Below are 72,089 nucleotides of genomic sequence, written 5' to 3'. Positions count from 1 at the left end.
CAGGAGTAGGAGGCATAGTAGTGATGGGAGACTTTAACTATCCCGAGATAAACTGGAAAATCAATTTATGTGATACTGCTAGGGGCAATATGTTTTTAAACACGCTAAATGATAATTACTTAGTTCAATTAATCGAGGAACCAACTAGGTACAATGCAATCTTAGACCTGGTATTAAATAACAATGGGTAATTGGTATCAAATATTGAAGTAGGAGAGGCCATAGGTAATAGCGACCACAATATGGTCACATTCAATATCAGTTTTCATAAACAGTCCTAAACTGGCTCAACTAGGACCCTAAACTTTAGCAAAACCAACTTTGACATGATGAAGGAAGCGTTAAGGGACATTGAATGGGAAATTCTGTTTCAAGTAAAAAATACTACAGAGAAATGGGATGTATTAAAATCACTGCTAATTAATATTATTCATTAATTTATTCCCACCAGCAGCAAAAAAAAAGGAATAAAAATCCCAAACCAATGTGGTTTAACAAAAATATAAAGGAATTAATGGACAAAAAAAGACCAGCATTTAAAAAATACAAATCTGAAGGGGATGCGGAATCATTTCAGCACTATAAGGACTGTAACAAAATATGCAAAAAAGGAATAATAGCGGCTAAAGTAGAAACTGAAAAACTAGTAGCAAAGGAAAACAAAGCAAATCCCAATTTGTTTTTAAGTACATAAGCAGTAAGAGACTAAAGAAGGAGAGTATAGGCCCTTTAAATGACGAGAGGGGAGTCTTAATCAAAAATGATAATGACATAGCAAACAAACTAAACAAGTTTTTATCAACGGTATTTACCAGAGAGGACCAAATGCTGGATCTAACACAAAATCTCAACAAAGATAATGTCCCACTGCTAAATGCTTATTTGTGTGAGGAGGTAGTCTGTGACCGATTAAAAAAGTTAAAGATTAATAAGTCACCTGGTCCCGATGGAATTCACCCGAGGGTTCTTATGGAGCTGCACGCTGAACTAGCAGGACCTCTATTTTTGATCTACATGGATTTGGTTAAATCGGGTATGGTTCCCAAGGACTGGCGTATAGCGGAAGTAGTGCCGAAATTTAAAAAGGGGAGCAAAGCTGAACCAGGTAATTATAGACCAGTTAGTCTTACATCTATAGTGGGGAAAGTATTGGAGGGTATTCTAAGGGACAGTATTCAAAAGTTCCTTGAAGCAAATAAGGTCATTAAAAGGAACCAACATGGATTTGTGAAGGATAGATCATGTCAGACCAACTTACTTGGCTTTTATGAAACAGGAAGTGTGAACCTGGATCAGGGTAAGGAGGTGGATATAATCTTTTTAGACTTTGTCAAAGCTTTCGACACTGTACCACACGTGTCTTATCTACAGTCTACAAGAAATAAGGCTAGGGAGCACAATATGCACTTGAGTGAATAATTGGTTAGATAATAGGGAGCAGCGCGTTGTGGTCAATAGATCATTTTCAAATTGGACTATAGTACAAAGTGGTGTGTCACAAGTGTCTTTACTTGGACCACTTTTGTTCAACATTTTCATCAACGACCTAACAGTAGTTCTTGAGAGCATGGTGTCAATTTTCGCAGACGATACCAAATTGTGTAAGGTTATAAATATGGAGGGGGATGCTGAGTCTCTTCAGAACGACTTAACTAAACTGGAAACATGGGCAGCAAAATGGAGAATGAGATTCAACACAGACAAGTGTAAGGTAATGCACTGTGGGGGCAAGACCAAAAATTACACCTACATACTAAATGGGGTAATAGGGGATTATGTACTGGAAAAAGACTTAGGGGTTCACATAGATAACAAATTAAGCAGCAGTACCCAAAGTAGGAGTGCAGCAAAGAAGGCTAATAAGATATTAGCATGCATAAAACAGGGAATTGATGCAAGGGACGAGAGTATTATACTCTCATATAAATCACTTGTGAGGCCACATCTTGAATACTGTGTGCAATTTTGGGCACCATATTACAAAAAGGATATCCTGGAGCTAGAAAAGGTTCAGAGGCGGGCGACCAAACTAATCAAGGGCATGGAGACGCTGGAATACGAGGAAAGGCTTGCAAGGCTAGGCATGTTTACATTGGAAAAGAGGAGACTAAGAGGGGACATGATCAACATCTACAAATATATAAGGGGTCAATACACAGAGATTGGGAGGGACCTGTTTTCTATAAGATCATCACAGAGAACACGTGGTCACTCACTTAGGTTAGAGGAGAGGAGTTTCCGCACATTGAGGCGAAAAGGTTTTTATCACAGTAAGGACAATACGTGTTTGGAATTTCCTGCCTGAGAGAGTAGTAACTGCGGACTCAGTCAACACCTTTAAGAATGGGTTAGATAAATTCCTATTGGATAAAGATATTCAGGGTTATGGTGCGTAGGCACGCATTATAGTTAATATAACTAGTCCTAACATAAAAATAACTAGTCCTATAATAAGACTGCATAGGAGACCACAAATAGGTTGAACTCGATGGACAATTGTCTTTTTTCAACCTTAGTTACTATGTCACTATGTTACCTCTCCCTGTCACCTCTCTCTGGCATCATGTTGCCTCTTCCTGTCACTTCTTGCTGGCATCACTCTCTCTCTCCCTGTCACCTCACCCTGGTATCATACTTCCTCTTCCTATCACCCCTCCCTGGTGTCACCCTGCCTCTCCCTGTCACCCCTCCCTGGTGTCAACCTGCCACCTCTCCATGTCACCCCCTCCCTGGTGTCACCCTGACACCTCTCCCTGGCGTCACACTGCCTCTCCCTGTCACCTCTCCCTGGCGTCATGCTGCCTCTTCCTATCACCTCTCCATGTTGGCATGCTGCTCTCCGTAACCTCCTGCTGTGTGGCATATTATGAACTAGGGGTAGGAAGGGGACGAAGGAGGGGGGCCCAAAGCATATTTTTGCACCTGGGCCCACCACTCACAAGTTCCACCACTGGTATGCAGTGCAATGCGCACGCGCAGCGTACGGGTACAAAGAGCATTGTGGTTTTGCACAGGTTCAAGCAACGCTTTCAGTCGCACAGCCGATCGCAAGGAGATTGACAGGAAGGGGGCGTTTGTGGGTGGCAACTGACGATTTTCTGGGAGTGTTTGGAAAAATGCAGGCATGGCCGGGTGTTTGCTGGGCGGGTATCTGACGTCATTACCGTGTCATTCGTCGCAGCGATCATCGCACAGAATAAGAAACTACAGGGCTGGTCTTGTTCTGCACAAAATGTGTTTGCAGCCGCTCTGCTACACAGGCGTTCGCACTCCTGCAAAGCGAAAATACACTCCCCCGTGGGCGGCGACTATGCGTTTGCACGGCTGCTAAAAGTAGCTAGTGAGTGATCAACTCGGAATGAGGGCCAAAATGCACTGCTCAACCTTACTGTTATTTACTAACATTGATGAAAACTGTATTTATGCACTAGATCCATAACCAATCTTACAGGTATGTGTCTAGTACAAATGAGAAAAGGAAAACATCTGATTGCACATTATGGTTTTAGTGCAGATGTGAACCTTTCAGTGATGTTAGTTTATTCACTACAGCTCTGTTTAGAAGGATAATATAGTCCCAAATATATTGCTAGGTTAAATACCTTCTGAAAAAGTGTACCCTAGAGTGTCTTCTGTGGTAGGGAATTTAGACTGTACGCTCCAATGCGGCAAGGATTGATGTGAATGATTCCATATACTCAGGAAAGCGTTGCATATCATGGTGCCGCTATACAAATAAACATTAAAAAATAATGACTACATTTTTTTTAGTTTTAACTGTAAAGAGATTTGATATTGAATCATTTAGCCAAATATAAGACAGAAAAAAACATATACAGGTAGAGAATCTCCCTTATCCAAAATGCTTGGGACCAGAGGTATTTTGGATATGGGATTTTTCCGTATTTTGGAATAATTGCATACCATAATGAGATATGGTGATGGGACCTAAGTCTAAGCACAGTGTGCATTTATGTTACATATACACCTTATACACACAGCCTGGAGGTCATTTTAGCCAATATTTTTTATAACTTTGTGTATTTCACAAAGTGTGTCTACATTCACACAATTCATTTATGTTTCATATACACCTTATACACACAGCCTGAAGGTCATTTAATACAATATTTTTAATAACTTTGTGTATTAAACAAAGTTTGTGTACATTGAGCCATCAAAAAACAAAGGTTTCACTCTCTCACTCTCACTCAAAAAAGTCCGTATTTCGGAATATTCCGTATTTCGGAATATTTGGATATGGGATACTCAACCTGTAGTACCAAAGTAAACTGTCATCTGCTTATATACATGCGTTGCATGCATGCATTGTATACTAAATAGCAGATATTCAAATCTGACAATTCATGAATTTAAAATGTCCCCCAATGATGCTGCGGGGAGGCATCACAGGGACAGAGCTTTCTGGCAAACTCTGTCCTTGCATGTGATAATTCATTCATCCATGCTATGTACTCAGTTATCGCAGTGCGAGTTTGGCCTATATTATCACACCACATCCGCATCATCAGATGCGTATGGTTATAAATGGGCCCCTTAGTGTTTTAAACCATGCATGTTGTGCCTAGGCGCAGAAAACTAATCAAGATAACCGTGGACCCATCTGTATATTACATAAGAGGGTGTGTGTGTGTGTGTGTGTGTGTGTGTGTGTGTGTGTGTGTGTGTGTGTGTGTGTGTGTGTGCTGGGGGGCAGGGGGTAGGCAAGGACAAGTCCATTGTGCACCACTTTTCATTATGGGCTTTGCCAAGATTGTGTGTGTTTGAGAGGCAGCATATATATTACTGTACTTAATGGGGGTTTTGGCACCGAATCAAAGTATATTGATACAAAGCAATTTTCTGACAACATAAATACAAGGCAGGTTTCAGTAGTTAGTGTAAGTGTGTGTTTGTATATATGTGTTTTATATATGTGTATGTGTTCTATGTGTGTATCTTTGTATGTGTTCTGTGTGTGTATAAGTGTTCTGTAAGTATGTGTGTGTCCTATCTATGTATGTGTCCTATGTATGTGTGTATGGGTTCTATGTGTATGTATGTTTTCTATGATTGTGTGTATATATGTTCTATGTAATGTGTGTGTGTGTGTGTATGTATGTATGTATGTATATATATATATATATATATATATATATATTAGTGATGAGCGAGGTTCGGTTTTACTCGGTTTTACTCGGTTCTCAAAACGGCATCTTATTGGCTATCCAAAACACGTGACATCCGTGAGCCAATAAGATGCCGTTTTGAGAACCGAGTAAAACCGAGTAAAACCGAGTAAAACCGAATCCGCTCATCACTAATATATATATATATATATATAGTATATGTACATGGATATATACACACATGTAGGAACCCCCTCCTTTTTTTGTGCCACTGCTCTGTCGCTTAGTTTAGCCAGCTAGCTCGCTGCAGTCTTTGGCCAATATTGGCTAAAACAATATTGTTATCTATGAGGTAGTCAAAATTTCCTGGAAATTAAAGTTATTGATGTTAATAGTACTACAGGAACAAAAACAGGTTAAAATTATATGATTTTAGCTGTTATTTTTTTTTTATCAATTTCTAAAGAATGCCAAAAGCAAAACATTTGAGGTTGGATTTGCCAAAACAAAAACATGGGGGGAAATGCATACCCCCCAACTGTCCCGATTTTCGCGGGACAGTCCCATTTTTTTTGGGACTGTCCTGCAGGCCCACCTGCGGTCCGCAGTGTCCTGTGGTGGTGGTGGTGGTGGTGGTGGGGGGGGGAGGCAGTTGGGAGGCTCTGTCACTTGCTGCGCTGCTTAGCAGGGCAGCGGTGAATAGATGCTTAGTGCATGTGCACAGTATCTATTCACTAGAGATGGAGGGAGAGGGGGCATGCCAGCAGCTCACAGAGCGCTGGGCATGCCCTCTCAGTGACAAAAAAATGGGGGCGTGGCTCATTATCGTGGCACTCCCGCAAAGCCATGCCCCCTTCCCCAAGGACACACCCATTGGCGCTACACCGCGCCACAGTCCCTCTTTCAATGGCCAAGAAGTTGAGAGGTATGGAAATGTAATAGGGTGTGAGAATCAGAAAGTGAGAGATTTTGATACAATTCTCCTGTTATTTTTAAAGTGACAGGCATTTACATGGCAAAATCAACCTGGTTTTGCCATGTAAATGCTTGCCACTGTAAAAAAAAACAGGAGAATATTACCAAAATCTCTTACTTTCTAATTTTCACACATAGGCGTGTGCACGGGGGGTGCCTGGTGCGCGCATGCACCCCCTAATGTCCGGCACCCCCCGCACGCAGGCCCGACCGTCGAACCTTTCTCCTGGGCCATGACAGACAAAGTTGGCCTAGGTGGCAGTGGAGTACATGTGAGCCAGCGGACAGGAGCCACGCTGTGGCAGTCAGTAATCAAACAGGGCAGGGACTCAGAGCGCTGCACAGTAGTGAGTGACAGACTCAATGGTGCCATTTAAAATGCAGCGCCGGTCTCCAGCCAATCGGAGCTCTCGTAGCAGCAGTGGCTCCTGATTGGCTGCCGGACCGCGGCTTCTGATTGGCCGGCGGCCGGCACCGCATTTGAGTTGCCACCAGCGAGCCTGTCACTCTCACTACTCTGCAGCGCTCCGAGTCCCTGCCCTGTCTGGTTACTGACTGCCGCAGCACTGCTCCTGGCCTCACATGCAAGTGAGAGGCTACCCGTGAACGGAGGGGGGAGAGGGGAGGATTCTGAGACACACAGATCGAGGTGCAGGCTGAAAGGGTGAATGGGGGCAGGTTGAGAGACAGAGTAAAAGAGGAGTGGACAGGCTGAGAGGCACAGAGGGATGGGGTAGTCAGCTGAGAGGCACAGCATGAAGGAGGGGGGCAGGCTGAGTGGCACAGGTTGAAGGAGGGACAGGCTGAGAGGCACAGAGGGAAGGGGTAGCCTGCTGTGAGGCACAGAGTGAAAGGGAGGGGCAGGCTGAGAGGCACAGAGGGAAGTGGTAGCCGGCTGAGAGGCAGAGAGTGAAGGGGGGCAGGTTGAGAGGCAGAGAGTGAAGGGGGGGCAGGCTGAGAGGCATTCTTTGCATTCTTATGCTCTCCCACTTACACTAATTGTAAAATGGTGCTAGCCACACCCAATAGGTGGTGCTAGCCATGCCCAGTAGGCAGTGCTAGACTTGCCCCTCCGTCGGTGCACACCGTAAAATGTGCTGTGCACGCCTATGAAAAAACCCTATTACATTTCCCCCATGATGTCTATTTAGAACCTAAACCAAAGCACTGTGATTGCTTTTTTACATTTTCGCCTCAATCCTGCCAGGAAGTGGCAGTTTACAAAAGCCTCAGCTTCATAAATAAAGCCCAGTATGTCAATAGGGTGTAGTATGGTGTGCCGGCGGTCGGGCTCCCGGCGACCAGCATACCGGCGCACGGAGCCCGACCGCCGGCTTACCGACAGTGTGGCGAGCGCAAATGAGCCCCTTGCGGGCTCGCTGCGCTCGCCACGCTGCAGGCACGGTGGCGCGCTACGCGCGCCACGCTATTTTATTCTCCCTCCAGGGGGGTCGTGGACCCCCACGAGGGAGAATAAGTGTCGGTATGCCGACTGTCGGGATTCCGGCGCCGGTATACTGTGCGCCGGGATCCCGACAGCCGGCATACTGAAGACCACCCTGTCAATATGCATGGGCTTTTCTGTCTCCAACAAATCTAACTGAAACTACTGTACTACACCATGGGGGAAATGTAAATTAGAGTCCGATTTTTATTGCGAGTTTTATTACACGTGGCATGTTGGTTTTCTTAGTACTCTCTACTTTTTTCTTACTTTATACAGATTATTCCATATATATCATTTTACCACATTGATTTATCTGTTACTATGTTTCATCTTTTAAAAATATTAATCTCTTAATATGTTTCAGTTCACTTTATGTTTTCCATTCTTGTTTTACAGCTATTGTATTCCTCAGGGCTGGTGCAAGGTTTCCCGACACCCTTGGCAAAACTTCAGCCTACTGGATGGCGCGTGTTGCTGCTGTGAGAATGCTTTTTGTTAGTTTGATGCAAGTTTGCATGTTGTTGAAGTTTATTACATATGGCAATTGCAAACTTGCATTTTTTTTGAATAAAACTCGCAAATTTGAATTACTTTTCTTCTCTCCCATATTTATCCATAGGAGGGAAGAACATTTTGGATCATCAAAGTGATTTGAAACAGCAGAATGGATAACAGATTTTTTAAGACAAAAATTGTGTTTTATGATTTATGTATGTATTTATTTATTTATCTAACTATTTTGTCAACAAGACTAATTACCCATTTTTTTTTATCTGTGGATATTTAGATTGAGGTGACACTTCTTGTGCAGACTAATTGAGGCAGCATTGGGTGCACGACACGTTTAAGAATGCCAGATTTATATATATATATATATATATAAATGTATTTTTTTGCATAGTGTTGAAATGTACTGAGTTGTTGGTTTACAAAATCTGCAAATTTCAAAAACAAGCTTTTAAAAAAAAAAAAAAAAGCAATATTATAAACAGTGTGTTTTGTATTTCATAACATGTTAAAATGATCAGCAAAATTGCCAACGACAGCAGATTGTGGAAGCCCGCAGTTCAGCACATTTACCCATATAGGTAATTTTACTCACATATGTATATGCAGATCCAGTCTTTAGTGAACATTCCCAGTTTTTTAAAGTGAGGGATAATAGGGAAAGTCCATCCATGAAGTTATAAGCTTTTAGCAAAGTAAACTAAGCTGATTTGCTAGTTTTATTAAATATAAACAGTCCATATATTATTTAGCTCTGCAATAATAATGCTGATAAATTTTAATGTCCAGCAGCATATTGACTTGCTCTTAAGGTAAATGTAAAACCTAAGGCAGTTAACCACTTAGGCGACAATTTATTTTCCCAAAAAACAGTCAGAAATATTTTTTTTCTTTTGATAAAGTTTTTAATGTATTTTCAAAAATCTATTTAAATATTGAATAAAAAAAATATACCTAGGGGATGTTTTGCACCCCCACTTGCCCATTGGCCCCATTGTGAAATCACTTTGCACCATCTAGTGAAAATAACATCCACCACACCCTTGGCAAAACGCCCCCTATGATGGTAATAGATCCCATTAGCAGAACAATGATCCCCACCCCCACTGTCATTAGGTACCCATGTATTGGTACCCCTCCAGGGCCAAACGCAGGATTTATTGGCAGGGGTTTCCATATATATATATATATATATATATATATATATATATAGCATGCAGTATCTGGCACTCCAATCAAACAACGAAGCACAATGCCCGGTGCCCTCCTCTTGTTAATGAAAAATATAGCAAAGTTACAGGCAGCACTCACGGACTCAATCAGAAACGACCGGGAACCCCAAGTCTGCTTGGGGTTCCCGGTCGTTCCTGAGTGAGTCCGTGAGTGCCGCCTGTAACTTTGCTATATATATATATATATATATATATATATAGAACAAGCAGTTACCGGCACTCCACCTATTCAAATGATGCCTCCGGTGCCATCCAGCTGATATAGCATATGTAGATTATCGAAAAACGGCGGCACTCGGTAAGGACTTTCACAACCAAATAACGAGACAGACACTCCGTCTAAGCTGTTAACGTTTCAGTAATTCAACTTTCGTCAGAACAACAGGTGTATTACACAAAACATACCTTTATAGCCTCACCGCATTACCCTCTGTTCCTCTGGCGCGGCTGCCCGGCGGGTCCGGATGACGTCACCACCCACACGTGCGGCGCGCTCCTTTCCTCGTCAGGGCGCCGGTTACATAGGCAACGTGTACACAAATAATACATTCTATTAAAATACAGAAAAACAGTGCAAAAAACAACATCTAATAGACCCCTGCTGCCCAGACCTATACTCTAACCGGTAATATGTATATAACCATTCATATAACATGATTCTAGTTCTATAAAAAACAATGCAATCCCAATTGCTCATTTAAACCTGCTGGTACTAAAGTATTAAGGCGATGTATCCACCTCGCCTCCCTACGGAGGAGCGCTCGGTTTCGATCACCACCCCTGTTGCTTGCTGGTTGCTGGTCTATAATTTTGTATTTTAAGGATGCTAGATTATGCTTGTATTTCTTAAAGTGCCTAGCCACCGGTTGTGCTTGATGGTCCCCCTCCAAGACAGCCCTGATGGCCGACCTATGCATTGCCATCCTTTCACGGAACTGCCTGGAGGTCTTGCCAATGTAATACAGCCCACATGGGCATCGTATAAAGTAAATAACATGGGTGCTGGTACAGGTAAGAGCTTTATCGATTTTAATAAATTTGCCAGTATGGGGATGGGAAAATCCTGGGCCAATCTCCATATAGCTGCAGGTTGTGCAGCCCACACACTTGTAGCACCCTGGTTTTCTTGTTAGAAATGTTACCACTGGTGCCGGTTTATATCCAGAGATGTCATTATGGACCAATAGGTCTTTTAAATTCTTGTTGCGGGTATATGAGGATAATAAAGAACTGCTTTTAAACATCGGTAGGTCCTTATCAGAGGTAATGATAGACCAACTCTGGCGGGTGACCTTATTGATGTCCTTACTCAGATGGCCATACTTTTGCACAAAAGGAATCCTATTCTTAAGGGAATCTGTTTTAGACTGAGAACATTGAAGGGCATCATCCCTCTTCATGTTCAAACCTTATCCTTAGTTTCCATCAACTTTGACCAATCATAGCCCCTCGATTTAAAATCCAGGGCCATTTTGGTAATTTCCCTCTTCGTTTGTACGAGGTCATCAGAAATACGATGTATTCTCAGAAATTGAGAATACGGCAAACTATATTTAGTATTGGGCGGATGGAAACTTGAGGCATGTAACACAGTATTCTTATTGGTAGGTTTTTTATACAAGTTGGTATGTATCCTACCCTCAACAACTGTGATCTGTACATCTAAATAATTTACACTAATGTCACTAACCGTAGCCGTAAATTTTATATTGGCATCAACAGTGTTAATGTGCGTCAAAAACAGATCAAATGACTCCTCTGTACCCGCCAAACTAAAAATAAATCATCTATGTATCTGACAAAAAATAATAATATTATCTGCCATCCTACTGTCAGAAAAAAACATATATTTTTCAACCTATATATATATATGTATAATATTTACATACAGTATATATATTTTAGACAGCATGAGGTGTGGCAACCAATCAAGACACTGTTAACACACACACACACACACACACAAACACACACACACACACACACACACACACACACTGTATATTTCATTGATGTGTGTGCATAAAAAAAGATACATATATGTATGTCCCTTAAACTACATAACACACACATTGCACACACACATACATAACACACTACTACTGTACATACATACATACATACATACATACATACATACATACAAACAATACATACATACATGCATACCACATCACACACATATGCTATGGTACATACTAACATACTGTGTACAAACATACCAGGGTCCCAGAAGAGGAGACTGATAGCGGCCACAGCACTGCAATATATACTGATTGTGAGGGATGGAGCCGTTTTGGCTGAGACAGATCATGAATTGCAACTGCATGCTGCAAAGACTGAGCCCTGCTATCAGAGCTCCCAGCAGCTGCGGTCATGATCACGATGGTGATGGCGGTTAGTGTTCAGACGGAGACACTGCTGTCTCCGTCTCAGAAACAGGAATTTGAATCATCAGGAGGGGTTTCCAGGTGCCCAGAAACCCCCTCCTGCATGCGCCAATGCCCTCCTAACCCATATGCCACTTTATGTTAGAGATGTGAGGTTCAGTTCTCCAGAAATTTTGTGGATTCCAACCGTACCAAAACATGTCCCAGATCTACGGAGAAGATCCTAACCAAACAGAGTCTTGGTTTGACTATTCCTGCAGTTCGGAATTCATATATTAAGTCTGAATTGGGGGTTTTGGATTCGGTTTGGATTGCAAAAATAATATAATTTTAGCTGTTTTATCAAATAAAAAAAATAAAAAAAATCTGGATCCAAATCAAAAACCAGTGAAGCGGTTTATGCAAAACCATCCAACAAATTAGAACCAAAACTGGCAAAAATGGGCCAACGCACATCTCTACTTTACATACCTGTGTATATTTTTAATATATTCCCCCAAGCCAAAAATCCTTTTCATGGGTCATAACTAGAGATGAGCGGGTCCGATTGAACCGGACCCACCCGAACTTCCCAATCCGAGTCAAGATCCGAGTCCGGCTCTAGGTATACCGCCAGACTAGGATCCCAAAACGAAGCAAAACATCATTATCCCACTGTTAGATTCTTGCAGGGTTTTGGATTCTAGAAAGGTCCAGGTGATCAGCGCCATATTCACTCTGGCTGTGGAGAGTGCACTGAACGGATATGTCCATCTAAGTGCTGCCTTGTGTTGAAATGGGCATGTTGTGGGGCTTGTGGCTGGTGTATCAGTTCAGTGGGGCTCTGTATGTCATCTGGTGTATCTGACAAGGGGTGCTTTGTCCACCTAGGGGTAATCTGTCTATACATCCAGGGGCTCTGCCCCAGTATTAATTAAAAACCTATTTTACTGTGTACATCCAGTTGCTGATGTTTCCTATCAGTGTCAGTCCAGGGGAGCTCTGTCTGTCATCTGCTGTATCTGAAAAGGGGTGCTCTGTCTACCTACAGTAGGAGTGATCTGTTCGTACATCCAGTGGGTCTTCACCAGTATTAATTAAAAACCCAGTATACTGTGTACATTCAGGGACTGGTGTGTGCAATCAGTATCAGTCCAGGAGGGCTCTGTCTGTTGTCTGCTGTATCTGACAAGGGGAGATCTGTCCATCCATACAGGGGCTCCAACCCAGTGTAAAATGAAAATAATAAAAGCTAAAAAGTCTAAAATATAATTATAAAAATAATATTGTCACAACTGAGGGCCTGAGCTGACGGGAGGCAGCCTCAGTTGTAGGGGCTGAGATGTACCGGAACCTGGGAGGTTGTATCAGACCCCTGGACATGTAAGTAACATGAATAATAACTGCCCGAAGGCGTGACCACGACAACTTAGATAAAAGTCAATGATGTTTATTATGACAACTATGCTACACAGCAGCAGTAAAAGAAAACGTAAAAGTCAGCAAATAATAAATACAGTTCCTGGGTACTACAGGATGGCAGGAGCCACAGGGCACTGGTAGTGTGAGATAGTTCTTATGATCTTCTAGATGGAAAGTCCTTACCAGGCCCGACTGTAGCAATGGAGATAACCCAGGATTGTGCCAGCTGGTGTTCCAGGAAAAGCTGGGTTGCTGAAGGTAAAACAGCTGCTGTGGATACTGGCTGGAACCAGACTGTTGTTAGCACGGAGTGGATACTGGCTGGAACCAGTTAAATAATAAATGAACTTGGGAGCGATGAAATATGAACTGAAATGTAGAACTTGAGAGCGGAGAAATAATAATACCGGTGGAGAGTGGTAAAGTGTAGAAAGGACACCGGCCCTTTAAGGGAAGCTGTACTCTGCTGGAAGCTGAGCTGGAAGCAGGTAATGTTGTAGCTGGAAACAGATGAATCCACAATGGATTGGAGAGTCAGGCTACACCGCAGGTGGAATGCTGGTGCGGGTCTCTATGGTGGAAGTCTTGAGACAGGAGCTGGAACCTGGAAGACAATCACAGGAGAGAGACAAACAGGAACTAGGTTTGACAACCAAAGCACTGACGCCTTCCTTGCTCAGGCACAGTGTATTTATACCTGCAGCAAGGAAGGGATTGGCTAGGCAATTATGCAGATTAACAATACTGACAACAGATTGGAGGAAATGATCAGCTGACAGAATCCAAGATGGCTGCGCCCATGCAGACACTTGGAGGGAAGTTTGGTTTGTAATCCATGTGGTAATGAAAACAGTAATGGCGGCGCCGGCCACTGGAGACAGGAGACGCCAGGCTGACAAGTGCACATCCAACCACGCGGACACAGCGGAGGCCGCGGCTGACGTAATCGCCACTCTGACACTCTGCATGCAGAAGCTCAGGGACGGCGGCGGAGGCCGCGGGAGACGCCATGCCAGATGTAATAAGGCGTTACTGTGACAGCGTCTCAGAGAGACAGGAGAGGATGCAGGAATGTGAACATTAGAATAACAGATGGGATCCGGTCCTGGAGCGCTGAGCCAGCCTTAGGAGGCATCTGATGGGTAAGAAATGGCGTCCAGATACCCGGATCGTGACAAATATATTTTTTTGTTTTTGCTGTACCCCAGTGTATTATACAATTTTTAGTTTATTTTCATAAGTATTGAGACACTGCCAGTCCGACCACAGTGTATTATTATTTTGTACCCATACACGTAATGTGCGATACTGTGGGTGAAGGTGGCACCACAGTAATATATGTTTTCATACTCATATACATATTGTGTGACTTTGTGGGCGAAGATGGTACCACAGTAATATATTTTCATACTTATACATGTATTGTGTTAACACTGTGGGTGAAGGTGGAACCAAATGCATATTTTATTTCATACCCATACACGTTGTCGAAGTCAAAAATATTACATAGAAAGAACATACAGACTCTACACATATAAGTCGCTATACTTGCAAATACGCACAGCGAGCACAGCAATATATGGTAACACACGCATTTACACGGACATGCCACAGAGATGGATTCGACACTTATTTCATACAGTACATAATTATAATAATATCAAGCGCCAGACATCATAATGATTTAAAATTATATCATGGAGTAATGTCATGTATATGTATTATTTGAACGAAGCAAGATACACCTGTCATATTTGGTATTAAAGCAAGCAGATTAATGTGTAGATTCATTTGATACTTGTTATTAAGTTGTAGGACATTGCAACAAATAGTTATGATTAAATGTATGAAAGCTAAAATCATTCTTATTAGGACAATAGACATTTACAGAAACAGGTAGTGGACAGGAAGCTCAGGCCAGCCCCTTTTGATGTCTACAAGGCTGAACCTGTTTAACATACGAACAGACTAGTGACTCATCATTAATGAGAAAGTTCCCTCCCCCAAAACTAGATAACACATTACAGAGACACACAGTTGCCAGTTGCTGTTTTGTCCCAGATGATGAAGGAGGTGCTTCTATTCCGGTTCCTGTATTTATTTGCTGAGAGAGAGAGAGAGATATATTAAGAGGAAGATGCATTGAGGGAATGGTATGGTATGCTGGCCTGTAACTTTATGTATTAACTGCTTACTGTATAAACTGTAATCATGTAACTATGTGTATACTGTACATTGTGATATATTGAATACATATCTTTTTAATAACAAATATATACATCAATGAGCTTTGGAACTCAGATAATGTGTGGGTGTATTGTTTTCTCTTATGGTATGCAGTGTTTTGCTCTGTATAGCGCACATTCATGGCACATGGTAATAAGAGGTGCAGGCATTTGCAATATATATTAGAGCGGGCATTTTAAATATTTGTTAGAAAGCAATTTTGTATTTACAGATGGGGACTCGTCCTCGATATCATGGTCTTAATGATGCACTGTACATTACAAATGCGGCTGTGATCGACCGGCTCCGATGGACGCATCGCGATGCTGGTGAATAACATCCACGTGTATTGTTGTGTTATCAGTAAGCCAATGATATGAAAATTCAAGGGACAATGTGTTTCTCATAATATTTAAGATGCTAAAATGTATTTTTATTGTTGCAAAACAAACTTCAAAAAAGTCATATTGTGTTTGATTCAGATTGGATTGTTTATCTTTTAAGTAAATTTAAAAGTACATTTAAAAGTTGCTGCATAGCCTTGATATAGTTTTTTTTTTTTAACTCAGGCCTAAAATAACTTCTGGTGCTTGTATAATGTGTGATTTCTTTGTGAAAAAGGAAGCCACATGGTCTGTCCTCCATTTTGGACTAACCACATGGCCTGTCCACCATCTTGTGTAAACCTCATGGATGTGGAAGGGGGAGGAGCAGTGGCCATTTTAGGAAGGTCATTTTCTAAACAGCTGATTTTCAGTCTGCTCTGAACAATCAGTTTTCTTTGTCACATCAAGCACCATTTATGAGTTACCAATGCATTTATTTAACCCATGCCATAGTCAATTACAAATAGTTTTAATTGGGCCTAGTGAGAGAGAAATGGTGAGATAAATGCTTGGCTTGATGTAAGAAATTGCACACAGGAAAAAAAAAGAGAAAATACTTTTTTTTTTCTCTTTCCCAGGATTTATTTAACTCTCTGTTTGCTATAAGATAGGCATTGAAATGCTAATTAACTGATTCAACCACTAGTACAGGCAGGCAAAACATCTTTGATATGCAAATTAGAAGCACTGAATGGGTGAATGAGTATCATAGGAGGCCAGTAAATTATATATATATATATATATATATATATATATATAATATTATTATGATTATGTGTATATTTATATCAGTGTATGTTCTGCAAGATAGCTATCCAATCTGAATCATATTATTTAAATTATAGATTATTGCAGTCATTATAGATCTGTGTGAAATAGGATACATTTGTTGCTATATAGGTAAATTTGAAATAACAGTATTTAAGGGAGTAATTATAGACATGAAACGAAGTTCTGGCCTAGTTGTTAAGAAAAAAACTGGGTGCTGTGTTAAGTGAGTGACTATAGTTATTATTGCTCACATTTATAGAGACTGTGTGGTTTGTTGAATTGCGTACGCACATTGGTACACGTGGTACGGAACGTGAGGACAGCGTACAAAAATGTGCACGTGGCGCAAGGCCGCACACGTGGCATAGGGGTACGCATGTTTGCGTAATTACGCAAGCTTGCGTAGGGTTGTGTGCACATAATAAAACCACACGATAGTTCATTTAGTTAAAAGGTGGGACAGTATCCATGCTACAATAGCACATAACTACCCGGTTTCTAAAGCAGATTAGTATAAATTTAGTTTAAAAACTGTAAGCACCTCTGGGGATAAAGCTGCCAAACAGAACAATTGAAAATTTTCTGTACAGAAAAACAAAGTATATTTGAATGAGTGAAAGCAGGAGTGAGTGGAGCTGAACCCAGGAACTAAGTGGTCTAAGTGGCTGGAGTGGTAACACTGGGTTAGTTGAGGCCCGGTGGCGTAGGGTTCGCTACCTTGCGTGATTAGAACTAAGTGGTCTAAGTGATCTGAAGTGGTCTAAGTGGTCCCATACAACTAAAGTGATCTGGAGTGGTTTAGGTCAGGTGGTCTACAGAAATCGTAGGGCATATAGATAACTAGTATCTATAGGCTGTGCTATTGCATCACATGTCCGTGTGTTCTGCACAGCACAACATGATACCATTGTGTCATATGTGCTGTGGAAGAGCATACGCAGACATGATTGTATAGACAAAGGGGTTTTTCTTTGATAACGTCGGGAAATCTCCCTGGTGGGCTTTCACTGGAAAGAGTGAAGGATAGTTATCTAATTTCTCTGTTTTTCACCCTACAAACAATTCCAGTTGAAAGATACCAAAAAGGAATTTTTCGCTGCCTCTCTCAGGAAAATATTCCAACAGAACCGCCACCGAGAGAAATCATGGTGCTGTAAGGTCTGATAGGAGCCCTAAGTTGGGTACATCGCCTTCGCTATCGACAGTGTATGGTAGTACCGACCAATGTGGGCGAGAGTGGGTGGAAGCGCTCGGAGAACTTTCACCGTCGCCTTATATTGAGTATTTTGGTATTTGTGGGAATAGCCGAGAAGGCAAGACCCACAAATTATGGGAGCCAGTTGCTCAACTAAGGGACGTATGGTAGCCAGGGTTCAGGCAGAAGAAGTGGGATCGAGAAGGTCAGACTATTGTGTTGAAAATATGGTCCACACGCTGAAGTTTACTGTGATGAATGGGCATATATGACTGACAACGATAGGGTATCATTCCCTAGGGTGGGCAGCTTTGAACCAGAGGTACTGCAGAATGTAGGTATTAAAATATGTCTGATAAAATCCAGAAAACAAAGGGTCAGACATACAAATTGTTTAAACCTGTGGCAGCAAGAGGGGTCGTGAATTTGATCCTAAGGTATTGCAGGTGGTATGTCTAACCAAAGTCATATGAGAGAAGATTGGAAATATAAGAACTGTTTGAACTTGTAGCAACAATAAACAAGTAGGAAGAAAAAAGAGAATGCAAGTACACTGCCATATGTAGATGTGGAAGCAGTTACGGCCAGCATACAAACTATAGAAAATAATAAAAATATGAAAAATATGACTGTAACCTATATATGTACTAATGAATGTTGAAGTTTTATTTAGGAGGAGAAGGTGACCTGATTGTTTTCAGCCATTTCTCATGCACCCAGAGGAGTATCCAACTGGTAAAAGAAGAGCAGTAGCCTGTGGGGTAAGTGGCTGAGACCAGTGGAACAGGTAAGTATGGTATCATTCGTGTACATATATAGTAAAAACAAAAAAAAATAAAACAAAAATCAAGAAAGTAAAGTCAGAAATGGAGAAAAACCTGTCCGCACATTAGTATTTGCCAGTAGGAAAGCGGACAGAGACAAGGTAACCCCCGGGTATTTCTTTTAGTTACCATATAAGAAGTATTCATTCCTAGTAATGCCCCTAGTCAAGATGAGCTCGGAAATGTTTGTTGGACCATGTACAGACCCTTAATACGGGATGAGAAGGATTGAATGAATACTTTGCATGACCTAGAAGCTTGTTAAACTTTTTTTTTTTGTCTTTTGCAGTAATAGAAAACTCCATCTGGATAAGCTCACTGGTAAACACTAATTCGGCAAATGGGAAGTGGCTGTCTCTGTGCTAATGGACGGGCTCAATAAGGCATTGAGGGCAGGGTGCAGACTTCTTTGCAAAATTGGAAAGGGGTCACAGTAGCTAATCTTAGAGAGTGTGCTATTGAACATCACAAGAATAGTGCTAGGTGCAGAGAACAACAGGTGGAGAGGTTGAGGACGGTAAGTATACTGACACATACCGGAAAGACCCATCAGTCCAAACCCCAGATCCCTATTGGTCAATAATATGTTACACTTGCAGGTAGGAAGGGCATTTTGCCAGAGATTGTAGGAGTAGTAGAACACATAGTCAATATAGACCCCCTAGACAGAAAACACAAGCCACATTATGAAACACATAGACGGGACCAAGGGACATATAGTAAGGAATCATAAGACATATAGAAAACACAGATTCGGCTAATGGGAAGAACAAAATACATGCAACATTACCCTTTGACAAAACTTGCTGGGGTTAAGATGGGGCCACTAAACTTTTGCTTCTTTTTCCTAGCAGAAATGGCCCATGATTAACTTAATTTTGTTAGATATGATATACATATACTGTGCTCCCGCTCAGGAAGTACAAAGTATGTTAGACACCCACGAAGACTAATGTTACATTTCACTGTTCTAGATGCATGTCCATCAGGTAGAGGAAATTATCTCACAGATACCGGGTTCCCTATGAACTTAGGAAGGACAGGACTCTGGATTGATGGCTGGGATAGTCCCAATAGCGATACGATAAACACATAATTTTTTTTAAGGGGAGTAGATCAAGTAGAGAATCACTTCCCCATAGTGCCCAATCCAGTTGTCAAATTTTTATAAAATCTTCTCCACCTCTACAAACTCATCTGTCACCAACCTCTATTCTGTTTCTCTACAGTTTCCTCTTAATCTTTTGCGTTCACACAGGGTGGTACAATACATGGACCCAATTACAGTTCAAACTCCACATGCCTAGGTCCTTCAGAGTTCTGCCCGAACCCAACCAACCCAACCAACAGGATAACACTAGTATTACTGCAGTGTGCCTTGTCATGCACAAAGGGTGGAGGAAGGATGAGAATACTGGTGAAGGGAAATTTTGTATAGACACTGATATGCCTGTTGGTGAATGGCAAACCTGACATTTTCTTTTTCATTTTCTTCTTTCTCTCCTCTAGAGACGTTTCTTTTATTCTTTTTTTTTTAGTTATGCTCATGGTACTCTACATTGCAAACACACAATGACTTCGTACAGTTAACACCCTTTAGGAATTATTGTTATGTATTGGTGGGCACTGATATTTTCTCAGACTGGGTAGAGGCATTTCCTGCCGCCACGGATGCTGCTGTGTTTACCGCAAAGAAAAATTGCACAGAAATTTGTGTGTAGATAATGGTACCCCTAGAAGTAGGAGCAAAGCTTGAAATTGTACTATTGTGATCATAGATACTGCCACTAGTATTATGTAGCATCGGAACCACTCCCAGATCTTCACTTAACGAATCACCCTCTTCGAAATTTGTTTTTGTTTTTGTTTTGGTATTTGTGTTTTTTGTTGTTTTTGGAAGACAACCTCATGTCATGATTGATCCGCACAATGATCAGAAATACACCAATGAGGTAACAGTACAGTATGTTATCGAGATGAGCCAGCATTTGAGAACTTGACAAAAGAACTTGAAACTGTTGATTGCTGGTATGCCAAATACTAACTTTCTTGATTGCGAAGCAAGAGACTGTGTGATTGTTCTTACACTCAGATTGACCCTACCAAGTTTTGTTGACAGCACTATCCCAGTGAAAGTTGCCGAGAGAGAGACTTGGGTCCACGATTCCCATTGCAGGAAAGTCGGTAGTCTGGAAGGAAATCGTAAATGGAGTGAGATTGCAAAAGTATCACCAGAGACTCTGTTCCATGAAGACTGAGAGGCGGCACTGTTGAACACTACCTGAGCGTACTAAAGGATTACAGAAAGACCAGTCATTGTAATTGATTTGTTATGAACAAGAGTTATTTTGTTCTATTTCTCTTTTCCCTCTTCCCTGCTAACAAACATTTTTTTTTTCAGCACATCCTATTTTTGCGAGGTTTTTTATGAGGAGTCGAGTGTGGGACTGGAACTGGTTCTGGAGGAAGGTTTGATTAACTTATAGGATCCCAGGATTAGCCGATCAGTTTGTTAAAGCCAGAGAAAAATCAAAGGTCTAGTAGTTATGGAGTTTGGAGGTAATTAGGAACAATCAGACAATGGCTATTCACACATTGCAGATAAAGAGCTCATTAATATATGTGGAAGAAAGGTTTATGAGTGGCTCTCCCCGAACTCCGAAGGTTTATGTTATTTAGGAAGGACACTACTTATAACCCTTGTTCAATTATTAAACAGACCTAGCATACGTTCCAGAAATGGAAACAATGTTCAGAAAATGATAGGAATATGTAGATCATGAAAATTTTATATGTCACTTTCACGATTTGTTTGTGTCTTCTTCATCTACCCAGCAGAACCTCAATCGAATCCAAACATCAGTGTACAAAGACGTAGGTACATGTATGTGTGAAATGTTTGTGCAAATAAGACATTATAGGCCAAAGCCCTGTCCCAGCATACTCTATAGGTTGAATGTTGTCCCACACCCAACCAGTGGTCCCATGACTGCCGAGTGCATATAGAGGATGTCTCGTCTTCCTCCCTGTCTTCCCCAAATATAGTCAAGTGTCTGATTTGCGAAATGAATACATACTTGTGTCTAGGTCACCGATTATTGCATGAAATATTTTTTTCTTATGTTAATAATTGATGGCAGTTATTGTTTACTGCAAAAGGGTGGACTGTCGAAGTCAAAAATATTACAAAGAAAGAATATACAGACTCTACACATATAAGTCGCTATACTTGCAAATATGCGCAGCGAGCACAGCAATATATGGTAACACACGCATTTACACGGACATGCCACAGAGATGGATTTGACACTTATTTCATACTGTACATAATTATAATAATATCAAGCGCCAGACATCATAATGATTTAAAATTATATAATGGAGTAATGTCATGTATGTGTATTATTTGAACGAAGCAAGATACACCTGTCATATTTGGTATTAAAGCAAGTATATTAATGTGTAGATTCATTTGATACTTGTTATTAAGTTGTAGGACATTGCAACAAATAGTTATGATTAAATGTATGAAAGCTAAAATCACTCTTATTAGGACAATAGACATTTACAGAAACAAGAAGTGAACAGGAAGCTCAGGCCAGCCCCTTTTGATGTCTTCAAGGCTGAACCTGTTTAGCATACGCACAGACTAGTGACTCATCATTAATGAGAAAGTTCCCTCCCCCAAAACTAGATAACACATTACAGAGACACACAGTTGCCAGTTGCTGTTTTGTCCCAGACGATGATGGAGGTGCTTCTAGTCCGGTTCCTGTATTTATTTGCTGAGAGAGAGAGATATTAAGAGGAAGATGCATTGAGGGAATGGTATGGTATGCTGTCCTGTAACTGTATGTATTAACTGCTTACTGTATAAATTGTAATCATGTAACTATGTGTATACTGTACATTGTGATATATTGAATACATATCTTTTTAATAACAAATATATACATAAATGAACTTTGGTACTCAGATAATGTGTGCTTGTATTCAGTGGTGGGATTCAACTAAATTAGCAACAGGTTCTATGTCCTAATGACCATTAAGTATACCAAAAACTATACCGAAAGGTAGTTTAATAATTCATGGCAGAAAAGTGGGACTAGCAGAGGGGGAAAAAGTGGGACTAGCAGAGGGGAAAAAGAGGGACTACATACATACCCCCAGCCAGTTACCATAAATGGTTAAATTCACGTTTAATAAAATTCATCTGCTGAAATATGTAGTCAGGGTAAAAATACACATGCTATTATGTATCCAATAAAAAAATGTATCAAATCTTTATACAAAGAAAAACAATCTTGTGCATTGTTTCCTAATTTAAACCTGGGTTAGGAATAAACCAAATCAAAGTAAAAAAAAAAAAAAATATATAGCCTGTGGATAAAATCATATGGTACACAAAAAAATTCCAACAATAGCCTAAACGGCTCAAACAATGTCCAGGGAACTGTATATCCTGCCAAATAGACTATCCTTATGGTGTTGATGGTCAAAAGGAAGCCTCTAATGTGTAGGCTGATCAGTCAAATAATACATTCAAATAACTATGCTACAATGGTTGTGCTAACAATCACAATGTACCTGTTGTAATGGTAGTTCATGTCCTACCTCTGGGTAATGCAGGGATGGTGCTGCGTTAGCCTTGGTGGTAAAGTTTAAGACCTGCTAATAGGTGTACATTACTAGCACTCCATTCCTATGTCCACTTACTTCAGATGTGGCCGAGTGGGACAGGAGGTGTTCATATCTCTGTTTTTCCATCTGCTTATCCCTTACTGGGATCGAGTGCCACACTCCTGCTGCAGGCTGATTGAACGCCGGGATCCCCGGAGCCGCTGGGTGACGGGCGTAGCGTCTCTGATTCAGGCTAGCCAGGTCTTCATGTACCGCCGCTTGCTCCCCTTCCCCTCCGGGATACTGTGTGCAGCGTTGCCGGGTGACTTCCGGTTCTCGCGGCTACTGGAACTGGCGGCGCTCATTAGCAAATGGTTCGCAGAACTTTACCTAACATTAGGTATCGGTTCTGTGGAACCGGTGAGAACGGCTGAATCCCATCACTGGTTGTATTGTTTTCTCTTATGGGATGCAGTGTTTTGCTATGTATAGGGCACAATCATGGCACATGGTAATAAGAGGTGCAGGCGTTTACAATATATATTAGAGCGGACATTTAAATATTTGTTAGAAAGAAATTTAGTATTTACAACGTATTGTGCGACACTGTTGGTGAAGGTGGTACCACAGTAATATATTTTATTTTGTACTCCTACATGTATTGTGCGACACTGTAGGGGAAAGTAAGCCGTAATGTTAGATTATCTCTGACTCATACACGTATTGTGACACTGTAGGTGGTAAATGTTTTGTACAAATTGTGGTGTTTGCTGTACCCCACTTGGTTCATATTTGTTGATAGATATGGGGGACAAATAATTGAGAGGAGAGCATGAATCACATACTAATGCTGCAGGTGCACCACCAGTCATGATGATACAAGTCTGTCAACATCATGTACTAAGGCTGATGCCCAAGGGCATAGATGGCTTAAGTCAGGACATGAAAATTGTTGTCCATGCAATAAAGACTGTCACCAATGTACCCATTGATTAATTTACTTTTTAAATTAGTATAAAACTAATTAAATTAAATTACTAATCAATCCTTCTTTCCATTACATACATACTTTACCTCCCTTGGGCCCCTGATCTAGTTAATTAATAAATACAAAAATTAGTTGTTTAAATTGGTCAAAAACATACATATTTACAACAACATGGTACATACTGTGTGTAAAGCTGGCTGAGGCTGCCTGAGGCACTCCACCCGTTGTTGATAAACAACTTCCAGCAGGCCCAAAACCAGCATGGATCCTGGGAGTTATAGTTCAGCTGGAGAGCCACAGGCTGCTTTTCTCTGATGTAGAACAGCAAATCTTGGTTCCATTATCCCCAACAACCATCCTGAGCACAAAATAAACAACTTTTTACAGTGTGTACTAGTAGCACCTCCACAAACAACGCCACCACCTTTCTAATAGAGGTACAAATAATATAACAGAGCTGTCACTCATTCACACTGGGAGCAGCCATTTATGGTCTGCTCCCTATGGTTATCAATATTCATGTGGGTGTGGCACAAAATGGCTGCACACACTGTATTTTAGTGACTGGTGCTCTGTCACTCAGGTGATCATGTTTTAGATAGTTAGTTGAACTTGGTTCACTTACGTTTGGACACAAATTTGCTTCAGTGAGTTTCCTCTGATATACACCCAAAACATCTCTGTACAATGGTACAAACAAGTCAAACACTGCATGATAACTTCTAAACTCTCCACAATCGAATAGCGAACCTTCTCCAGGTCAAAAATGTCTTTAAGGAAATGAAGAGCTTAATCCTACATTGAGGTTGAAACTAATTTTAATGGATGATTAGCGAACCTTTTCCAGGTCAAAGATGTCTTTCAGAAACAGAGGAACTTAATCTTACTGTACATTGAGGTTGAAAATAATTTTAACGGATGATTAGCGAACATTTTCCAGGCCAAAGATATCTTTTAGAAACAGAAGAACTTGATCCTACATTAATGTTGAAAATAGTCTTAACAGATGTTTACAGCACTTAAAAATATATTGTTAACTGCCATATGTTTGCTGCCCACTGCTGTTGCTTATCTCAGTTCGCCAGCTCGCTTGATGCTACCTTTTGGCTTAAACTCGATGAAATGAATATTGTGAGCTGTGAACTGGTCAGAATAGAGAGGAACTGGCTGGAAATAAATGTTATTGGGGTTAATAATACTGTAGGAACAAAAACAGGCCCAAATTCTGTGATTTTAGCTGTATTTATGATTTTTGTAAAGAAAATAAAGATCCAAAGCCAATATCCACAAGTGTGGTTTTGGCACAATCCATACAGATCCAAAACATGAAGGCGATACAGATCCAAAACCCAAGATTTGGGCCAGCGCACATCCCTTGTCATAACCAGTGGCAAATTTTATGTAGATCCTGTGGGACTGCAGGTCCCCCTAGTAAAAATCTGTCAATGCACCCAAGTGAGCTCCAGTCCCTGACCTCGCTCCAGTCCTGTACCCTTCTCTACTCATGAGAAAGTAGAATGATCTCTGAGTCAGATGAGTCCTCTCCTTGGTGCATGGCAGGCGCAGGAGGGTGCAGGAAACAGTCTCGCTGTGTAGGTCAACCCTGCAAGGATGACTCAGGATGAGAAAACTCCTTTCCCTTGTGAGACTGTCAGTCTAGTGTGTGAAAAGCACAGTAAAAGTTTTTTCCAGCAGGATGCCCACACTGTGCTGATCAAGACCATGCCCAGTGAGCCAGCCAGGGGAGAGACACAGCTCTTCAGCCTGAAGCTGGTGTGCTTTGGTAGGGGGAGGGGGGCTGGATGCTGTAGTGTGTGTGTATGTATATATATATATATATATATATATATATATATTACAGCATCTCTTGGTCATTGATATTATCGTATCACTATATCAAGTCTGTACCTCTTTGTATTAAGTCATAATAGTAAACCTAACTTTAATATTCTGTATAGTGTTCTACCAAGTGTGTGTGACAATAGCCTATTTATTTTAAAAGCACATGTTTTGTTAGTTGTACATTTATTCCACGTGCCTAATTGTGATGAAAAGTTTATTAATATTTAGTGCTGTACTTTAATGAGTAGGGTAAATAATATGTTCCACCTTACCATCCTCTAGTACTATAAACATTATGTGACCACGTATATTAATCTTGAAATAATGTATGTCCAGTAGAAAGTGCAAATGATAGAGGTGTATGAAAATACCTGTTAGTATTGTATTTCTAGCATTAATATGACAGTCTTCGCTTTTTTGAAAAATAATTAATTTAATACCTATTGATTAACTGAACTTTTAATGAGGCCAGAAATAGAAAATCTTAAGACTTTTTATGTCATGATGAGAAATATAAGAATGCATGGAATATTGGAATACTAATTTAACATCAATAGTCTGTCTTACATTTTAAGGCTTGTCAGACAAATGTACAGTCCGTGAGTAAATAATATGCATCCTGCTTGCCTAATTCATACAAATAAGTTAATACTATAGATACAGATCAATTTATTGTTAAAGAAATACTCACTTGCAAAGTCTATCCTACTAATCTTTGGTTAGCTGAGCGCAGCAAAGGAGACATTAGCCACATGTCTAGGTGGGTCAGACCCGGCTGCTATAGCGGGCCGCAGCTCAGTTTGGCATGGCGGCAAACTGCGCATGTGCAGCGACCGTACAGCAGCTGCTCAGCCACACACATTGCAGTCGCATCCCCGATGGATGCGACCGCAAAGTGATAGATAGGTGATGGTGCTGCAGGGGCAGGGTTATGGCTATGCAGGGGTGGCTTTGGAATAAGGGGGGTGGGCCAGGACAGTTTTTGAGGTGACTACGTGACATCACATGCAGCTTCTCCGGAAAAATATGACCACTGACCGCCTGACGCCAGGAGTCAACCTTAGTTCTGATGCATCTGCAATTAAATTGCGGACGCATTGGGAGACGGCCTTACGCGTGTTTGGCTGCCTTGATCTGCGTTCATCTCTGCATAACCCCCAATATACAGTGTAAGGATAGTCGCAAGTTCCCAAGTGATGTCTACTGTATGTTTCTCGTGACTTATTACACGTCGCTTACTCCCACACAATTATCTACAGTTGTCTACAGTCTTTCTGAATTAAGTCACCTGGTGGCTACTCAATATGTAACTGAGGGCATGATTCTGATGTGTACACAGCTGCGATGCTAATATATACTAATGTAAATAGATGCCTTCTGCATGCATGTGTGATCCGCTGCTGTGTCCTAGGACTCATAACTGATAATTAAATTCACAAATGTCTGGTCTTATATAAAGCATTTTCTAGGTTACAATTAGTGGGGTTTGTGACTGGCCTGGCACATTGATTATTCTTCACTGTTCTTTACAACTCTCTGGGAGCTGTATCAAATCAGAAAGAGAGATAAAGTGGAGAAGTTACCCAAAGCAACCAATTAGCACGTACTGTAACTGTCATTTATCTAGCACAGTCTTTAAAATGACAGTTACAAGACATTTGGTTGTTTTTGGCAACTACTCTACTTTAGGGGCTAACCAGCTACAAAAGAAAAAACATTGGGACATTTTTTGCGATTTTTCCAGATTCACCTGTATTTTTTTTTTACAGGCGATCCAATTTGGTCGCTGCAAGGGGGGGGGGGGGGGCTGGTTAGGTTTAAGGTGTGGGTATGTGGGGTTAGGTTTAGGTGCCACCCGGGGAGGATAGGTTTAGGTTGCGGGGCGGCAGGAGGGTGTTAGGGTTAGGCATCTAAAAGGAAGGGTTAGGGTAGGATAAGGGGAGGGTTAGACTACTTACCGCCCCTTGTGGGCATTTCAACTGTTGGGATGGAGCCTGCCGGCATCCTGAAAGTTGGCATTTCATACCCAACCCGTACCAAGTACACCCCTTCATGGCAATGGAATTTTTTTGACGGCAGTGGCCTTTTTTTTTTTTTTTAAAGTTAGAATTTTTATTGAGGTTGATCAGTAATCAAAACATTAACAAGAACAAACTTGTGCAGGTTAAAAATATTGAACATGTAGGCAAACATTTTACATACCAAATCAGAACAATAGAGACAGTTCCATGAAATTATAGGCCAACAGGTATTAGTATTATGCGCCTTGCACAACTATAAGCGCATACCTGACCTTTCTCATTTTATTTTACAGATATAGTATAAAATTTATACCAAAACAGAGTGTAATTTTGTGAAGAGTAAAAGTAAGAAAGAAAAAGAAAAGGAAGGGAGAGAAGAAGCTAGAGAATATATCTTAAGAAAGGGGAAACATTGGGAAAATTACATATAGGGAGGCAAGAGGATGGGAACAGTCCACTGTATTGATAACAGAGGGGGAGTCAACAGAGGTGATAGAGGTATTAGCAAAGTTAGCAGTATTAGCAGTATCAACAGTATCAACATAGTCCGGGCATCAATAAAGACCGAGCGAGGTACCAAGGAGACCAGATGTTGTGGAACTGGGCCACAGTGTTATTCCTTAGGCTTGTAATATATTCCATACTGGCTATATAATTAATCTTGGACATCAGTAATGCCTTGGAGGGAGGTTTATGGTCTTTCCAGCATTTAGCGATCAGAGATTTAGCCGCCATGCAAAGTAGCATGGTAAGCTTGTCTTGGGTTTTGGGTAGCAATGGTATGGGAGCATGTAGTAGAGCAGTTTCAGGGGAGAGGTCTAGATTATGTCCGCATGTTTGAGCAATAAGTGCTCCTATCATTTTCCAAAAGGGGCGAATAGAGGGACATGTCCACCATATGTGGAAAAAAGTACCCTCATCTCCACAGAGTCTCCAACACAGATTTGATGTCGTGGGGTAAATGGAATGAAGTCTGGAGGGAACTAAGTACCACCTGGTGTAGACCTTATAACATGTTTCCCTGAGTGCCACACTAATGGAAGCTTTAGCGATGCGCATTCTGATTTCTTTCCATTGATCATCTTCCAGCGGATGGGAGAAATCTATCTCCTAAGCTAGTTCATGGGGTTCACGGGCAGGGGGGTCTGGGGTCAGAATAGAGTTGTATATTGTTGAGATATTCCCCTTTTTGCCAATTGAAAGTAAACACATATGTTCAAAGGAGGTGGGTGGTTTCAAAGGTGTAGTTTTAAGCTGAGATTTGAGAAAGCTAAGAATTTGGATGTAATGGTAATGACACGAGGATGGCAAACCAAGGCGCTCCTGAAAATCTCCAAAAGAGGTCGGTGCTGAGTGGCCTTTAACATGGATAAACCTCGTGATACCCTGAGATTGCCATGGGGCCGCTATTTTTAGCTCGCAGCCTGGGGGAAAGGCAGGGTGTCCCCAGATAGGTGTTAAAGGTGAGGGGTGTGAGGATAGATTGTAGGTGCTGCGGAGTTTGTCCCATAATCCGAGGGTGAATTTAATCGTGGGGATTGAATAGGCCGAGGCTGGTCTGCAGGACCTGGGGAGCCATAGAAGAGAGTCGAGGGGGACGCCCTGATATATTGAGTTCTCAATATCGACCCATTTTCTGTTCCCTTGGGGGGAATGCCAGGACACCATATGATTAAGGTGACAGGCATTAAAATAAGCTTGAAGGTTAGGATATCCCAATCCGCCTGAGGTAGCACTCTTAGTCAACAGTGTTCGTCTTAATCGAGATTTACGGTGAGCCCAGATAAATTTGTTGCACAGTGATTGCAATGAGGTCAGAGTCACTCGGGGCACCATTATCGGAATGGTCTGAAATAGGTAAAGAATACGGGGAAGGAGATTCATTTTCAGGGCGTTAATCCGTCCAATCCATGAAATGAATAGTCTGTTTCATTTATCTAGGTCTTGGGTGAGAGTCTTAATCATAGGAACATAATTAGTCTGGTAGAGGCTGGTGTAGGATTTAGTAATGAATATGCCGAGGTATTTGATAGCCGAGGGTCTCCAAAGAAAAGGGAAAGAGGAGGTTAGAATCAAATGGGTCTGGGGTGGGATATTAAATGCAAGGGCCTCCGATTTGGTGTGGTTTATTTTCTAACCAGAGAGGGAACCGTATAATAGTAATTCTTTTTGTAGATTAGGAAGAGAAATCAAAGGGTTAGATAAAGTCAAGAGCACGTCATCCGCAAATTAGAGATGAGCGGGTTCGGTTTCTCTGAATCCGAACCCGCCAGAACTTCATGTTTTTTTTCACGGGTCCGAGCGACTCGGATCTTCCCGCCTTGCTCGGTTAACCCGAGCGCGCCCGAACGTCATCATGACGCTGTCGGATTCTCGCGAGGCTCGGATTCTATCGCGAGACTCGGATTCTATATAAGGAGCCGCGCGTCGCCGCCATTTTCACACGTGCATTGAGATTGATAGGGAGAGGACGTGGCTGGCGTCCTCTCCGTTTAGACACTTGATTTACTAATTTTGGGGAGCATTAGGAGTACTCAGTAGTGTACAGTGCAGAGTTTTGCTGATAGTGACCAGTGACCACCACTTTTATTTATAATCCGTTCTCTGCCTGAAAAAAGCGATACACAGCACACAGTGACTCAGTCACATACATACCATATCTGTGTGCACTGCTCAGGCTCAGGCCAGTGTGCTGCATCATCTATATATATTCTATATCTGTCTGACTGCTCAGCTCACACAGCTTATAATTGTGGGGGAGACTGGGGAGCACTACTGCAGTGCCAGTTATAGGTTATAGCAGGAGCCAGGAGTACATAATATTATATTAAAATTAAACAGTGCACACTTTTGCTGCAGGAGTGCCACTGCCAGTGTGACTAGTGACCAGTGACCTGACCACCAGTATATAATATTAGTAGTATACTATCTCTTTATCAACCAGTCTATATTAGCAGCAGACACAGTACAGTGCGGTAGTTCACGGCTGTGGCTACCTCTGTGTCGGCACTCGGCAGCCCGTCCATAATTGTATATACCAGTGACCTAACCGTGGTTTTTTTTTCTTTCTTTATACATACATACTAGTTACGAGTATACTATCTCTTTATCAACCAGTCTATATATTAGCAGCAGACACAGTACAGTGCGGTAGTTCACGGCTGTGGCTACCTCTGTGTCGGCACTCGGCAGCCCGTCCATAATTGTATATACCACCTAACCGTGGTTTTTTTTTCTTTCTTTATACATACATACTAGTTACGAGTATACTATCTCTTTATCAACCAGTCTATATATTAGCAGCAGACACAGTACAGTGCGGTAGTTCACGGCTGTGGCTACCTCTGTGTCGGCACTCGGCAGCCCGTCCATAATTGTATACTAGTATCCAATCCATCCATCTCCATTGTTTACCTGAGGTGCCTTTTAGTTGTGCCTATTAAAATATGGAGAACAAAAATGTTGAGGTTCCAAAATTAGGGAAAGATCAAGATCCACTTCCACCTCGTGCTGAAGCTGCTGCCACTAGTCATGGCCGAGACGATGAAATGCCAGCAACGTCGTCTGCCAAGGCCGATGCCCAATGTCATAGTACAGAGCATGTCAAATCCAAAACACCAAATATCAGTAAAAAGCCTCTTTTTTTTCTTTGCGTCATGTGCTGTTTGGGGAGGGTTTTTTGGAAGGGACATCCTGCGTGACACTGCAGTGCCACTCCTAGATGGGCCCGGTGTTTGTGTCGGCCACTAGGGTCGCTAATCTTACTCACACAGCTACCTCATTGCGCCTCTTTTTTTCTTTGCGTCATGTGCTGTTTGGGGAGGGTTTTTTGGAAGGGACATCCTGCGTGACACTGCAGTGCCACTCCTAGATGGGCCCGGTGTTTGTGTCGGCCACTAGGGTCGCTTATCTTACTCACACAGCGACCTCGGTGCAAATTTTAGGACTAAAAATAATATTGTGAGGTGTGAGGTATTCAGAATAGACTGAAAATGAGTGTAAATTATGGTTTTTGAGGTTAATAATACTTTGGGATCAAAATGACCCCCAAATTCTATGATTTAAGCTGTTTTTTAGTGTTTTTGGAAAAAAACACCCGAATCCAAAACACACCCGAATCCGACAAAAATAATTCGGTGAGGTTTTGCCAAAACGCGTTCGAACCCAAAACACGGCCGCGGAACCGAACCCAAAACCAAAACACAAAACCCGAAAAATTTCAGGCGCTCATCTCTACCGCAAATAAAGATATTTTGTATGAGCTCTGCCCCACTGTGATCCCCCCAATGTCCGTATTAAGTCTAATACGGGCCGCAAGAGGTTCGATACATAGAGCAAAAAGTAGGGGCGAAAGAGGGCAGCCCTGGCGAGTACCATTCTTCAAACTAAATTGAGGTGAGCTCAATCCATTGGTCAGGACCATAGATGAGGGGTTGGAATAGAGGGCCGCTATTGCAGTGATGAAATGACCATGGAGGCCAAACGTAGATAAAGTAGAAAACAAAAAGGGCCTGGAAATGCGATCAAATGCCTTCTCGGCATCTAGCGCCAAGGCAATCGCTGGTGTTTTCGTCGAGTTTATTTGGTGAATCAATTTAATAGTGCATCTGGTGTCGTCCGAGGCCTGACGGCCAGGGATAAATCCCACTTGGTCAGGATCTATTAATGATGGCAACACAGCGTTCAGGCGAGTTGCTAGTATTTTGGCAAACAGTTTGAGATCGGTGTTTATCAGAGATATGGGTCTGTAATTTGAGCAATGCGAGGGATCTTTTCCGGGCTTCGGGATTACAATAATGCGGGACGTCGTGGAGTCAGTATGGAAGGGCGTACCCCGTAATATTTTATTAAACAGGGAGATCATGTGAGGGATGAGTTGAGGGGCGAAGGTTTTGTAATACACCATCGGATAGCCATCCGGACCAGGTGCTTTAGAAGGTTTCTGGGTTTTCAGAGCTGCTTCAATTTCCTCAGCAGAAATATCAGCATTGAGAGTAGAGTTAGTTTCCTCGTCAATACGAGGAAGAGCGCAGGAATCTAGATATTGTTGTGTCTGGTCGGCTTGTGCTAAGGGGTCGGACGAGGGATCAAGGTTATAGAGTGTCCTATAATAGTAAAAAAAGATACTATTCATTTTTTTGGGGTCGTAGGTAATGTTACCTGAAGGTTGTCTAATAGTATGGATGCATTGGTTAGCTTTTTGGCACGTAATTGGTTAGCTAATAAAGTATGTGCCTTGTTACTTTTATCGTAAAATGATTGATTAGCCCATCGAAGCGAGCGTTCAATATTCTCTGCCAAGAGAGATTGTAGGTCATCACGTGCTTTAGAAAGTTCGGCTAGAGTTTTTTTAGAGCGTGTGCGTTTATGTTCCTGATCCAATGTTGCAATATTATCCGTTAACAGGGCAATTTGGTTTTCCCTGTCTCTCTTACGGCGGGATGCAAATTGGATAATGGATCCCCTGATAACCGCCTTGTGGGCTTCCCATATAGTGGCTATATTGCAATCACCTTCTACGTTAACCGCAAAATAATCCCGAAGCTCTGTCTTAATTAAGTCCTGAAACTTAGGGATCTTCAATAGTGTCTCGTTTAGTCTCCATGTCGGTCTACCGTCAGGGATATCAAAAATGTCAAATGTCGCAATTAAAGCTGCGTGGTCAGTCCAGGTAAGTGGGACTATCGAGGAAAAGCGAGCGGTGCGGGAGAGAGGTGCACAACTCAAGAACATATCAATACGAGAGTACACATCGTGCGGATTAGAGTAGAAAGTATAGTCCCTGGTGGTCGGGTTAAGGAATCGCCAGACATCGAACAAACCAGCCTCGGCCATGCACCTGTGTAATACGGAGGAATTCGGGGTTTGACTACTACGCAAGGGGCCGGACCTGTCCATGCCCGTGAGAGCCATATTGAAATCGCCACCAACAAGTATTTTACCTCGTCTATATGAGTAAAGGTCGTGGAAAAACTTACGAAAGAATTTGGATTGGGCAGTGTTTGGAGAGTACAGGTTAGCCAAGGTAACCTCCTCGTGTCCTATTTTTCCTCTCACCATTACATAACGGCCTTCATTGTCGTGCTTACAGTCTAGGAATTGGAAAGGGACGGACCCCCTTATTAAGATAGCCACCCCATGTTTTTTTGCTGTATGATTGGAGTACCAGGCCATAGGAAATTGTTTAGATGTCAGGGAGGGATGGGAATCTGATTTCAAGTGTGTCTCCTGTAAGAAAATCACGTCACCTTTTAATGTTTTGAGAGATCTGTGGAGATGAGAGCGTTTCTGGGGAGTTTTCAGCCCTTTGACATTAATGGACAGGCACTTTAGCAGCATGATTGAAGCTGAAGAGGGAGTAATTCGCTGGAGATCCTTAGGGTCCCGGACTCTGCTAATATGGACGAGAGAGACAGAAAAAAAAAAAAGAAAAAAAAATAAAGAATAAAAAGAGCAAAATAGGAGTGTATGATTCCGTATACGAACAATATTAGTTAAATGAATCAAACTTTCTGTGATTACAGGGGTGTTAATATACAGATGTACTGTAACCGGGGTCTAAGAGAGGAGGGGAGCAGAAGAAAGAGGAACAAAAAAAGAATAAAGCAGACGTAGTATCCAGTAGGCAGGATACTCGGCTGCCAAGGTTGAGCTCTCAAAGAAAAGAAAAATGAGAGAGCTCACTGGCGGGACACAAATGCAATATAACAGACGAGGGTATTACCCCTCTATGCTTGATAATAACTTTAATCCCTAAGGTTCGGGGGAGGAGGTATCAAGATAGGGCACTGACGCCCCCCACCCGAAACCACTAATAAACAGAACGGGCGGACCGTTATGTAGCAAACTAAGATCTACTTCAGGGGCGAGATATTCCTAAATATAGAACACTATAATATGAGTGATCATATAACAAATAGTAACAATTTAGTGATAACATTAGAACCAATGGTAAGATCGCAGGACAGGTCGGCGGCTAGAGACAGCCCTCACGGCTTCGGAAAATAATTCAATCCATTAATCTATCTATACGGCAATGGCTCCAAGCCGCCGACCAACCCAGCGAGACAACAACATGGTACCACGTGAGGCATAAAGGTCCGCCAACAAAAACCCTTCTAAGAAGAAAATTAATAAGCATTTGTGTATGGAATGGTACCTAAAACAGGGCTTACATAACAGTTGAGCAAGATTGAGAACAAAATCGGATAGATTAAATTTATAAAAACATTGAACTTAAACGAAAGGAGCTTCACGTCTATGAGGTAGCAGCCGGAGTCAGCTGCAACTTTCGAAGCAATTTGTCTCCAGCATCAGGAAAGCGAATGGTGTGAATTTTGCCATCAATTTCCACAATGAGGCGAAAAGGGAATCCCCAGCGATATTTATAACCATTGTCGCGCAATGTGGAGGAAACAGAGCGTAGATCGCGTCGTTTAGCAATGGTCACCGGTGACAGATCTTGATAGATCTGAAGCCGGGAGTCTTCAAATAAAATTGAGGTTGAATTTCTGCACGCCAGAGTAATGCTATTTTTAATCTTGATGGACAAAAATCGGAGGATAACATCGCGGGGAGGTTCCGAGTCCTTTGGCTTAGGTCTCAGGGCGCGGTGGGCTCTCTCTATCGAGATGGCAGATTTTGAAAGCGACGGGACCAGGTGTAGAAACAAGCGTTGGAGGTATGGTTCCAATTCAGAGGCTGTGATAGATTCAGGGACATTGCGAACGCGTAGATTGTTCCACCTTTCGCGATTTTCGCTGTCCTCAACTTTATCCTTAAGGAGTTCCAGTTCACTGGATAGGTAGCTCATGTCCTCCCCCACTTGTTTGTGGAAATTTTGTTGGTGGTACACCCGTGATTCTAGCGCGGTTGTGCGGGAGTCCAGTGCCGCCATGTCAGATTTTAATTCCCTGATCGCTGTCTGGAGAGCTGTCGTAAATGAACTCTTAAGGTCTAGTATCATGTTCTGGAGGGACTGGATGTCCGCCTTGGTTGAGGGTGCATCCGTCTGATCCATGATGGGGGTGGGCATCGGTGAGGATGGAGACGAAGCTTCTGACGTTTTTTCCCGGCGTGAGAAGTGTTGTGAGATATTTTGTGAAGCTCCTGATTTTTTTGCTCTGGTGTTCGCTCTGCTCATAATATCTGGTGAAAGTAGAACGTCCGTTTAAGGAGTGGTAACAAGAATGGTCCACCTGGATGTTACGTATTCAACAGTTGGTCCGGGTGAGGGGGAAGTCAGGCATCCGTGAAATTACATCATTTATAGGACTTGGGTCCTATTAATCTATGAAGACAGTGAGAGGGGTCCACGGGAGAGCGTCCTGATTTACAACACACTTTTCCGTGGTTGTATGAGATGTACTGTAAGAGATAAAACATAGTAGCTGCGGGGTTGAGATGTTGAATTGATTCCTTGTGAAAATAGGGAGATCGTGTTTTCACAGCTCCAGTAGGGGCAGCAGAGTGCAGATAAGATAAGATGGGCCTGATCTGCCACCTCCAAGATGGCCGCCGTCAATAATATGTGGTGTGTCTTCTTATGGGCATTCACAGCGTTGTCCCCAGGGGTTTATTTTACTTTTAGGTGCCCCCAGGCCCCTCAACGATCTCCGCCCGTCCCCCCCGCTAGTTACCGCGGCCAGCAGGCTTCTCGCAGTGGTGTAGCGCCTGCGTTCCGTCAGACGCCACACCCAATATGGCCGCCGCCACTGGGACTCCGCAATTCTTTTCGGCTCCGGCTCTGCACCTTCAGGAGCACTTGTACTCTCCTCGGCCGTCCTGTCAAGCCTCCCCAGGCAAGGGGAACGGGATGTGGTGGCGGGGTAAGTCGGATGGCAGCATTTTAGCGGCCGGGCAGCGGACGATCCCGGGCGGGGGTAATGATAAATTTAGGCCCCAGCTTCACCACACAGGGAAAGCCGCAACCCGCAAGCCCGTGCTCCGGCTCCGCAGCTCACTCCCTGAGTGCCCTTAGTAACAGGGGCAACTGTGGGGTGGTATAGGGGAGAGACAGGTGGGGTAAAAGCTGATTTGAGGGGTTTTAGGGGTTTGATTCGGCAGGAGCTCTCTAGGGACACTTCCTCTCAGTTAGGCCTCAAGCCACGCCACCGGCAGTGGCCTTTTTCAACAGGGTAATGCACCTTGTCACACTGCAAAATTGCTCAGGAATGGTTTTAGGAACAAGACAAAGAGTTCAGGTTGTTGACTTGGCTCCAAGTTCCCCAAATCTCAATCTGTTCGAGCATCTGTGAGATGTGCAAGAAATATGGAGGCTCCATTTCACAATTTACAGGAATAAAAGGATCCGCTGTTAACTTCTTGGTGCCAGATATCCCATGATACCTCCAGAGGTCTTGTGGAGTCCATGCTTCAATGGGCCAGAGCTGTTTTAGTGGCATGATGGGACCTACACAATACTAGGCAGTTGGTTATGTTATGGCTGATGGGTGTATGTTTTCTTTTCCTTGGACATATGAGGAAATGAGTCAATACACACTGTACTGACTTCATCTGCTCAGTGTGTGTGACAGTGACAGCCTTAATTAACCCCTTCACCACAATCCATCTGTATTTCTTTGTATTTTTAAAATGCTCTTTGCAAAATCCATATTTATAATGTAGACAGAATTGGAATTGGATTGCAAATTAGATGTAACATACACAACAGGAGCTGATATATTGTGAGTTTGTTTAAACATTAAGAATAAATACAGATGTTAAGATTTATTTCCAGCATCCTGAAGAAGTGAAGGACTAAGCATTTACCTTTGCAGAGCAACACTAGAAACCGTTTATTGCATTTAAAAAAATGTATAAATAATACTGTACCTTTGGGTTATATTATAAAGTGGGATATTTCTGGATACAGATTTTTAGAAACAAAGATTATTCAAGGGAGTAATGCTTTTAAATTTCTTCTTGTTGAACTAAAGAGTAACTAGGCAGGAATGAGTTACAAGTGCGTCCTCCTGTGTTTCAGTGCATCACATTCAGCATCCATTATTACTCACTCACCACCCGTCACTGCCTCCAGTCCACTGTACTGATAACAAGTATCAGCAGACGTAATGAAATGAGCAATCTCTTCACAAACACCCATGCCTGAGATTTTGTTGTGAAAGATATATTTATATTGCCCTTATTGCAAGCAAATTCTTGTTTGTTGTGTAATGAAATGCGTAATCTCTTCCATAATGCATAAATAAGTTGTTTTAATAAGTCAGAGAACTAGAAAAAGACAAATTTAAATAGATAAAAATAGCTAGTGAACATCTGTATAGTATAAAAAAAAAACAGGGGTTGATGCGGAGCTGAAGGTACTGTATGACTTCTGGTGAAAGTGGATATTCCTGGAGATTAAGCAAATACTGTATGGAGCAAATAAAGTGATATTGAACATATTTGAAGCACAGCTATCTAACAACTGCAGCAATATATTTGGGTTGTGCTGGGCATTCTCAGGTAGTAAAAGTTGAATGGGGAAGAGGGGGCAGTGTAGAAACAAGTGCGGGCAATGCAAAGTTATATATACTGTAAGCAGGGGCGGATTTGGTTCGAACACCAGACCGGGAAATTTATGGAAGCAGCCCTAATGGTGATGTAGTCTGTTGAGGGGGAGGGGCCTGTCAAGAGGGTGGGGTCACTCCTCAGAGGTCCTGATTCTGAGAGAGACACAGTTGGGGCCTCCTTTGCATTACGTTATGCTAATGTTTACCTGCGACTTTATGCATATGCTGCTACAATGCCCTTTCCTGATGTACATCTGAATATACAAGGACTGATATCCTACTTTCGGTGTCTACTGACACTGCAGTCATGCTTTTAATCTACTACTGATTTTATTGATCTTTCATTCTATTACCCTTTTTTTAACCTTATATGTTTCAAAGTACAGGGAGGGGGAGCAAACACATAACTCCCAACATGACCCTCTCCAGGAGGGAGAGAATACTCTGCTCCTGGACTTCCCTCTTAATTTATGATTGCTCTCACCTGTGTTGAAACACCTTTCTTATCCATTAACCTCGTCAAAACAAGTGCCTGCAATCATGAATTAAGAGAAAAGTCCAGAGGCATTCTGTCCCTCCTAGATGGGGTCATGTTGGGAGGTTTGCAAACACTACATACAGCACAGTACAGGGAGGGGGTGCAAACACTACATACAGCACAGTACAGGGAGGGAGCACACACTACATACAGCACAGTACAGGGAGGGAGCACACACTACATACAGCACAGTACAGGGAGGGAGCACACACTACATACAGCACAGTACAGGGAGGGAGCACACACTACATACAGCACAGTACAGGGAGGGGGCGCAAACACTACATACAGCACAGTACAGGGAGGGAGCACACACTACATACAGCACAGTACAGGGAGGGAGCACACACTACATACAGTACAGGGAGGGAGCACACACTACATACAGCACAGTACAGGGAGAGAGCACACACTACATACAGTACAGGGAGGGAGCACACACTACATACAGTACAGGGAGGGAGCACACACACTACATACAGCACAGTACAGGGAGTGAGCACACACTACATACAGCACAGTACATGGAGGGGGAGCAAACACTACATACAGCACAGTACAGGGAGGGAGCACACACTACATACAGCACAGTACAGGGAGGGGGAGCACACACTACATACAGCACAGTACAGGGAAGGAGCACACACTACATACAGCAAAGTACAGGGAGGGAGCACATACTACATAGTACATACAGCACAGTACAGGGAGGAAGCACACACTACATACAGTACAGTACAGGGAGGGAGTACACACTACATACAGCACAGTACAGGGAGGGGGAGCACACACTACATACAGCACAGTACAGGGAGGGAGCACACACTACATACAGCACAGTACAGGGAGGGAGCACACACTGCAAACAGCACAGTACAGGGAGGGAGCACACACTACATAGAGCACAGTACAGGGAGGGGGAGCATACACTACATACAGCACAGCACAGGGAGGGAGCACACACTACATACAGCACAGTACAGGGAGGGAGCACACAACATACAGTACAGGGAGGGAGCACACGCTACATACAGCACAGTACAGGGAGGGAGCACACACTACATACAGTACAGTACAGGGAGAGAGCACACACTACATACAGCACAGTACAGGAAGGGAGCACACACTACATACAGCACAGTACAGGGAGGAGGAGCACACACTACATACAGCACAGTACAGGGAGGGAGCACACACTACATACAGCACAGTACAGGGAGGGAGCACACACTACATACAGCACAGTACAGGGAGGGGGAGCATACACTACATACAGCACAGTACAGGGAGGGAGCACACACTACATACAGCACAGTACAGGGAGTGAGCACACACTACATACAGCACAGTACAGGGAGGGAGCACACACTACGTACAGTACAGTACAGGGAGAGAGCACACACTACGTACAGCACAGTACAGGGAGGGAGCACACACTACATACAGCACAGTACATGGAGGGGGAGCAAACACTACATACAGCACAGTACAGGGAGGGAGCACACACTACATACAGTACAGTACAGGGAGGGAGCACACACTACATACAGCACAGTACAGGGAGGGGGAGCACACACTACATACAGCACAGTACAGTGAGGGGGAGCACACACTACATACAGCACAGTACAGGGAGGGAGCACACACTACATACAGCACAATACAGGGGAGGGAGCACACACTACATACAGCACAGTACAGGGAGTGAGCACACACTACATACAGCACAGTACAGGGAGGGAGCACACACTACATACAGTACAGTACAGGGAGTGAGCACACACTACATACAGCACAGTACAGGGAGGGAGCACACACTACATACAGCACAGTACAGGGAGGGAGCACACAATACATACAGCACAGCAGTGGCGTAACAAGAAGTTTTTCTCCCCCAAGCCAAAAAATTCTTCGGCGCCCCCCCATCCCCCATAATTGGCACTATTAAAGGGACAAAGATGCGCGCGCGTCGCCAAAAAGGGTGTGTGGCTTCATTGGAATGGGCGTGGCTTCGCATAAAGGGGCGTGGCATTGCAGTATAAAGACTTCCTTATACCCCAGTTTTGCAACCTGCACGCCCAGACGTTAGCCACCACAGGAAAGAAAAATAATCCTGATTCATGCCGCTTACATTATTTGTCATTTTTCCTCCTTATAGTAATGCCCAGTATACATTATGCCACATACTGCAATGGCCCTTAGACATTATTCCACACACAATAATGCACATGACACAATATGCACACACCATAATGCCCCCGACACATTATGCCACACACTGTAATGCCTGTGACACATTATGCCACACACCGTAATGCCTGTGACACATGACGACAGAAATCGCAATGCCCGTTATACATTATGCTATACACTGCAATGCCCCTGATACATTATAGCACATACAATGCCTGTGACAAATTATGACACACACCGTAATGCCTGTGACACATGACGACAGTAATAACAATGCCCGTTATACATTATGCTACACACTGCAATGCCCCTGATAGATTATAGCACATACAATGCCTGTGACACATTATGACACACACTGCAATGACCCTGAGACATTATACCACATACCACAATGCCCGTGATATAGTATACAACACACAGTAATGCCTGACATATACCGCAATGCCCGTTATACATTATGCCACACTGCAATGACCCTGAGACATTATACCACATACTACAATGCCCGTGATATAGTATACAACACACCGTAATGCCTGTGACACATTATGACACACACCGCAATGTCCATGATACATTATGCCACACACTGCAATGACTCTGAGACATTATACCACATATCACAATGCCCGTGATATAGTATACCATACACCGTAATGCCTGTGACACATACCGCAATGCCCGTTATACCCTATGCCACACTGCAATGCCCCTGAGACATTATACCACATATCACAATGCCCGTGATATAGTATGCCACACACCGTAATGCCTGTGACACATTATGACACACACCGCAATGTCCGTGATACATTATGCCACACACCGTAATGCCCATTACACATTAAGTCCTACAGTAAGGCTTCTAACTACTTTTAAATTACCTGCTCGTTGCCAGGGGTTTCATGCTCTTGGTTCCATGCACGGTGCCAGGGGTTTTCATGCTCAGGGTGTCATGCTCGTTGCCAGGTGTTTCATGCACTGGGTGTCATGCTCGTTGCCAGGGGTTTCATGCACTGGGTGTCATGCTCGTTGCTAGGGGTAGTGCTTGTTGACAGGGCTGTGCTCCCAGTGCCACATATGTCCCCAGTGCCAGATATTCCCCCACGGTGCCACTTACTCACGTGCCCCCAGTGCCAAATATAGCCCCCCCCAGTGCCACATATGCCCCCAGTGCCAGATATTCCCCCACAGTGCCAGGTGCTCATGTGCCACCAGTGCCAAATATAGCCCCCCCCCATGTGCCAGGTACACATACAGTGCCATATATGCCCCCTCAGTGCCATATATGCTCCCTCAGTGCCATATATGCCCCCTTAGTGCCCCCCCCAGTGCCACATATGCCCCCAGTGCCAGATATTCCCCCACAGTGCCAGGTGACAACATGCCCCCAGTGCCAAATATAGCCCCCCCCATGTGCCAGGTACACATACAGTGCCATATATGTCCCCTCAGTGCCCCCCCAGTGCCATATATGTCCCCTCAGTGCCCCCCCCCCGCGCTCCCCCGCTGCTGTGTTGGAGGGACAAGGAGGGCACAGTGCGCGCCTCTCCCGTGTCCCTCCTGCATCTCCGTATTGTCTAATAAAGGAAGTGCCGGTTCGTGAGCCAATCAGAGCTCACGAACGGCACTTCCTTTATTAGACCCGACGGAGATACAGGAGGGACACGGGAGAGGCGTGCGCTGTGCCCTCCGTGTCCCTCCTTACAGCAGGGAGGGTTAGTGACAACAGATTGACATGCGGACGCTCGTCCGCATGTCAATCTGCTCTAAATCAGTGGCGCCCCCGCAGCCCCTCGCCCCCAAGCCATCGCGAGGGCTGCTGGGGCAGTAGTTACGCCACTGCAGCACAGTACATGGAGGGGGAGCAAACACTACATAGAACACAGTACAGGGAGGGAGCACACACTACATACAGCACAGTACAGGGAGGGAGCACACACGACATACAGCACAGTACAGGGAGGGAGCACACACTACATACAGCACAGTACACGGAGGGAGCACACACTACATACAGCACAGTACATGGAGGGAGGGGGTGCACACACTACATACAGCACAGTACATGGAGGGAGGGGGTGCACACACTACATACAGTACAGGGAGGGGGTGCACACACTACATACAGCACAGTACAGGGAGGGAGCACACACTACATACAGTACAGGGAGGGAACACATACTACATACAGTACATGGAGGGAGGGGGTGCACACACTACATACAGCACAGTACATGGAGGGAGGGGGTGCACACACTACATACAGTACAGGGAGGGGGTGCACACACTACATACAGCACAGGGAGGGAGCACACACTGCATACAGTACAGGGAGGGAACACATACTACATACAGCACAGTACAGGGAGGGGGAGCACACACTACATACAGTACAGGGAGGGGGAGAGCACACACTACATACAGTACAGGGAGGGGGAGCACACACACTACATACAGCACAGTACAGGGAGGGGGAGCACACACTACATACAGCACAGTACAGGGAGGGAGCACACACTACATGTACTACCTGGGAAGGTATTTGGGTGAACAGTATAAGCCGGTCTAGGGATAAAGATTTACAAAGTTGCCTTGACTATATTCAGGTCTTTATGGACCTTCTAATCCTTCCAATTGGGCGAGAAGGATGAATTTCACGCAATAGTCACATTTAGTTGCGATAAAACCTGGTAATGCGTTTATTCAGTAGAAAATGCCATGCTAGCCTCAGCTGTGAAACATTCTAGATACAGTTACAATCACTTATTATTAGGTCTAAGTGAAACACCTGAAGGTAGTTAAATATTTATTATACTGCTCCGGAAGGGATTGTCACTTGTTCCAGGAAACGGACACCTAAAACTCAGTTAGGAGAACATACCAGTTCTATATAGCACATTAATCACATAGAAATAGTACTTAGTGAATCTTCCTATATAGACGTCTATATATATATATATATATATATATATTCGCAGAGATCTCTATAAAACTTAACATCTAATTAAACAATTTAACAAACCATTGATATTCAAAGAGTCTGTTAGGTGCCGCGGTCCGCGGCGCCGCTTGGTCTGCTTCCGAGCGACGCTCACGGCTGCCGCACCTCTCTCCCTGCCCGCCCGGCGCCTAGCAACGCCAGGATGCCGTGCGTACTGTAGCCGCCGGGTCCCTGGCAACGCTAGGATGCCGGGCGTCAACAGCCGCTGGGTCCATAGCAACGGGGACGCCATTGGCGGACCGCGTTCCTTGTTGCCAGATAAAGATTGACTAGTTGCTCGTGCAGTAGGGCAGCTGCACGGCAACTAGTAATTAGGGTCTGGGGGCTGGTCTTGCTGGCCCTCCTTTCATTGGCCAGCAGGGCCTTTTTATGGGAGCCAGCACACTACAGCCTCGCCGGTGATAGCTTCCTGTATGCTGTTCCTGCCTTGCAACGTCTGTTCCTGGTCAGCTGTATCTGGTCGATCCTGCTCCCTGCGCTCCTGAGTCCTGGAGTTCTGAAGCCGGTCCTGGGAATCCTTCCTGTCCAAGTGAACCTGTTGCAGTCATCTGGGGGTTCTCGCTTGTTGGGGTTCTCTCCCGGTTTCATGAGTAGCGGCTTCTGCCGCAGGTTGCGGCCTAGGCCGTTAAGTCCTTGTGTTAATTTTGTATTGGTGGTTTTTGCGGAGGTTTCCGCTTTTCACTGTCCTCCCCGGTACACGGCGGTGCCGTGTGGGGGTGTGGACAGTGGTGTCTTTTGTTGTTCTTTTCCTTTGGCGGCGTGCCGCACATATACTTAGTTTTAGGGCAGTTAGTAGCCCCTAGCTTTCTGTTTGCTTTAGTTAGAGGTCCCCTTGTTATTATCCTGTCTCGGCTCACGCCTTGTCTCACTCTAAGACCTGGGGGCATCGGAGTTGGGCAGACCTATTCCCCCCTCAAACGCGGCTGCCGTGGGCCCAAGAAACCATAGTCACTGAGGCGTGAACTGACCACACGGGTAAAACAATGGAGGTAGGGTGCTAGGGGCTATTCCCGTACCATCCCTTATTTCAGCGTCACGTCCTGGTGCTCTGGACTTACTACGCAACATCTCTCTAGTTCTGAGCATCAGGAACGTAACAGAGTCTACTTCGGAGGTAGACAGAGATGGTAGTTTAGTTCGGCTATGGTGTAGCCCCTAGAAGCTAAGTAAGCATCTCTTTCCTCAATGGTGAAAACTGAAGCTGTAGTTTTTATGCTGGGTTCCTGTCCCTACGTGGTACCTTAATGATAAAAGATAGCGCTACTTCTGTAAATACTTGAATGGTGCAATCCCAGGTTTGTTAGAGCAATTTTTGGTGCTTTCTTGTCCTGAGTTCTGAACTCCCTGGATTAAGCTGGCACAGCCGTGCACTACTTTAACTTGGTACGCGCAGATCTGTATCTTTCTCTAGAGGCCCAACTAATCTTGACCCTGACGAAGTCTCGCAGTGTCTTGTTATATGGTGCAGGCAAGCTCCTCCAATTTCTGACAGCTACCTGTGAGCCTAAATTATGACTCAACTACTCTGCGCTGGGTAGTTTCCTTTGGTTTTGCTGTAACTTGATTTAGTCTAATTGACAGCTCCTGACGACCCTCGGCCAATCTCAAATATTCTCTGCAGCAGAGGTGAAGGGGAATTAATTGTGCTCCGATATCATGGAAGCATTGACCGAGAGATGTCATTAACTGAATTGATGTGCTTAGATATATTTTCTTCACTCGCTAACATCTAAGGACAGTCACAGTCTATTCAGGAAGATGCAGACAGTCCTTAATAAACTACATTGGCTGCTGGGACTTAATGTAATTGCCCTTTGTCTGCAAACACAACAGCTGTCCCTCTTTTGAGCTGCTGTTATTTCACACCTCCCTGTCTACAGACCATGTATGGCTCTCAGGATTCCTGACTGTGTGGCATTAAGAGAAGCCATAATCCTACCTCATATGATGCTGTAACCGAGTCTCAGGCTGACCTGGTTATGACTATACAGGTGTCAGTCTGTTCCCTGCAGCCGAGGTACCTCAGCGGTAGCCAATTTCTCCCCTTGCTTTATTTGGTAACCAGGGCAGTCCTTCCAGACGAAGTCACCTCCTGGGGGCGGTTCAGTTTCGGCACCAGCCAATGTATGCCAGCACTCTTCAAGACCTTGCGTGGCTTCCCCGTCCATTTTCACAGCACAGTCACTAGGAGCCGGAGATCCACCGCCGCCACTCCTCTTTTCACCGCTGCGTCCTCTCCTCACCACGGGCTCCCGGCATGTCACCCGCTTACTACGCAGTGCCTCTCCTCCCTTTAGTTGTCCACGCGGGGCTCCAACCGCCTGGCCGCGTGTGGTCCAACTCCTCAGCTCATGCTGTGGTGTGTATAGACCTCCTCGAGGGCGACTAGTCACCACTGTTGTTGCCTCAATGTATAGCCCACTCATGGGCTTGTCATGGGCTAGGGTACGGGCTGTGGGCGATGTGCCATACTCCAACTCCCCTCCATGAGGGGGATTGTTTTATTAATTAATTTCTTCCGTGGAAGTCACTCTTATTTTCCCTCTGTGAGGGAACCACAGTAATTTCTTTCTCTGTCAGCCAACTATCTATTTAATAAATCTATATGAACTGTAAATATCAATATTTTAGGGTGTCACATACATACAGCACAGTACAGCAGGGACGTGCAGTCGGGAGGCAGTGCCTCCCCTGTCATAAGGATTAAAATAATACAAAGAAGATATTTGTAACACATATTCTATGTCATAAATATATTCTTTATAGTACTGTATTTTAATCATTTATGCTTTGAAACTGCATCCAAATATGAATGGGAGGCAGCGAGAATGGGTGCCTCCCGCTGACTATAGTAAACTGGCTGAAGAGGGAGGCAGGGCCAATCCACGGGCCTGAAAGCCCATTGAAAAATATGTGGAGAAGAGGCACCTGTACATCTGCCTTATTGACAGAGCCGTGCCTGCAGCCAACAACAAATCACGCCCCCTGTCAATGAGGCAGATGTGATTGGCCAGCTGGATCACACTGCCACCAGTTAGGAGGAGCTTAGGCTGCTGTGCTGTGTCAGAGGTGAGCTTTTCCGGTTCCCAGCACACAGGCAGCAGCTGAGCGCAGAACTACAGCAGAGCACATACAGCAGAGCTGCAGTGTCTGGGAAGGTGTGAGAGACCTTCTATAGCAGCTCCTTGTGACAAACAGTGGTAAGTGACTGTTTCCTCGAGCTAGCCCTAACAGGCTCCCTTCCCCTCTCCCTCAGGTTCTCTCTCCTGCTCTGTCACCTCACACTTCCTAACTCCTCCCCCCATTTGCGGCTCCCCTGACCCCCCCCTCTCACAGCTTCCCTCTCTTGCTCTGTCACCTCACACTTCCTAACTCCTACCCTCATTCGCGGCATCCCGATCCCCCCCGTACACACACACAGGTTCCCTCTCCTGCTCTGTGACCTCACACTTCCTAACTCCCACCCCCATTCGCGGCACCCCCAACCCCCCTCTCCCCCACACAGGTTCCCTCTCCTGCTCTGTCACCTCACACTTCCCAACTCCACCCCTCATTCGCGGCACCGCCGAACACCCTACTCCCCCACACAGGTTCCCTCTCCTGCTCTGTCACCTCACACTTCCTAACTCCTACCACCATTCACGGCACCCCTGACCCCCCCTTCTTCCCCACACAGGTTCCCTCTCCTGCTCTGTCAACTCACACTTCCTAACTCCTTTCCCGATTCGCAGCACCCCCGACTTCCCCCCCTTCCCTGCACAGGTAGGTTCCCTCTCCTGCTCTGTCACCACACATCTCCTAACACACACCCTCCCCCACACAGCTACTGATCTCCTGCTTTATCTTCCCTCACAGCTCCAACCTCACCATCCGTGGCACTCCCCACAGGTTACTTCACCTGCTCTCTCACTTATTAAGTCCCTCCCATCTATTGCACCCCATCCCCCACACAGGTACAGCTCTCCTGCTTTCTCTCCCCTGACAGCTCCAAACCTCCCTCTCCCATACTTAGAACCACCCAACACAATACTTGCCTAACGGAGCCTCCAGCTGCCCTGCAAATTGTCCGAGTCCTCCTGGTTTTTCACCTGTACTTTGTGTAAATGCAGACTGCGCATGCATTTTATATGATGTGCCTCATTATTACCCCTCAGATCAGTGCTCGAAGTGGGCCGGTATCGAGCACTGTAGAGTCGACAAAGGTCCGCCCTCCCTGCACCGCTTCACTGGAAGCCCTGGTCCCAGACTCCCAGCTGCTGTGGACCTGGGACCAGGCCAGCTTTATCCCTGCTGCCGCATCGAGCTCCTGTGAAAGCAGCGCTACTTTTTCAAATCTGCCGTGGACTGGCAGCCAATCAGGAGCTGCCATGGCGTGGCCACTGCTGATTGGCTGCAGGTCCGCAGCAGTTTTTAAATATTAGCTCCATGGTCACAGGAGCTCAATACGGCGGCAGGGATAATAAAGCCAGCATGATCCCAGATCAGATTATTCACTGAGGAAGCCGCCGAAGCTGGAGGGTAGGCGGAGAAACGCGTTTGTGGACTCATTGTGCTAGCACCACATCATCATTTTGCTGCTGCTGCCGTGACTGAGTGCTCGTACCGGCGCTGGCTGTGCTGAGGAGAGCCGGGATTCATTGCAGCTTTCATCACGCTGTGTTGCCGCGGCCGCGGCTGTTTGAAGTAGCCACCAGGCATCCAAAGCATTAAGGAGAAAAGCCCTTACACCGGAGAGTGAGATAAGGATCATGGTATCATTGCCACTGGCTGGAAGGCTGATATGCCTACAAGCATTGTGAGGAGAGGTATCCATTAGAGTACAGAGTGTACCACACTCGTGGTGTATTGTGGATTCTCAGATATCCAGACGGAGTTGTATACATACTGCCTATTTGTATACACAGTTAATGATTATACAATAATAGCGATAAATGCTTAATATAACAACATCAAGTCTGCTGTAAGGTATGGACGGTATTGATTATAACACAGGCTCAATAACTATCTGATTAAAACGCTAACAGCTGATCTCAAATTAACAGCTGCACCACCAATTACATCTATAGTGCACTAACAAACAACCTGCTTGAACTGTTGGATAAATTCCTCTACTTTAAATTCTTTCTTGCCTAAATTAACAGATGCATGTGGATTTCTCTGCTTACTAACAAGGCTTATTGTGCTATATAGAAAATTTAAGGAATTTACATCTTAATAGCCCTATTAGGAGAATTATAGAGATACAGGGCAATTGTTACTCTAGTTGGATATTTTGAATGAATTGTTTTTGTTGCAGAGATAATTTTAATATATATATTTTTTAGATTAAAATTGGTACTGGCCGGTATCTTAGTGTGATATCTATATATATGTATAGGTGAAAATCCTTTTATATCTGTATTCTATATATGAAATATAAAGTAAAGGCTATTTTTTCATACAACGTGAAAAGCGCTGTCTTATTGTTTGTTTTGGTCCCAGATCCGCTGCAGCCACCCTCAGCCTCCTCTGCCTCCCCTGCCACCCTCTCTGCACTCCCACAGCCTCCTCCTCCACACTATCTCTGAGGCCTACAGCCTCCTCCACCCAGCGCCTACCACAGACTCCTCATCCACCGCACCGCAGACCACCGCCGCTGCTAAACAGGTAATCTTACCCTGCTGCCATTCTCTCTCCCTAGTCCCTACTGTATGCCCTTGCTGTCCCTCTCTCTGTCACTCTCTCTGTCCCTATGTCCCTGCTGTCACTCTCCCTGTTCCTGCTGTCACTTTCCCTGTCTCTGTGTTACTCTCCCTATCCCTGCTTTCACTCTCCCTGAATTTTGTCTCATTCTGTGTGCTATAATGTGAATTTCTGCTCATGCCGTGTGCTATAATGTGAATTTTGGCTCATGCTGTGTGCTATAATGTGAATTTTGGCTCATACCATGTGCTATAATGTGAATTTCGGCTCATGCCATGTGCTATAATGCGAATTTCGGCTCATTCTGGGGGTAATTCTGAGTAAATCGTAGCAGGGATTTTGTTAGCAGTTGGGCAAAACCATGTGCACTGCAGGGGAGGAAGATATAACATGTGCAGAGAGAGTTAGATTTGGGTGTGGTGTGTTCAATCTGCAATCTAAATTGCAGTGTAGAAATAAAGCAGCCAGTATTTACCCTGCACAGAAACAAAATAACCCACCCAAATCTAACTCTCTCTGCACATGTTATATCTGCCTCCCCTGCAGTGTACATGGTTTTGCCCAACTGCTAACAAAATTCCTGCTGCGATCAACTCAGAATTACCCCCCCCCCCCCCCTGTGTGGTATAATGTGAATTTTGGCTCATATTGTGTGGTATAATGTGTATTTTGGCTCATACTATGTGGTATAATGTGAAAGGGGCACCAGTCAGGGGTCCTACTATTGTTGTGCATAATGTATATAAGGGGTATATGGTGTGGTAAACTACACTGGAGGCCACGCCCCCTTTTCCGGAGCATAATTACAGCCTTCACTTTTCTATACTCCCACTTCAAAATTTCCACTTCGACCACTGCCTCAGACCCATCCCATGTGTGCCTTCCCAGCCACTGACGTCACTGCATGTCACTGCAGTACAGGGAGGGGGAGCACACACTACATACAGCAGAGTACAGGGAGGGGGGAGCACACATTACATACAGAACAGTACAGAGAGAGGGAGCACACACTACATACAGCACAGTACAGGGAGGGGGAGCACACACTACATACAGCACCGTTCAGGGAGGGGGAGCACATACTACATACAGCACAGTACAGGGAGGGGGAGCACACACTACATACAGCACAGTACAGGGAGGGAGCACACGCTACATACAGCACAGTACAGAGAGGTGGAGCACACACTACATACAGCACAGTACAGGGAGGGAGCACACACTACATACAGCACAGTACAGGGAGGGAGCACACGCTACATACAGCACAGTACAGAGAGGTGGAGCACACACTACATACATCACAGTACAGGGAGGGAGCACACACTACATACAGTACAGGGAGGGAGCACACACTATATACAGCACAGTACAGGGAGGGGGAGCACACACTACATATAGCACAGTACAGGGAGGGGGGTAGCACACACTACATACAGAATAGTACAGAGAGAGGGAGCACACACTACATACAGCACAGTACAGGGAGGGAGAGCACACACTACATAAATCACGGTACAAGGAGGGAGCACACACTACATACAGCACAGTACAGGGAGGGAGCACACACTACATAAATCACAGTACAAGGAGGGAGCACACACTACATACAGCACAGTACAGGGAGGGAGCACACACTACATACAGCACAGTACAGGGAGGGAGCACACACTACATACAGCACAGTACAGGGAGGGAGCACACACTACATACATCACAGTACAGGGAGGGAGCACACACTACATACAGTACAGGGAGGGAGCACACACTACATACAGCACAGTACAGGGAGGGAGCACACACTACATACAGCACAGTACAGGGAGGGGGAGCACACACTACATACAGCACAGTACAGGGAGTGGGGGGGGGACACACTACATACAGAACAGTACAGAGAGAGGGAGCACAAACTACATATAGAACAGTACAGGGAGGGGGAGCACACACTACATACAGCACCGTACAGGGAGGGGGAGCACACACTACATACAGCACAGTACAGGGAGGGGGAGCACACACTACATACAGCACCGTACAGGGAGGGGGAGCACACACTACATACAGCACAGTACAGGGAGGGGGAGCTCACACTACATACAGCACAGTAGAGTGAGGGGGAGCACACACTACATACAGCACAGTGCAGGGAGGGAGAGCACACACTACATACATCACAGTACAAGGAGTGAGCACACACTACATACAGCACAGACCAAGGAGGGAGCACACACTACATACAGCACAGCACAGGGAGGGTGAGCACACACTACATACAGCACAGTACAGGGAGGGAGGGGGAGTTGTGTCTATGTTGCCTTCGTGCAAAGGACCTGGACATGACAAAATGAGTGGGCAGGAGAGAACTTCCGCCCTTACAGCTCCTAAATGTTTTCTTCGTTCTCCGTTTGTTTTGGGGGAATTTTTTTTCCTATTCAACATTGGACCCTCGCTGGCTCGCTTCGCTCGCCACGCTTCGAACTCGGTGTCTCGCTTCGCTCGCCACACTTTTCTATTCCAAATAGATTGTGACATGGACCCAGGGGGTTATGGGAAAGGTCCTCTGCACGAAGAGAAACTAGACGCTACCGTACAGGGAGTGAGCACACACTACATTCAGCACAATACAGGAAGGGGGAGCACACACTACATACAGCACAGTACAGGAAGGGGGAGCACATACTACATACAGCACAGTACAGAGAGGGGCAGCACACACACTACATACAGCATAGTACAGGGAGGCAGCACACACTGCATACAGCACAGTACAGGGAGGGAGCACACACTACTTACAGCACAGTACAGGGAGTGAGCACACACTACATACAGCGTACAGGGAGGGAGCACACACTACATACAGTACAGTACAGGGAGGGAGCACACACTACATACAGCACAGTACAGGGAGGGAGCACACACAAGTAATGAAAAAAAAAACACAGGGGACCAGTGCAGCGGAATCTGTCCTAGTGGCTAATCCACCCCTGATTACATACATAGCCACCACATTATTACATGAATAGCACCACATTATATGAATAGCACCACATTACACATACAGTATAGCACCGCATTACATGTATAGCACTGCACTACATGTGTAACACTGCATTAAACAAACAGAACCACATAACCCGAATAGCACCACATTACAGGTATAGCACCGCACTACACGTATAGCACCACATTATACGACTAGCACCACAATACACGTATAGCACCTCATTACACAAATAGCACCACATTACATATGTAGCCACCGCATTACATACGTAGCCACCGCATTACATAATAGGCCTATCATCATGGACAGAAATTGGGCAGTTATAGGGCTGAAGAACTTTGCATAACAGATTGTCCCAGGGCTGGCTGTGAGCGCTGCCTGATCAGCTGGAATCCTAAGAACAAGGTACATCCCGCTCCTGTCCAGTCCCCAAAGCATACACTGTGACCGGGGACGCCCTAACCCTTATACCATCATGATAATGCAAATAATGTAATTAAAAATAACCTCTCTGCTGGGTCCCCTTCAGTGCTCCGTTGCCGCTCTGGCCAGTTTAGTGAGAGTGCGGGAGCTAGGCTGATGGCGATTGTAGTGAACCCGGCTCCGACCATCGCTATGCTGCTGGGCCGGTTCATTGAGGAGACCTTTGGCCGGGGCCAGAGAGAGGATGCTGCTAGGCTGGTTAACTTTCTCAAGGTCCCCCATTGGTAAAACAGCTTCACCACTTTTCATGGCTAGCGGTACCTGAAGTGCCCGCTATCTTATCTTCCGGATTGCATTCCAATGAACCACAAGTACTGGAAGCAGTGTGAGCCAGCCCAGCCTGAGTGTGAATCGGCCTGGCTGAGGTGGATATGGGACCAGCCCATCGGAAACTGTCATGGTGTCCTGGTAGGCCAATCCACCCCTTACTGTAAGCCTAGAAATGCCTGTTTCCAGGCTTATCTTTTATGATAGGTTTGTGTACTAATAAAATTATGACGCGTACTAGCAAACCAAGCACACACATAGGGGATTCGCAAGATACACATACATCTGCACACATGCAAATATACACATTTTTTTGTGTGCATGAATATCGCCAAGTTTTAGAGTATTATGCAATTGCAGACAGTGTCTAAACTCAGGGCTGGATTATAGGGGATGACCATGGGGCCCTCACACATAGGGGGCCTCCACACTCAACATGTAGCACAGCACTATGGGTTAACTATATATATTCATAGGGGCCCCTACAAGTTTGTTTCCCAGGGGCCCCCATAAACCCTAATCCGATACTATCTAAATTTCATAGGAAGGTTATGCTTGGGTACATACTAACTGTGAGGTAGATTTGCCTGATTAGGCCAAGCGATTTCAGGGACCTATACTGTACCTTGTCAGGACAGAGAGAGAGAAAAAGTTTGCGAGAGAGAGATATATATCAAACTAGAGATGAGCAGGTCCGGTTCTCTGGGAACCTGACCCACACAGACTTTGCAATCCAAGCTGGGATCCGAGTCCTGCTCAGGTTTACCTGCCTGACTCAGATTCCAAAATAAGGCAGAACATCATCCTTCCACTGTAGTAATCTTGTGGTTTTTGGATTCTATAAAGGTCCCCGGTGATCACGCCATCTTCAATCCGGTTGTGGAGCTTGTATTGAACGGACGTGTCCATGTGGTGTCTGTCCAGGGGTGCTGTGTTGTCCATCCAGGGGTGCTACTGGTACTCTCTCTGCTCATGAAAAGGTGCTGTGTCCTCCAGTTGTACTCTCTCCATCCAGAAAGGGGTGCTGTGTCCACTAAGGTTGCTCTGTCAATCTAAGAGTGCACCAGTTTAAACAAAATAAAATCTAAAAATAGTTTTTAAAAATATATATATTTTTGGGTGATATACCCCAATGTACTATACTATATTTTTTCTGTGACACTGCCAGCCAGACTGCAGTGTATAATCATACACGTATTGCAACACTGTAGGTGGTGTGTACTTTGTTGTCCATAAAGGGGTGCTGTGTCCTACAAGGGTGCTCTGTCAATCTAGGGATGCTCTGCCCCAGTTTAAACAAAATAAAAGCTAAATATCTTTATTTAAAAAACAATATATTTTTTTGTAATATACCTTAGTGTACTATACTATTATTTTTCTGTGACACTGCCAGTCAGACCGCAGTGTATCAGACACATATTGTGTGACACTGTAGGTGGAAGTGAACTGCAGTGTAATATGCATTCTGACTCAAACACATATTGTGTGACACTGTAGGTGAAAGTATACTGCAGTGTTAGATTATTTCTGACTCATACACATATTGGGCAGTATCCAATTAGCCGCAGTAAATTATTGTGGCTAAAGGTCTCGCACAGGGCTATCCTATTAGCAGGCAAAACCAAATCCCCAGAAACAGACCTATTTTCAAGCAAAAATTGGGCTTTTTCACACAAAAACACACAAGTTTTAATGAACCCCAGTGTTTGCGGAGAAAGGGCATTTTTTTTTTACAGGCAATCTAATAGGATAGCCTGTAAAAAAAATGGTGAAATATTGGGAAATATCAAGAAAAATGACCTTTTTGCGCTCAATATTTTATTGTGGCTAGTAGGATACCGCCCATTGTGTGACACTGTAGGTGAAAGTAAATGACAGTGTTAGATTATTATTTCTGACTCAAACATGTATTGTGACACTGCAGATTGTACATTTTTGTTCAAATTGTGGTGTGTGCTGTACCCACTTCTCATTTATGTTTGTTGATAGATATGGAGTACGAACAATTTAGAGGAGAGCAGGAAGCACATACTAGTGCTGCAGGTGCTGCCACCAATCATGATGATACAAGTCCGTCAACATAATCTACTAAAGCCGATGCCAAGGGCATAAAGGGCTTAAGTCAGGGCATGTAAAATAAAAGAAGCAATTTAATTTTACGGTGGTAAAGAAAAAACATCAAAAGGAAAGTTAGCTGCAGAAAAACATAAAACATAAAATTGACAACATGCCTTTCACTACATGATTTGGCATGGAAAGACTTGGCCTTTATTTATAAGTGGTGGTTCTGCAACTGTCAGTGAGACATCTTCTGCATCTCAAGCAATGCAAGAACTTTTCACCCAAAGTCTAGAAGAGGTGCCAAAAAATAAAAACCACTAAGGCAGTGGAATAATCTTTGCATAAAGAACCATCACACAATCCTGAGGAAGGTTTAGGGGTGTCCACATTAGCTACAGTATGTGTAAGTCTGACATTTCTCACACTGTCCTCATAGAGAAGCCTCTTTTACCGCCTTCCAACATTTCTGAACGTGTGGGGAGCAGTACAAGTAACGATGAGGACATAATATAAATTGAGGATGCCTGTGTGGAAGTGGAACAGGATGAGGGGGTATGTGTGTACTACTACGATTTGACACTGAAGATGAGGATGTTGATGATGTTATTTGTGTAAATCAGCCACCAGTTGCTGCAGTTCTTGCTTATTTGGGCATAAGACCAAAAAACACACCTCATGGTTGTGGTATTATTTTTACCCAAACCCTGACAATGTTTGTGAAGGCATCTGCTCCATTTGTGAAGCTAGAGTTAGTAGAGGTAGGGATGTTACTTTGCATGTTTTTTTTAAAATCCATCATTCCCAAGGACAATTCCATCTTGCACCACTTTCCATTTCTGCCACTGCTGTGGGCAATGTTTGATAGATGTGCTCTATCCAAAACCAAAACGCACAAGGTCGGTTTTTGAAAAACCAAATACAGATCCAAAACTTGAAGGAGATATAGATCCAATACTAAAACCAAAACATGAGTATTGGCGCATATTTCTAATCAGAACAGGTATTTGGCATGATCGGATTTAGGGGTGAGGGCTTCCATAGGCATCCATTTCCTTGATAAAAACACCCTGTGTGGTGTTGACATTTTGGAATCTATGATATTTATTATTCATGCCTGAGTCGCAGTGAGAATTTGGACATATTGATTAACAGGGAGTGTTTATGGGAGGTAACTGTGGGGGGTGGCTAGTGTTGTGAGCTTCTCATGGGCATGTCAGCACTGCATCTGTGTACACAGTTGCAATGACTCCGACAGCTTGCTTCCAAAGGGCATTTTGAGCAGCCATGGGGTAACTCAGTTGTTTGATGGTGCGTCTTTGTATAAAAGAAGATGATCAGAGACGCCGCCAGTGGACATATCTGTACAAATCCAAGCTGCTGCTGCTGCATTAGAATTAGGGGTGTGCATCGGGCCATTTTTCAAGTTTTGGGTTTTGGCTTTGGGTAGCTGGGTACTATCTAAACTATACTCATCTGCATCCATTTGGAGACAAGCCTAGAAGTCCAAGTAAGGAATGTATTTTTACAAAGTGGACATTTGCGGTTTGACCGTAGCTTTAACTAGGACTGTTTTGAGTCCAAAATCAAGCTGCAAGAGGTCTCTCATCTCCCAATAACAGTTGGTAATACTACAGTACCTTCGCAAAATGTGCATTTCCTAGGACTGTGGCTATACTCATGAGATGAACTACAAGTCCCAGCACTCATGTTTTTCTAAAGTATTTAGTCAATTATTTGCAGTGCTCTGATATGCCCATATTTATTTATTATTATTTATTACCAGCTATTTATATAGCGCACACATATTCCGCAGCGCTTTACAGAGATTAATTGCCCATTCACATCAGTCCCTGCTCCAGTGGAGCTTACAATTTATGATCCCTACCACATGTACACGCACACACATTCACGCTAGGGTTAATTTTTTGTTGGGTGCCAATTAACCTTCCAGTATATTTTTGGTTAGTGGTAGGAAACCGAAGTACCTGGAGGAAACCCACGCAAGTACGGGGAGAATATACAAACTCCACACAGTTAGGGCCATGGTAGGAATTGAACCCATGACCTCAGTGCTGTGAGGTAGTAATGCTAACAATTACACCATCCGTACTTAATGTATGTTTTTAATTATGTTGCAACAATTAATCATGTGGATTATGTATTAATAAACCTAAAACTATTTTAAACATATCCATTTCTTTAGCGCTAACTGTATCTGTTTCTATATTGTTTGGTGTGGGACTAACTATCCCATTTTTAATTAGCTGCTCAAAGCAAGGCAAGCCCATAATCAGCACCGGACCAATTACTTGTTAATTTATTCTTCTGTTTTGGCTTTGGATCTGGATCTCCCTTGTGTTTTGGATCTAGATTGGTTTTGCCAAAACCACCCTTGCGGGTATTGGTTTTGGATCTGTATTTTTTTTAAAAAATCAACAAAACAGCTAAAATAACAGAATTTTGGGGTGTTTTTGTTCCTACAGTATTATTATCCTCACTAACGTTCATTCCTACTCATTTCCAGACTATTTTGAACACCTCACAACCTCACAATATTGTTTTTATCCAGTTTAGGCCAAAAGATTGCCCCGAGATAGCTGGACGGAGCAGCAGTAGCCCTTGGATGTATATACTGGGAGGACAGAATATAAAAAAAAAACAATGTATTTAAAAAAAGACGCATTAGGCAAGGCTCAAGATTTCAGTTCACAAAAAAGATGATTAAGGCAAAGAAGAATAAAAAAATGCTATATTTTAGATTTAATTTATTTAATGTATTTAGAATCAAATTCTTAATTTCCTTCAAGATATATTCGATATGCAGAATGTTCACTATATGAGTGTGGAGAGGTTATTTATATTCATTTAATTTAAATTTATCTAATTTATAATTATTATTAATAATATTAATTTTAATTAATTACAATGTGGTGATAAGAAGAGTTATGTAAAATAGGACAATAAGTTATAATAAGAATATATGAGCTACAGACACCACCCCCTGAAATGGACGGAGCATGCCTGGATGTATTCTGGGAGGATACAGCACAAAAAATAATATCTTCTATTTTGGGTGGACTGACAGAACACCCCTAGATGGATGGAGCAGCTGCAGTCCCTGGATGTATACTGAGATGACACAGCACAAAATATTAATTTATATATATATATATATATATACTGTATATATATTAGTGATGTGCACCGGAAATTTTTCGGGTTTTGTGTTTTGGTTTAGGATCCGTTTCCGCGGCTGTGTTTTGGATTCGGACGCGTTTTGGCAAAACCTTCCTGAAATTTTTTGTCGGATTCGGGTGTGTTTTGGATTTGGGTGTTTTTTTTCAAAACCCCCTCAAAAACAGCTTAAATCATAGAATTTGGGGGTCATTTTTATCCCATAGTATTAGTAACCTCAATAACCACAATTTCCACTCATTTCCACTCTATTCTGAACACCTCTCACCTCACAATATTATTTTTAGTCCTAAAATTTGCACCAAGGTCGCTGGATGACTAAGCTAAGCGACCCAAGTGGCCGACACAAACACCTGGCCCATCTAGGAGTGGCACTGCAGTGTCAGACAGGATGGCAGATTTAAAAAATAGTCCCCAAACAGCACATGATGCAAAGAAAAAAAAGAGGTGCAATGAGGTAGCTGTGTGACTAAGCTAAGCGACCCAAGTGGCCGACACAAACACCTGGCCCATCTAGGAGTGGCACTGCAGTGTCAGACAGGATGGCAGATTTAAAAAATAGTCCCAAACAGCATATGATGCAAAGAAAAAAAGAGGTGCACCAAGGTCGCTGGATGGCTAAGCTAAGTGACCCAAGTGGCCGACACAAACACCTGGCCCATCTAGGAGTGTCACTGCAGTTTTCTAGCGAGAGGATGAGTGCTTCCATCCTCATGTGAATCTGAACCACTAGCCATGAACATAGGCCAGGGCCTCAGCCGTTCCTTGCCACTCCGTGTCGTAAATGGCATATTGGCAAGTTTACGCTTCTCATCAGACGCATTTTAATTTTGATTTTTGGGTCATTTTACTGAACTTTTGTAGTATACTTGACGACACAGAGGTAGAGCAGTGGACTACTGTACCGTAATGCTATATATATACTGGTGGTCAGCAAAATTCTGCACTGTCCTCCTACTATATACTGCGCACAACTAAAATGCAGCACAGATATGGATGCATAGTATACTTGATGACACAGAGGTAGAGCAGTGGACTACTGTAACGAACTGCTATATATATACTGGTGGTCAGCAAAATTCTGCACTGTCCTCCTACTATATACTGCGCACAACTAAAATGCAGCACAGGTATGGATGCATAGTATACTTGACGACATAGAGGTAGAGCAGTGGACTACTGTACCGTACTGCTATATATATATATATATATATACTGGTGGTCTTAGCAAAATTCTGCACTGTTCTCCTACTATATACTACAATGCAGCACAGATATGGAGCGTTTTTCAGGCAGAGAACGTAGATATTTTCAGGACACTGAGCACAGCTATTTGCAAGCACACTAAGCACAGATATTTGCAGCACACTGAGCACAGATATTTGCAGCACACTGAACACAGAAACTGAGAGAATGAAGCCACGTCCTCTCTCTATCATCTCCAAAGCATGAGTGAAAATGGCGGCAACGCGCGGCTCCTTATATAGAATATGAATCTCGCGAGAATACGACAGCGGGATGATGACGTTCGGGCGCGCTCGGGTTAACCAAGCAAGGCGGGAAGATCCGAGGCTACCTCGGAACCGTGTAAAATGGGTGAAGTTCGGGGGGGTTCGGATCCCGAGGAACCGAACCCGCTCATCACTACTCAGAACCGTGTAAAATGGGTGAAGTTCGGGGGGGTTCGGATCTCAATGAACCGAACCCGCTCATCTCTAATATATATACACATACACACATATATATATATATATATATATACACATACATCTATATATATATATATATATATATTATTTTTTATATCACACACTGTGGTTACAGTGTCACACAAATGGGTCAAAAATATGTAGAAGTAATTTTTATATCACACACTGGCAGTTACAGTGTCGCACAAATGAATCAGAAATGTATGTAATAATTACACACTGCAGTTGTCTACACCGACAGCATCGCACAATACGTTTATGTGTAGTAAATAATATACTGCGGTCTGACTGGTAGTGTCACAGTACTTAGGAAAATAACATTTTAATAGTATAGTACACTGGAGCACAGCACAAACCAAAACATAGATATATTATTTTATAATTATAATTTTAGGCTTTTTGTTTTTAGCTTTTATTATTATAATTTTAAACCTGGGCAGAGCCCCTGGATGGACGGACAGATCACCCATTTCAGATACAGCAGACAGAGCACCATTTTCAAATACATAACAGAAATATAGTTTTGGTTTTGGATCACAAACAGATATATAGCAGTAGTGTACGGCTGCCACAGTACTAGTAGTCACAGAGTGACGTACCAATAGAGATATAGTTTTTGCTTTGGATCACATACAGAGTATATATAGCAGTAGTGTACATCAGTAATGGTAGTCGCCATTGAGTGAAGCACCAATAGAAATATATTTTTAGCTTTGGATCCCACACAGAGGATATATAGCAGTAGTGTACGGAAGTACTGGTAGTCGTCACTAAGTGACACACTAATAGAAATATATATTTTGCTCTGGCTCACACACAGAGGACACATAGCATTAGTGTACGGCAGCCTCTGTAGTAGTAGTCAGAGTGACGCACAAATAGAAATATTTTTTTGCTTTGGGTCACATACAGAGAAGATATAGCAGTTGTGTACAGCAGTACACAGCCCCTTATAGACAGAGAACAACACCTAGTCTTATAAACAGCCACAGTATGCTATATGCAGTACTATGCAGAGCCATAACACAGTGACACTCACGGCACACCTACACAAGCAGAACCCCAGGTTAACTCAACCCTCCTGCCTTCCTTCCATACCCTGCCTATCTGATTACCGCACAGAATACAATACAGAAGGAATATGTCCTTACTGCACACTCTCCAAGTCCGGAGTGAGGATGGCGAGCCTGACTCTGATCCGGGCTAAGATCTCAAAGTTCGGGGGGGGGGGGGGGGATATGGTTCTCAGAGAACCGAACCCACGCATCCCTAATTAGAATATTTTCACAGTATGAAGACACAGTTGCGATGAGCTTTAAGTGCACCTCTGAATCAGGCCTAGAATCTTTTATATCTTTTAAACATATTTCAATTAAATGGCACAGTTGTGACCAGGTATTGGGGATATTTACACAGGGAAGTACCTGGCTCCTTTCACTGAGGAGTCGGCATTTTGGTTTCATCACAACCAAGATTTCTTATCATCTGGCATAGAAAGGGACATCAGCTACCGATTTTATTTTGTTTGTGATGACGTTTCTTCATAACCCAGGAAGGTCACTGCACCTTTCCAGTGGTAGCTGCACGTGGAGGTTAGTACACTTTGGGACTCTCTGCTATCTACATTTCCTTTGTTGCTTTATCAAATATGGCAATCTTAAGAACAATGGACAAGAGAAGGTTGAACACATTAAACGCCAGAAAACAGTCCATCATAAACAGGAGTTTCCACATTTCATGTGAAACATATGTTCCCAGCTAGTGACTCTGAAAAGGAAACATTTTATTCCTGGTTATCTGCACTTCTTGTCCATCCACTTAGGGTCAAGTAATTCAGAACATATCCTCAGTCATAGAAGCTCTATGGTGCGGCACAGAAATACCTACAAAAATCCATCTACATATTTGCTGTACATATGTTGCGATAAAGCCCACCATTCTCTGGGAAAATAGTTAATGGTAATCCTAAATGTAAATTTACCCTTTTACTTCTGTAAAACTTCTCACTCAATAAATAAATAATTGCTGTCTTCCTTTTCCTCTTCACAGCGCCAAACACATATATTAATGTGCCCTTTGTTCTCTTTCAGTTCAAATTTACACTATTTGCCCAAATGAAATGTAGAATTGCAAATTATTCCCACTGTCCTCTAATGTTTTCATAAAGAATTCCCTTTAGAAAAATTTATTTTTTAATTGTTTGAGCAATGACATTTCAAAGAAGTGGATGAATAAAGATTGTCTCTTGGGCTGTTAGGAATCTGTAAAGGACAGAAGGATTTAAGGAGATAAACAGCAAATATTTCCGCTGCTAGATTTTTAATGCGCATTTTGTGCAAAGGCGAGGAAGAACTAAATTTGACAAATAATGCAACCCCCACTCCCCCCATTATATAATAGTAGCAGATATTAGGGTTATGTGAATCTTTGTTTTTGGTTGCCAAAAATGTATACAGTATGTCGGAGTAATAATGCTTGCCCTTTGTTTGGAATTGTTTTTGTATTTTACATGGCCTATGCTTTGACCATCAATGTGATTTGCTATTGTTTTCCATGTCACACTTTGGTGCACAGTGCAGAGCAAGATGCCAGCTAGAAACACTGTTATTGACATCTGCCACAGTATTGTTTCCTCGAAAAGTTATATTTTGGATAGAACATACAGCGTATGACCAATTACTAGAGATGAGCAAATTGGATTCCTTGAAACCGAGACCGCCCGTACTTCTGATATCCAAGTCCATCCCTCTTGGACTTGGATTCCAAATTGAGGCAAAGGGTAATCATACTGGCATCGGATTGTCACAGGTTTGGATTTGATATAAGGGGCCACGGCTGCAATTTCACTATAGTCCAGGCACGCTGCTGTATGCTGTGCTCTGCTTTAAGTGACTTTTTAAGTGGTGTTCAGACTGTGTCCATACTCCATACAAGTGGCTGTACTCTGTCAATACAAGTGGCTATACTGTGTCCAGACTCCAGAGAAGTAGCTGTGCCGGATCCATCCATATAAGTGGCTATGCTGTGTCCAGATTCCAGATACCAGTGGCTGTGCTGCCTGTGTCCATCTAAAGTGGCTGTGCAGTGTATGGACTGTGTCCATACTCCAGACAAATGGCTGTGCTGTGTCCATCCATACAAGTGGCTGTACTGTATCCATACTCCAGACAAATAGTTGTAGTTTGTCCATCCATACAAGTGGCTGTGCTGTGTCCAGACTCTATGTACAAGTGGCTGTGCTCCATGTGTCCATCTAAAGTGGCTGTGCTGTGATCATTAAGTGACTGTGCTGTGTCCATCCAGAAGTGACTGTGCTGTGTCCGTTAAGTGGCTGTCCAGTGTTCATCCACTCCATTGCTGACGATGCACCTGTCCAGTCTCCATCTGCTCTAGTGCTGCTGATGCACCTGTCCTGTGTCCATCCGCTCCAGTGCTGACAATGCACCTGTCCAGTGTCCATCCGCTCCAGTGCTGACAATGCACCTGTCCAGTGTCCATCTGCTCCAGTGCCGGGATTGACTTGGATAACCTTTTAAAAAAGTTTAAAAAAAGGAATAGAGTTTAAAAAGATGAATAAGTTTTTCTTTTGTGCCTTACCCCATAGTGTTATCCATAACATACAGTACAAGTTCTGTGACTACTGTGTATCCATAACAAATAAGTAATGTGACTATTTTGTATCCATAATGAACAAGTAATGTGACTACTATTTATCCATACCATACAAGTTCTGTGGGTACTGTGTATCCATAACATACAAGTACTGTGACTTTGCAGGCCATACACCACTGTGTATCCATAACATACAAGAACTGTAACTACAGTATAGCCATAGCATACAAGTACTGTGACTACAGTATGTGACTACTGTGTATTCATAACATACAAATATTGTGATTACTGTGTATCCTTAACATGCAAATACTGTGACAACACAGGCCATACCCCATTGCGTATCCATAACATATAAGTACTGTGACACTGAAGTGAGTGATTTTATTAAAAAAAAGTTTAAGTAAATAAATAATACTATTAAACTGTAGTTTTTGTACAACTTGTTCATGTGTGTTCATCAATATGGATCACGATAATAAGTCAAAAGGAGAGAATAGCAGGAGCAGCAAGCAAATACTAGTGCTGCAGCAACCAGTCATGATGACAATACTAGTCCTTCAACGTCATCTAAACCCAATGCTCAAGGGTATAGTGTGTTGTCAGGATATCGAAAATTGTTGATGATGTTGTTTGTGTAAGTAAGCCACCAGTGGCTGCAGTGCTTGCCCATGATAAAAAGAAAGCCATTGTGATGCCTGGGCATAATACCAAAAAAGACAACTCTTGGGCATGAAATTATTTTGACCCAAATCTTGACAAGATGTGAAGGCATCTACTCCATTTGTGAGGTCAAAGTTAGTAGATGTAGGGACATTATCCATCTAAGCATCTCCTCCATGTTACGTCATTTGCAGCGAGATCATGAAATTTATTTTACAAGATTATAATCTAATTAACACCCACATCATTGACCTCCATATTATTGATTAGAGGTAGTCCTTCCAAAACATTGATTTGTGGGTGGCCCAAACAAAGCAAGCACTTCAGCCACAAAAGTGTAAGCCCCTGTTGCTGAAGTTCTTTGTTTGTTAAACTGTGAATGTCCTTTTTAATACCAAACATAAAAGTGGGTGGAAGGGTCCAAGGACAAGTTAATATTACACCACTTTTCTTTTCAAAGCAAGCTGTAATTGTGTGGGGCATTAAAATGGTCTCTTTTGCACAGATATTTTTATTGGTTATATGTAGCTCTATTTTCATTATGGTTTGCATTTTTGAAGGGCATTGGTGACTGTCTTACTCTTTTATTGACTAGGCCTCACCTCACAGAGAATATGGACCATACATTTGTCAGTGCCTACCACAATCAATCAATCAATCAATCAATCAATCTTTTTTTTGCTGCTGGGCATCAAAGAGAAAAGTTAATTCACATCAGTGTCTTTCCTAGTGGACCATACAGTTGCCAATACCTACCACAATCAATCATTCATTTTTTATTTTTTTATTTTATTGTTGACATAATAAATATAAGTGGGGTGATTCAGCTCTGTGAGTTGTCATTTGTGAAAAAGTAAAAAATAATTGTACAACTTATGTATGTTGAGTTCATCAGTATGGATAACATGGACCATACAATTGCCTACAATAATAATTAAATCCTTTTTTTTTTAATTCTTCTTTTATTGTCTTATTGCCACTAGGCCTCACCTCACTGTCCCTTAGGTTACTCAGCCAGCTAGATCAGTACAGCCTTTTAGCCTAAACTGGATGAAAGCAATAAAGTGAGATGTGAAGTGGTTACAATTCAGTGGAAATGGCTGGAAATTAATGTTATTGAGGTTAATAATACTTTAGAAACAAGAAAAGGCCCAAATTATGTAATTTTAGCTTTTTTTGACAATCTTGATAAAAATGCAAAACCAAAATCAGTCAAAGCCCAAAACCAATACCAGATGAAGATTTAGAGCTATATCCAAAACCAAAACCAGCAAAAATGATCAGGCGCAACCTACCAATTATACAAAAATAAATACATTTTACTGCCCCTTTACATCGCACAATTATCACTCTCTACTATTAGAAAAGGGATATAATTACACAAAATATAAAGGGTCTGAGGACTGCAAAAGCATGACATGTGTATGTAAAAACATAACCTTTATTTAATAAAAAGAATAAAAAATGTAGATCTAAAAAAAATTAAATGACATTGATGTTCTAATATAAATTACTCTTTCTTATAGAGATGTGTGGTGGGCACTTTTTGTGTTTTGTGTTTTGGTTTTGGTTCTAATTCCCTGTGTTTTGGTTTTGGGTTGGTTTTTCCAAAACCACCCTTTTGTGTTTTGGTTTTTGTTTTGGATCTGGATGATTTTTGAGAAAAAAACATAAAAACAGCTAAAATCACAGAATTTGGGGGTAATTTTGATCATACAGTATTAGAACCCTCAATAACATTCATATCCACTCATTTCCAGTCTATTCTGAAAACCTCACACCTCACAATATTGTTTTTAGGCCTAAAAGTTGCATCAAGGTAGCTGTATAACTAAGCCAAGTGACACAAGTGTGCGGCACAAACACCTGGCCCATCTAGGAGTGGCACTGCAGTGGCAGACAGGATGGCAGATTTAAAAAATAGGCCCCAAGCAGCACATCATGCAAAGAAGTAAAAGAGGTGCAATGAGGTAGTTGTATGGCTAAGCTAAGCGACAAAAGTGTGCAGCACAAACACCTGGCCCATCTAGGAGTGGCACTGCAGTGTCAGACAGTATGGCACTATTCAAAAACTAGGCCCCAAACAGCACATCATGCAAAGAAGTAAAAGAGGTGCAATGAGGTAGCTGTATAACTAAGCTAAGCGACACAGGTGTGCGGCACAAACAACATGGGAATTTGCCCAGATGTAATACATGCACAATATTGGTGGCACAAGAGAGCGTACCGCTAAACCAAACACACACACGGCAAAGCCTGTAAAATTCATTAGTATAATAATAACCCTTTTATTTGAAGCTATTATAAAAATATGCAGCACAGGCGAGCGTACCCTACACCACATAGGGCAAACCCTGTAAAAATGATTTGGATAATAATATAAGTAATGTATATAACCCTTTTATTTGAAGTACATAATATACAGCACAGGACACCACCACTGGACTGATGCAGTACAAGACAGCACCACTGGACTGGACTTATACGGCAGTACTACTTGACTTATACGGCAGTACCCCTGGAGTTGTATGGCAGTGTCAGATAGGATGTCACTTTAAAAAACTAGTCCCCAAACAGCACATGATGCAAAGAAGAATAAGAGGTGCAAGATGGAATTGTCCTTGGGCCCTCCCACCCACCCTTATGTTGTATGAACAGAACATGCACACTTTAACAAACCAATCACTTCAGCGACAGGGTCTGCCACACGACTGGCTAAAATTACTGGTTTGTTTGGGCCCCCACCAAAAAAGAAGCAAGCAATCTCTCCTTGCACAAACTGGCTCTACAGAGGCAAAATGTCGACCTCATCCTCATCCTCTGATTCCTCACCCCTTTCACTGTGTACATTCTCCTCCTCACAGAGTATTAATTTGTCCCCACTGGAATCCACCATAACGGGTCCCTGTGTATTTTCTGGAGGCAATTGCTGGTAAAGGTCTTCCCGGAGGAATTTATAATTCATTTTGATGAACATCATCTTCTCCACATTTTGTGGAAGTAACCTCGTATGCCGATCACTGACAAGGTTACCGGCTGCACTAAACACTCTTTCAGAGTGCACATTGGAGGGGAACAACTTAGGTAAAATAAAGCCAGTTTATGCAAGGGCATCCAAGTTGCCTCTTTTTCCTGACAGTATACGTACGGACTGTCTGACATGCCTACTTGGATGCTGTCACTCATATAATCCTCCACCATTCTTTCAATGGTGATAGAATCATATGCAGTGACAGTAGACATGTCAGTAATCGTTGGCAGGTCATTTATTTTGGACCAGATGTCAGCACTCGCTCCTGACTGCCCTGCATCCCCGCCAGCCTGTGGGCTCGGAAATCTTATCCTTTTCCTTGCAGCCCCAGTTGCGGGGGAGAAAGTGAAGGAGGAGTTGTTGACGGGTCACGTTCCGCTTGAGTTGACAATTTTCTCACCATCAGGTCTTTGAACCTTTGCAGACTTGTGTCTGCCAGAAAAAGAGATACAATGTAGGCTTTAAACCTAGGATCAAGCAATGTGGCCAAAATGTAGTGCTCTGATTTCAACAGATTGACCACCCTTGAATCCTGGCAAAGCGAATGAAGGGCTCCATCCACAAGTCCTACATACTTTGCGAAATCGCTCCATCTTAGCTCCTCCTTCAATTTCTCCACCTGCTTCTGTAAAAGCCTGATGAGGGGAATGACCTGACTCAAGCTGGCAATGTCTGAACTGACTTCACATGAGGCAAGTTCGAAGAGTTGGAGAACCTTGCACAGATGGAAATAATTCTCCACTGCGCTTGAGTCAGGTGCATTCCCCCTCCTTTGCCTATATCATAGGTGGATGTATAGACTTGTAGTGTTCACTCTAGGATTTTGTTTAGGGCAGGGTGCAGGTCATTGAGGAGGGCACATTTTTGATTTGACGCTTTGCGCACAAAGCATAGCGCAAATATTTATAGTGTTTTTACATACATTTTCCCCTTAGTATGTCATATACCAATACATACATACATATAGGACACCCATGTAACACCCAACACCTGTACTATGAAACATACTGTATATGTCCAGTCTTTGTGAAAGATTTGGCTGTAGCATATACATAAGTAGATAATAATAAATGTCTCCCCCAGTGCTGAAGTGGTTATAATTCGTATGTGTTATAAAACAGAAAAGTTAAGCTGAGGGTTCAAATATATAGGTAAAAAAAGTCTGCTCTACTAGGGAAATACTGTAAGCAGTACATGCTCACTGCTTACCCTGTTCTTTCCCTCTTCATCAGAGTGCTGTGTTATGCAGGCAGCCACAGCAGTGATGTCATTTACAGTCCCTCATCTGCCATCCAGTTTGCTAAGGATAGAAATTGTGCTCCAATTTCAGAGATGAGCAAGGAGTAGACAATAACATTGTAACATGCACTCTGACTGTTGCATTCTGTATACAAGGGGGTGATTTATGGTCCTGCAGGGTGCACTGAAAAAGGGCAGGGTGCTTTTTCACATTTCAAAAATTGGCAGGGTGCAGCACCCTGCTGAAACAGCCTAAAAGGAACACTAGACTTGAATGGCCTTTTGCTACTCCTCCATCCTCTGAAGCATATAGAGTGTTGAATTCCACCTCGTTACCACCTCTTGCTTCAGGTGATGGCAGGGCAGGTTCAGGCGTGTTTGACAGTGCTCAAGTCTTCGGCACGCGGTGGCTGAATGCTGAAAGGGGCCCGCAATTTTTCGGCCCACCGACAGCATCTCCTGCACGCCCTTGTTATTTTTCAAAAAATTCCACACCACCAAATTAATTGTATGTGCAAATCATGGGACGTGCTGGAATTTGCCCAGATGTAATGCACGCACAATATTGGTGGCTTTGTCTGATATCACAAATCGCCAGGAGAGTCTAATTGGTGTAAGCGATTGTGCGATGATGTTTCTCAGTTCCGTAAGAGGTTGTCAGCGGTGTGCCTCTTACTGATAAATAGCGTAGCCTGCCTAGGAACGAGTTGGCGTTTGCGAGATGCTGCTACTGGTGCCGCTGCTGTTGTTGCTGCGGGAGGCAATACATCTACCCAGGGTTGTCACAGTCATATAGTCCTTAGTCTGCCCTGTTCCACTTGTCCACATGTCCGTGGTTAAGTGGACAGTGGGTACAACGGCATTTTTTAGGACACTGAGGACACTTTTTCTGACGTCTGTGTACATTCTCTGTATCGCCTGCCTAGAGAAGTGGAACCTAGATGGGATTTGGTACCAGGGACACAGTACCTCAAACAATTCTCTAAGTCCCACTGAACTAATGGCGGATACTGGACGCATGTCTAACACCATAATAACTGTCAAGGTCTCAGTTATTCACTTTGCAAAAGGATGACTGCTGTGATATTTCATCTACCTCACAAAGGACTGTTGGACAGTCAATTGCTTACTGGAAGTAGTACAAGTGGTCTTCCGACTTCCCATCTGGGATGACGATTGACTCCCAGCAGCAGCGGCAGCAACAGCAGGCGTACCACTCAAGGATCCTCCGAAGGAATCCCGGTTAGGAGAGGAATCCTCAGTCTTGCCAGTGACATGTCCTGCAGGACTACTGACATACCTGACTGAGGAGGAAGTTGACGTTGAGGGAGTTGGTGGTGTGGCTTGCAGGAGCTTGGGTACAAGAGGAAGAAGGGATTTAGGTGTCAGTGGACTGCTTATGCACTGCAGGTGACGTATAAGGGAGGATGTTCCTAGTTGGTTAACGTCCTTACCCCTACTTATTACAGATTGACAGAGGCAACATATGGCTTGACACCTGTTGTCTGGATTTGTGGAGAAATAATTCCACACCGAAAAGGTGACTTTTTTGGTATTTTGCCCAGGCATCACAATGGGCTTATTCATCCCATGGCCAACAACTGTCTCTTCTGGTGCCTGATTTAAACAAACCACATCAGAATCCTCATTGTCAACTTCATCCTCAGCGCAAGCAACACCCATATCCTCATCCTGGTGTACTTCAGCAGTGACATCTTCAATTTGAATATCAGAAACTGGACTGTAGGTGCTACTTCCAGCACTTGCAGATGGCGTGCAAATGGTGGAAGGAGCCACCTGTTCCTGTTCAGTGTTGGGAAGGTCCGGCATCGCAACCGCCGACACACTTGGACTCTACTTGGGGATTTGTGATACCATCTTAGAACGCACAGTTCTGTGCTGTGCTTTTGCCAGCTTAACTCTTATAATTTTTCTAGCGGGAGGATGAGGGCTTCCATCGTCATGTGAAGCTGAACCACTAGTCATGAACATAGGCCCATCCCTTAGGTGTTTGTTGCCACTCCGTGTCGTAAATGGCATATTGGCAAGTTTACGTTTCTCCTCAGACTATTTAAATTTCTTTATTTGGGTCTTTTTACTGAACTTTGGCTTTTTGGATTTTACATGCCCTCTACTATCACATTGGCATCGGCCTTGGCAGACGACGTTGATGGCATTTCATCATCTAGGTCATGACTAATGGCAGCAGCTTCAGCACTAGGAGGAAGTGGTCCTTGATCTTTCCCTATTTTATCCTCCAAATTTTTGTTCACCATTATTTTCCTGGAGTTATATAACAATGGCCCTCATTCCGAGTTGTTCGCTCGTTGCCGATTTTCGCTATATTGCGATTAGTCGCTTACTGCGCATGCGCAAGGTTCGCAAAGCGCATGCGCTTAGTTATTTTACACAAAACTTAGGTATTTTACTCATGGCATAACGAGGATTTTTCATCGTTCTGGTGATCGTACTGTGATTGACAGGAAGTGGGTGTTTCTGGGCGGAAACTTGCCGTTTTCTGGGGGTCTGCGAAAAAATGCTGGCGTTTCTGGGAAAAACGCGGGATTGTCTGCAGAAACGGGGGAGTGTCTGGGCGAACGCTGGGTGTGTTTGTGGCGTCAAACCAGGAACGAAACTGACTGAACTGATCGCAATGGCTGAGTAAGTCTGGAGCTACTCAGAAACTGCTAAGAAATTTCTATTCGCAATTCTGCGAATCTTTTGTTCGCAATTCTGCTAAGCTAAGATACACTCCCAGAGGGTGGCGGCTTAGCGTGTGCAATGCTGCTAAAAGCAGCTAGCGAGCGAACAACTCGGAATGAGGGCCCATATGCGGTACAGGAGAGCGTACCTCTACACGACAGAGGGCAAACCCGGTGAAAATTATTAAGATTAAATATTAACAACCCCTTTATTTGGAGTAAATAATATAAG

Source organism: Pseudophryne corroboree, chromosome 9 (assembly GCF_028390025.1).
Source record: "Pseudophryne corroboree isolate aPseCor3 chromosome 9, aPseCor3.hap2, whole genome shotgun sequence".
Lineage (NCBI taxonomy): Eukaryota > Metazoa > Chordata > Amphibia > Anura > Myobatrachidae > Pseudophryne > Pseudophryne corroboree.
This window is presented reverse-complemented; position numbering follows the sequence as displayed.